The 72,089-nt window shown below is 33.1% G+C and overlaps 1 protein-coding gene and 1 long non-coding RNA gene across 2 annotated transcripts; one reads left to right on the plus strand and one right to left on the minus strand.

The window, feature by feature from the left end:
• Window positions 1-6,336: 6,336 nt before the first annotated feature.
• Window positions 6,337-56,662, minus strand: LOC132563414 (protein lin-28 homolog). Its single transcript, XM_060228175.1, has 4 exons — window positions 56,512-56,662; window positions 37,586-37,686; window positions 8,505-8,676; window positions 6,337-6,572 (listed from the first exon to the last, which is right to left on the minus strand). The coding sequence occupies exons 1-4, from the start codon at window positions 56,660-56,662 to the stop codon at window positions 6,337-6,339; spliced, it is 660 nt and encodes a 219-aa protein (XP_060084158.1).
• On the plus strand, window positions 38,678-42,949 carry LOC132563415 (uncharacterized). Its single transcript, XR_009554795.1, has 2 exons — window positions 38,678-38,766; window positions 42,635-42,949. It is a non-coding gene; the product is annotated as an uncharacterized LOC132563415 (long non-coding RNA).
• Window positions 56,663-72,089: the final 15,427 nt, after the last annotated feature.

Consider the following 72,089-nt stretch of genomic DNA (forward strand, 5'->3'; position numbering starts at 1 on the left):
CAGGGTTTGGAGAGAAGCAGGTTGATGGAGATTAAGGAGAAGTTTTACGATCCCTGTAAGACATCTGAAAACGTAAAGGTAATTACTTGGATTGACCAATTTTCACATGGCGGATAACGTAGATGAAGCAGAAGATGCTTACTATTCCGAAACACCTAGTCTTATTTTCCATTTCTATTCAAGGATCTCTTTGTGATGCTTTCTTTTGTTCACAGTGGAGGTTTTTTTGAGGTGTGTTGATATTTTCTTTGCTTTTTAACGGTTAGTTGAGAAGTTTAGAAAACCAATATAAACGAGGAATGTCTGTATTCGAAGCATTAACCGGTTATCTGAATTCGTGCTGCACAATCCTCATTATGGAGTATATACAGATTCAGTTTCCTTGTCGGGAACATCCGTCGTTTTTGTAAGCATGAAATATATCGGTTTTCGAGAGTTTCAATTCCCATTTGTTTTCGAGGATCGAATAAAATCTACTTTGAAAAAATATACTTTGAAAATAAAATTAAGATTGGAAACTTCATCCCCTTTCATTACCTCCGTCTAAGGTATATTCATGTTCCTTCAAGCTTTCAGAACAACCATAAAATTGTACCATAATAACCCTTACAGTATCGGTAAGATTAGCCTTGCATTTAGCAACCCAAATCCCTGTCCTTTGCTTTCATTTCGGATGATTAATGTTCCTTTTCTGGATAGTAACATTGCTTCCTCCTCAACCAACGGTAGTCCAGTACCGCAGTGGTTGCTTACTCGCTTTTCACCTCCTGAACTGGGATCGATTCACAAATCGAAGGTGTAAAGGTATGGGTCTGCCAAATCGAACAGATTAATTCAACCTCCCCTTTCTCTCAGTCCCATCCCAAGTACCTCAAGTTTTATTTCAACGGAATTTCTAGCGCTTTGTACCTTTGTGTCATTGCCATATTTTCCGCATCCGCATCTAAGTCAAATAACACTTGCATCCGTTAAAACATAATAAGGGGTGCACGTATATGTCTCCTGTTTCTCACTGCATGACGTAGGAGGAGACTGACTGTATCCTAGTCCCGTCCCTCCCTTGCTATCCAGATGTGTTATATGTATGGACATAGGGGAGCCAAAGAATAGTAGTATCTACTGTACTTCTCTGCATGACCGCATGAGACTTTTACCCCATTGCAACATTTGGGATGGTCATCTTTTTTTTCTTCCCGAATGCTCATTCTTCCGTTTGAAATAGCAAATACATTTTGAAAGAATTTATAGTTAAATCCTGGTGCTAACAATTATCCCCGTGTTAAAAGTTATTTTACATGGTCAAAACTGAAAAGTGTAAATGTTGAATTCGGCATCCAGACATTTCTGTTTCTGTCAAGTCTGATTATAACACTGTTCTCATTTGGGAACTTGACATTACTTAAATGGATTGACCAAACTTTCCAATGCGGAAGTCGTGGACGCTTATCCTTCCTTAACAAATAATGATTCTCCTTATAGATATTTCTTTTTCCATATTTAAATATCGCCTCATCAATTCTGATTAGGAGTTTTCTTGTTGTATTTGAAACACACAAAGCATAACAAAACGTATCACACACTAAAACATAAGATTCCATGAATTTTTAATGATTTTATTCAAATATTTTTAATAATCTACCCAAAATGGTCTACAACAAATACACTAACATTATAACTAATGTATGCACAGCAAGTGATATTGTGTTGTTCATTCTGCCATCAAAAAAAAGTTTATTCTTGAAAAAAGAAGATATTAGTCAAGGAAATGACCGCTTGTTCCTTTGAATTTTAATTACAATTTCATTTTCCTGCAATTTAAAAAATAACATATTTTAACAATGCGTTGACATTTGGCCGCCGTTCATTGAAAACAAATGGTCATTTCGTCACATTTTGATCATCAAGGATGTGTCAAATATATAATAATACTGTATGAATTTCCTGGTCACGGCACCCACAATTTTATTGTTTAAGTACAATCTATAGCCATTCTCTATATATATCTTATTTCTTCCTTTAGGGGATAACAAATGTAGTAGGGCTCCATCCCAACTTCTTCAATGTAGATGCTTATTAAATGTAATGCTTGTTACTCATGTCAAAATATTGATTTATCATCTTTATACTTCTGTCCTTCAATAAAATGTATAACTCACATATAGTTTTTTAATGATTATTTTCTCTCAATCTTCAAAAAAACACAATAATTATTATTATTTCAAATAACCATCCATATATCTGAAAAAATAAGTATCAAAGTTTTCGTATTATAGATTTGATGAATTAATCACTCGTGAATATCGATTTTTGAAATGAAATCTCGTGGTCGAAACCAATATTAAAACAATGAATCGATACGCTTTTTAATTGGTATTCATCTTCCTTTGTGAATGAAAATTCTTTTGCTCTGCTCTTTCTATCTACAATTATCAAAATAATTACTAAATCTTCTTAGATTTGTAATATCATTTAATTCCTATATGTTCTGATATCTTACACCGAAGATTGAGATTCACAGACACGTTGCATATCTTTCATCTTTCAATAAAATTAATTTCTCGAATTCAGTCAAATTAAAGTTTCAACAATTCAGATATTTCCATCGACTTTTCCTGAAAACCTGTTTTTATCTTAAATTTCATTTTACGAGTCACGATTTTTTCATTTGTCTTCAAAAGATTACAATTTTCATTCATCTACAAGAGAATTTTTTATTTTTTCAATTCGTCTTTAATGTTGTTAACATCAGTTTGAAACTAAATTTCATGAAAGACGAAAGCATGCAGCAGCGTAATCGATGTACATGGAATGATTTATCACCTTAAATTAAATTTTCACCATTTATTTTTATTATGAGCTCTTCATAAAGTTACGCGTTATGGATGTAAGTAAAGAAATGTAATCCTAAAAAGAAGTAAATAATGAACAAAAGAAAACAAATTAAAAATAATAATAATAATAAAAATCAAACGATGAAGGTTTCTTTAAAAGTAACTAAATATATCCAAACATTTCTAAAACATTTATCAAAAAAAAAAGGAATTAAAATAAAAACAATAAAGAAGTGTAGAGGAAGTCTCCAAAAAATCTATACGGTAGTAAATGCAAATATGAAATTCTGCAGAATTTTCAGTTTATAAAAAAGTAAATATTTCAAGAAATACTTGTAATGCATAAGAAAATACCTCCAAATTAAAACTCAAGTTCAGTTTTAATTCGTACAAGGATTCTTTGGCTGGAGATTTACAACACTCAAAATTGTGAAATTTATGTTTATGTTAATAGTGATATCATATGTTTTCCCATCACCTTCACAGAGACTAATGATAAGACGTTCAAGATATCCGGAGAAAATTTGTTGCAATTTTGTCGCTTAATGAATCAAACGTAATTTAGAGAAAAATATTTATTATAAAGTAATGCATTTTTTCACTTCGCAAAATAAATTTTTGAATTAATCCATGCTATCTCATAATCTTGCTTGACAATTATTTTAATAGAATCCCATTTCGGTTCACAAACATACTCTGAATTTAGTTGATTTCTTAAGCGATGCGATATTAAAACTAGTCGGTTTTGCTAAACGTTTTGTAAGCAAAATGAATATTGAACTTTTATATTTCAAATATTGATATTGATATCATTTAAAAACGAAATTTATATTTGAAAGTAGAACTAGCTATTCAGATCTAAAGAAACTCGAAACACTTTTTTAAAATATGAAAATAAGTATTATTCAACAAGAGCATTTGTCAAATATATACTTTTTTCATTTAAAGATTTTTTCACGACTTTATTACATTGATACAGTAAACATTCTCAAATGTTAATGAGTAATTTTTCTAGAGTCATTCATACATAATGTGTTTGATGTCACGAAAATAGAGCACTTATGTACTGCAATTAATCATATGATTAAATGCATGCTTATTACACTGACTTACAATCCATTGACAAAATCTACAATGCCCCGATAATTATGTTAAATTTTCATCAATATTCAAAACTTTTTCAATGTTGTGTACAACAATCTGACAAACCAACAGAACACATTGGAGATATATTTAAGATATAAATGCACTTACAACAGAAGGACAAGAAAAAAATTTTGTTACGGTTTCCAATTTGAAAAAAAATATTGATATAATGATAATGCAATGTTATTGAGGTAATAGTATTTTCAAGACATCTTGCGTTCGTTTGTGATGATTTTACAATCGAAATGATCAGATATACAAAACCAAATGCTTCATGCATATTTTCTAAGATGGCCATTGCAAAATACCGACACTTGCAACAATAACAACAAATAAACAACCATAATGCCTTAATGCAATGTTAAAATAAGAATACTCAAGTGCATCTAAAGTCAACACTTTGGCTCAACATACCTCATTGATTATCATTTGCAAATTACGGTAAGAACAATACAGGAAATTTTAATACTTTCCAAAGCATATAAATTCATCAATTTTCAGGTAAAACTGATTTCATATATTTGACAAAAAATATATCGTTGCCATTACTACATGTGTTTATAAGACGTGATATTTTCTATGTGGTTTGATCTTTTAATGATTTACCATCAATGCTTTAAAGATACATTATTTATAAACGATGTGTTTGATTGGGAAGAGTAAGTAATGCTTGGTCATGTGACTTGCACGTTTGTTCACGTGGTACACATAATAATCACTAAATTTACATTCTACTGAACATAGGATGTAAACAATGTCTAATAACGTGATAAACAATTGATATTTGATCACGTGACAGACAAAATGTCTCAGCACAATATACACATAATGTTTTAGCACGTAATCACATATACATATTTTGATCACGTGATACATACATTATGTATGACGTCAGGAATGAAGATAGATATATGACATATCAGACGAATCCTTCCTCCACATAATAACAAAAAAAACGTAAATCGATACTTGACTAGGTAGACAAGCACCATTAAATCATGAAAAATACAATGAAAACTAAATAACTCGAGAATAATCTTGCTTTGGTTTGGAATCTTCTATAGCTCAATAGTAATGTTGTAGTAATTTTTGTAATATATTTCCTCAAACTTCATGAATATTTCTGAACTCTTATTATGATCAATTCACCTAGACTTTGTCAATATTTGACAGCTGCCTTATACTTCACTATCGTATTTGGGATATAAGTTTGTTGATAATTCGTCTACAATTTGTCACCAGGATAAAACTGACTCTGTATATGTATAATGAACAGATGTCACGTCTTAAAGCACCTAGAAAAATAACATAAACCAATTTTAAAAATGCTATGAAAAAAATCTAATTATACATACAGTCGTAATTTAATGTGGTCGTGTGTTCTCTCGTTAAAATCATCTTTTTTATAAGAACGGCAATGCAAAATAATTCCGGTATCAAAACCTACACGAGTACGACATGTCTCAAATCACTACATAGCAACCCCACAAATATGAGGTAGGTTTGGAAAAAGGTTAAATATTATTTTTTTTTAAAAGTTTGTTAATCAGGAAAAATTCAGAGATAATCAAATTTTCAAAATCACAAAACAAAAATCATTGGCAGTTTAGATATTACGTTTAAAAATGATACTGATAAAAATAGGATATACCAGAAATTTTTTTCTCATAACGTTTTGAAAAATCACTTACTTTCTTTTAAAGTGACATATTATTTTTTTATTGAAACGTGATTAGAATGCTTGAAAATTTCCTGACCAACACATGTTAATACATCATCAAAACTTACAAGATATATACCATTTACACGTGTATAACAAGTTACATTACAGATAATACGGAATTCAGATAACGTTGATGAGGTAGATCACGTTGAATAAAAGTCACGGAAAGACAACTGCTCGCTCCATAGTCTTCGTCACTCATAGCACAATTCCAAAATCCAAACGATGGACACGATACTGAGTAATCACATGACCCTTGTGTTCTGTCAGCAAATTTTGATGTATCTCGAAATCAGGAACCAATCCTCGGATAAGTTGATTGAGATCAATTTCAATTTTTATCACAGAATAAAAATTTTATTGAAATTGAATTTTTAGCTATATTGCTTGGACAACCAGGCGTCAAATGAACTCTTGTAACACATGATAAACACAATCTAAACAATAACCTACATGAGGTGATAGTATTTGTCAATTTAAAAATACGACTTTTTGAAAAACAAAATGTGCGTAAACTTTGACTTGGTGATCTCCTTTCGGCCATTACAGACTTAATTACTTTTCTACAGTCACATCCGGATCACTTCATGATGACGTCACAGTGCTCTGGGATCCATCTGTGGAAATATCTTCTCATCAAACGGGGTAAAACATGTTACCCCCGTGGTCTGCATCATGCCCATTTCCTAAACCGGAAGCCCCTCCGCCGTTTGTATCATTACGCGACCGCTTCACTGGCTCCTTCATTGGACAGTCTGCTATCAAATGGTCGACGGACTTGCAGTTGTGGCAGCGTTTTGGTAAGGGACCATGTGGGCATTTAGCCGCTATATGGTTCCCTAGATCTCCGCAATTGTAGCACCTGTGAACACAGAATTAAAAACGGGATATTGAAAAGACCATGTACTAGTTAGATGTTACCGGACTACAATTCATTAATCCAAGGGGTTACAAACACATAATTAACATATTCAAATATTCAAAATGTAAACAAAAAGAGTTTAAATAAATATTTGTCAGAGAAAACAAAAAAGATATGCGATGAATAAGGCAATGTGCATATTTATTTGAAAAAAATGTGTGAAAAAACTTATTCAAACAATGTCCCCACTAACCATATTATATATTCTATTTCTCCCATAAAAAATCAGTCACTATGAACTTGCTGATATGTATAGACGCTTAAAATATTACAACCTGAGATATATGTGCGCCTACTTAAAGTCACACGCTGGAGGCGAAATACAGAGTCTTAACAACAATAGCCCTAGATATTCCATACCTAGAATAGCGGATTTATTATGAGTTTTAATAACTTCAGAATCTATTGGAATAAGCGATTGTAAGAATCTTCATCTTCATGTTTTTGTTATAAAGTGCGACTGTAAAATGTCAAATATTTATTACCTTTAGTGTAAGTATAGAAAGGATAAGATACATTTTTAGTGTAAGTATATGAAGGATACGTATGTTTGCTTTTTAGACAATGCTAAACTTTTGTGTTACTTGTAATTACATCTCTTTCCTATTAATTTTACAGAGTAATATATTTTGATTGCAAAATGATTTTATATGTTCATAAATTATTGTACACAAATATGAATAGCAGCTTTTCATCCGAATCTTGTGTTAGATACAATAATACCAGATATCTGTTACGTCCTTCTAGGACTCGCTTGAGATACTTAGGACCTACAGAGGTTCTTGGGTATGAAACAAACCGACTTAATACCACAAATTGTGTTTGAAAGACTGAATATACAAAGTGTTTTCTGTGGCTTTTGCTGATTTTGCGTAAATAATTATTATCCTTTTAATTTTCAATTATTTTGTAACCAGAATCTTAGAACATTTCGGTCTTTATTCCAAATACAATTTTCTGTTTCAGCTTCAATACCGTCAGAGGGACATGACATCGCCACACCATTTCATAGCCTCTACACTGAATCAGATTAACTACGAAGCATGATGTAAACTGTAAGTAATTTGGAATGACGGACTTAGGGGAGCTTCGAAATCAATAACGGAACTTTCACATTATCACAACCACGGGTATCTGTAATGAATTTTTCAATGTCTTTTGATTTAAACAACTCAGAAATGAAAAAAATATAGGAACATTTTTTTCATAAATAATGCGGGCAGAAAATTCAACTTAAGAGAATATACATACAAGGCTATAAAACAAAACACTCATTTTATAAGTAATATAGGTTTTTGTAATGGTCATAACGTTCTTTGTTTCGAATGATTACAATTGCTTTATTTCGTTTTTATTGACTACAACTGCCTAAAATTTCTGACACGATTCGGAATATGTACATGCTACTGTTTTAAAATCTAAATCATGAAATGTTATTGAATTTTCGATTATTTCACCAAAATTCCAATTAATGATATGATTTTTGTGATTTGTTTCCTTGGTTTCAATACTATACGCCCCTCGCATCACTGTCAAGCCGAATTCGTTTGGAAACCAAGTAAAGTGCAGTTTGATGCATAACTTGAGCTGAATTTATCTAGTTCTAAATTTGTATTCAAAACTGCCATTCGCCTGTGTGCCTTTTGTTCTAAGCGTGTATGTGTAACATTAAAATATTTACACGCTTGAAAACATTTTCATTCTAATTAAGACAAATAATTAATTATCTTGCTTATGTGTCTTATACAATTTTAGACATTTTCACTCTGCCAACTATCTACTAAGAATATTACACTTCATGCTGTTTAAGAGACTTCCCCTACAAATTTCACTAAAATGGTACGTTCTATGCACTACTGGATTTGAAGAACTTCAAATCACCTTATTTTTCTGAATTTCTTCCGTGAAAGTGGCCGTCTGTCACTGCCCCTGCACTCGGATCCGGAGGGGCCACAAACAAACGTCGCCTCCACGCCTTTATCGGAGGGTTTGCTTTCAAACTCCACCTCCTCTCCATCAGCCAAACTCCTGAATCCAGACTTGTGCACGACTGACTACAAAGAAGCGAGATAAAAATATTATTACAAATATAATCCAACATAACATTGTGATTTTCATTAAGATAAAATTTGGAGAAACGAAAACAACAAAATCAAATTTTGACACAGACATTTACCATTACGTACCAAAAATCTTTCTTTTTTCAAATCAGAATTCGTTTACCTGGTGATTGACAAAAACGTTTTACGCTTGTTATAGCTTTTCTGTAAATCGATATCGAAATTATTGACACTATTGTACATAAACCAGCAAGGGATTTGTTCTTTTGAAAATCATATTTAGAACAAGATGGGCATCTTCTTTATTGCTGAACGCTTAGGACAATTGCCTTGAAAGATCGTATGTATATGACAAGTTGCTACATATAAAGATGTAAATTACTGAACCCCACATGTCACCCTTTCCATGTCACAAATTCGACGAATAAGGACCTATCTGTGCAGATTAAATTGCCAACGAAGATCGTACACAACATTGGGGAACAATTTATATACTCCGTTTAACTGAGGACCTATCCATACATACTTCGTTTCAGTGAGGAGCCATGTGTACATACTTCATTATATCAAGGCTTTATCTGTACAACCTTTCCACTGAATCTTTATCACAGATACGTAGATACTCAATTTAATTTAGAATATATCTTTATGTACTCCATTTTATAGCGGATTCTTTTGTATATACTCTGTACATAGTGTTATTGAGGACTTCTCTGTACATAGTTTTATTGAGGTCCTCTCTGTACATAGTTTTATTGAGGTCCTCTCAGTACATAGTTTTATTGAGGTCCTCTCTGTACATAGTTTTATTGACGACCTCTCTGTACATAGTTTTATTGAGGTCCTCTCTGTACATAGTTTTATTGACGACCTCTCTGTACATAGTTTTCTTGAGGTCCTCTCTGTACAAAATTTTATCGAGGTCCTCTCTGTACAAAATTTTATCGAGGTCCTCTCTGTACAAAATTTTATCGAGGTCCTCTCTGTACATAGTTTTATTGAGGTCCTCTCTGTACATAGTTTTATTGACGACCTCTCTGTACATAGTTTTCTTGAGGTCCTCTCTGTACAAAATTTTATCGAGGTCCTCTCTGTACAAAATTTTATCGAGGTCCTCTCTGTACAAAATTTTATCGAGGTCCTCTCTGTACAAAATTTTATCGAGGTCCTCTCTGTACATAGTTTTATTGAGGTCCTCTCTGTACATAGTTTTATTGAGGACTTCTCTGTACATAGTTTTATTGAGGTCCTCTCTGTACATAGTTTTATTGAGGTCCTCTCTGTACATAGTTTTATTGAGGACTTCTCTGTACATAGTTTTATTGAGGTCCTCTCTGTACATAGTTTTATTGAGGTCCTCTCTGTACATAGTTTTATTGAGGTCCTCTGTGTACATAGTTTTATTGAGGACTTCTCTGTACATAGTTTTATTGAGGTCCTCTCAGTACATAGTTTTATTGAGGACTTCTCTGTACATAGTTTTATTGAGGTCCTCTCAGTACATAGTTTTATTGAGGACTTCTCTGTACATAGTTTTATTGAGGACCTCTCTGTACATAGTTTTATTGAGGTCCTCTCTGTACATAGTTTTATTGAGGTCCTCTCTGTACATAGTTTTATTGAGGACTTCTCTGTACATAGTTTTATTGAGGTCCTCTCAGTACATAGTTTTATTGACGACCTCTCTGTACATAGTTTTATTGAGGACTTCTCTGTACATAGTTTTATTGACGACCTCTCTGTACATAGTTTTATTGAGGTCCTCTCTGTACATAGTTTTATTGAGGTCCTCTCAGTACATAGTTTTATTGACGACCTCTCTGTACATAGTTTTATTGAGGACTTCTCTGTACATAGTTTTATTGACGACCTCTCTGTACATAGTTTTATTGAGGTCCTCTCTGTACATAGTTTTATTGACGACCTCTCTGTACATAGTTTTATTGAGGTCCTCTCTGTACATAGTTTTATTGAGGACTTCTCTGTACATAGTTTTATTGAGGACCTCTCTGTACATAGTTTTATTGAGGTCCTCTCTTACAAAATTTTATGAGGTCCTCTCTGTACATAGTTTTATTGAGGACCTCTCTGTACATAGTTTTATTGAGGACTTCTCTGTACATAGTTTTATTGAGGACCTCTCTGTACATAGTTTTATTGAGGTCCTCTCTGTACAAAATTTTATCGAGGTCCTCTCTGTACATAGTTTTATTGAGGTCCTCTCTGTACATAGTGTTATTGAGGACTTCTCTGTACATAGTTTTATTGAGGTCCTCTCTGTACATAGTTTTATTGAGGACTTCTCTGTACATAGTTTTATTGAGGACCTCTCTGTACATAGTTTTATTGAGGTCCTCTCTGTACAAAATTTTATCGAGGTCCTCTCTGTACATAGTTTTATTGAGGACCTCTCTGTACATAGTTTTATTGAGGACTTCTCTGTACATAGTTTTATTGAGGACCTCTCTGTACATAGTTTTATTGAGGTCCTCTCTGTACAAAATTTTATCGAGGTCCTCTCTGTACATAGTTTTATTGAGGTCCTCTCTGTACATAGTGTTATTGAGGACTTCTCTGTACATAGTTTTATCGAGGTCCTCTCTGTACATAGTTTTATTGAGGACCTCTCTGTACATAGTTTTATTGAGGACTTCTCTGTACATAGTTTTATTGAGGACCTCTCTGTACATAGTTTTATTGAGGTCCTCTCTGTACAAAATTTTATCGAGGTCCTCTCTGTACATAGTTTTATTGAGGTCCTCTCTGTACATAGTGTTATTGAGGACTTCTCTGTACATAGTTTTATTGAGGTCCTCTCTGTACATAGTTTTATTGACGACCTATCTGTAGATACTCCGTTTTATTCGGGAGTTATCTGTTATTACTCTGTTTTATTGCCAACCTCTCAATACATTCACTGTTTCATTGAGGGCCTATCTTTATGTCCTCCGCTTTTACGAGGACCGCTCTGTGTATATACTCAGATTTATTGAGTATCTATCTGTATGTACGCCATTTTATTGAGGCCTATCTTTATGTACTCCATTTTATTGAGGCCTATCTTTATGTACTCCATTTTATTGAGGACGGTTCAGTATATACTCCGATTTTATGAGGTCCAATCAATCATCAATACATATTCCATATTATTGAAAACATGTTTACTTATCCCAATACACTTATTTATAAAAGAAATATTTCCATTCCTGTTTATCAATATTATCTTAGTTATGATTTACGTCCCTTAATGACCTTGTGGAAAACTGAGTTTAAACGTAGAGGTGAGAGTTCAGTAAACTAATAGAATCTAATCAGCTCAAGCACACCGCATTAACTCGATAAATCAATAATTCTGTTCTTTCTCGTTAGCGCGTCCAAGAACCGCCTCCTTCCAGGACTGGCTAATATCTAGCATTGGAACCGTCACTGTGGCAACCGCTTGAGTTCCATTCCCCTACACTTGCTAGACACTGGAATCGATAACCTAGTGGAACCATTTCATGACAGCGAGACCTCGCGGAGAAATGCTTCCAATTTTCATTAAATATATTATTGCAGTCACATTTTATATATGTTTTTGATTTCATGTGTACTTGAAATGCTATATCAATATTTCAGTTTTCATTAATCGATTAAATGAACGATAATACCACTAACTACTGTTTGTTTTGAAATTAGATGATAGATATACTATAAGTTGAAACATTATCAACTAAATGTCTTACTTTTTGTAAAACATTTATATGTATGTTAAACATTATTGGGCATTAATTTGACAGTTTACTGCTCTGTTATGCTTATGTCAATGAAATATGTTTCAATATTTAACGATGAAATGTTCTTCAAGAGCACAATAATTGCTTAATTTTTGATGATTTCGTGTTTAACATATGACGGCATAAAAGCTAAATTTCAACTCAATTCATATATTTTCCTGTGTGCATAAATTAAGCTTGAGCTACAATCATAAGAACTAAACCGAGCTGAAATATTATAATGTTTGTAATTATAGAGAAAATATTGATGTATCATTATGACAATATATCTGCTTCATATGATTTTGCTTTATCTCGGAGAGTGTAAACTAAAGAATTGTACATTATATCTACTGAAACAAATATTTCTTTTAAAAATAAGCATCTTTTGAAATTACAAGAATGTCGAATAAATCACCAAGTGAAAGAAATGAAAACATGCCAACAGAATTACAATCCAAACACAAATCTAGTAAAACTAGGGTGAAATATGAACAAAAGAATGATTTTCACTGAGTACAAAGGCAATACGTTTCGATATTAAGTGTAAAATTTCTTAAAAACTCTACAATAGTTAAAACTAAGAGAGTTTCCTTGGATAAAAAATCAAAATAATTTCTTAAATGATTTTCCATAGAACTGATTAATTTATGATTTTGTAATTAAAAATTTCCATCGTGATCGTTGGAAACAGCAAATAAACAATTTGCTAAGATCAACAATAATTTGTTGTGTGTAGTATGGATCATATACAATACCAATAACCAGATAAAAGATAGGCCGAAATATGACGCGAAAGCTTCACCAGGCCACTGATCTATATTTATACACACGTGAGCTAATTCTGGAAGCAGGTTATGTGCTTGTCTTGTATAGATGTGCAGTTGGTGATATTTAGAGCCGGCTCTGACATACGAAACGCTTGGCAGCATGCCATTTTGTATTGAGAGAATCGGTGTACTTCTCTGAGAAGATTACTGCTTACACTGCAGTGCTAAACAAGATACCACTCTTGTGTGGGGAATTTCAACACACACAACATATTCCGGATATTCTCGGTAACCGAAAACACCCACAAATGATTAGATTGTTAAACATAGAGGTATGTCCTAACTGAGGACAACGTAGAAAGAGAAAGTTTTCAGATGACTAAAATGAATATTTCATACAACGAAAGCCGAACGATAATGGATCCCCTATCCCTGTGGTCATTTTAATAGAAGTGAAGTGACCTTGTTCAGCAGAATCCACACCTATGGAACAATTTCAAAAGAAGAGGTGACAAACTTCATGTTAACCCTTAGGGATATATTGGGTCCTGGTGACTATAGCAACATGTACATCTGGCCTGCTTTGAGTAATTCGCTTATTTGAAAATCTTTTTTTTTCTATTCTTAGAGACAGAAACGAGATTGTCCAAGAATAGAAGACAGTCGGATTATTATTTAAACACTTCACAATGTAAAATCACAGTTATCAAAATTGTAACCAATTATAAAACGCACTTAAAAAAGAAAAGAGACTGAAAGACACGTGTCTGCTATGTAGTCATCTCATTAAATTTTACATTTCATTGATTGTAGATCAGTTGTTCATATCTAATAACACAATATGACAGAGTTCAACAATCTATTAAAATAAGAATTGGTCAGTTAAATGTTATATTTTAATGGCAGATTGAATAATTTACAATAATATACAAGAAAACAAACATACCGGCAGTTTATAGCATATAAACAGCACTGTTAGGCATACATATGTATTACATGAACACTTCGAATTTACTTTCAAATGATTTTATTATCCGAACTAAAAACCTGATCTAAAACGCACATTATTTTTCAATATAGCATGAAACATTGACCGAATGTCTCTAATTAATTATTTAAGATCGGTACCACGAGTAAACGCCTTGCTGGGTCATAATAGATCGGTACCACGAGTAAACGCCTTGCTGGGTCATAATAGATCGGTACCACGAGTAAACGCCTTGCCGGGTCATAATAGATCGGTACCACGAGTAAACGCCTTGCTGGGTCAATATAGAACGATACCTCGAGTAAACGCCTTGCTGGGTCATAATAGATCGGTACCACGAGTAAATGCCTTGCTGGGTCATAATAGATCGGTACCACGAGTAAATGCCTTGCTGGGTCAATATAGAACGATACCTCGAGTAAATGCCTTGCTGGGTCATAATAGATCGGTACCACGAGTAAACGCCTTGCTGGGTCAATATAGATCGATACCACGATATAATGTGTCTGGTTTATCATTATAGATCAATATCTCGATATAATGTGTCTGGTTTATCATTAAGATCAATATCTCCATATAATGTGTCTGGTTTATCATTATAGATCAATATCTCGATATAATGTGTCTGGTTTATCATTATAGATCGATACCTCGATATAATGTGTCTGGGTTATCATTATAGACCGATACCTCGATATAATGTGTCTGGTTTATCATTATAGATCAATATCTCGATATAATGTGTCTGGTTTATCATTATAGATCGATACCTCGATATAATGTGTCTGGGTTATCATTATAGACCGATACCTCGATATTATGTGTCTGGTGTATCATTATAGATCGATACTTCGATATAATGTGTCTGGGTTATCATTATAGACCGATACCTCGATATAATGTGTCTGGTTTATCATTATAGATCGATGCCTCGATATAATGTGTCTGGGTAATCATTATAGACCGATACCTCGATATAATGTGTCTGGGTTATCATTATAGATCGATACTTCGATATAATGTGTCTGGTTTATCATTATAGATCGATACCTCGATATAATGTGTCTGGTTTATCATTAAGATCAATATCTCCATTTATGTGTCTGGTTTATCATTAAGATCAATACCTCCATATATTGTGCCTGGTTTATCATTACATATCGATACCTCGATATAATGCCTCTGTTCAACATTTAATAACCCAAGAATTGGACATTCCTTGTTTACTTTTCTTCAACCATAATATAACACTATGTGATTTACAAATTACGTCAAGAAATAAGATCAGAACCAAGTGAAACAGGAATGTAAAACATTTTATTACAAAGATGGTGTTCCTTTAACCTCACACTGACTTAAAACCTGACAAAACATATATAAACAGGTAAAGTGGGGGTAGAGAAGTTTCGTGCTATAAAGCGGTCATCACCATGGTTAATAATGGAGCCAATGATTTACCCTACATCTGATGTTCAATGTTATGTGGTCGGGTGGCCTATATTAGTTCATGTAAAAAGGTCAATGTCCCCATAAAATTGACTGTTTTGTGATGACGTGTGCTCTAAACATATGAAGGAGTGTCGGTGAGGGCTGAGTATATAGGTATCACTTATCTCGTATATGTAGCACCTACTGCCTCCCTTTCTCTTCTATACAAACAGTAGCACGAGGTGTTTTAACTAGGTGCTTCCATAAATACAATATAAAACCTGTTCTGCTTTCACTTTGGGAAGAACTCCCATCTCATCTGTCATGGTGTACCACTTATTCATCATGGGGAGAAACCACAACTATGTACTTTGGGATTCCTGTAATAATCACATGACTATCACGTGACCAATAGGAAAAAGCAGCCCGCTTTGCGCATCACGTGTACTAGCATACAATTGTTTCAAATAAGCACCCGCCACTCAGAATCAATAAACAGATAATAATATTGACCTAAATATAAGTTATTTCGCCACTGACCAATCGATTTAAAGATTAACGCTAGAAAAAAAATTAATCAATCCAGGCCGATGCTTAATGTGTGGCTTTTCGTGACATTGTCCAGAAATGTGTCACGTTTACTAGTTCGAGCGAGGTTAGCTTTACACTTATCGGGAACACGTTAGGACTTAAGGGTGTAATTTATTGTATAAATTATTAAAATAAGCAGGGTCAATCAAGGACAATGACCTCAGTCCAGTGAAGGCTTGTTTTTTCCTAATATAAATTCGTGTAATTTTTTGAACAAGGAAATAACACTATCATCAAATCCAGTTAATCTAGAAATCCCTAGCTCAAGTAACTAATTACAGAAAACGTTTTCATTTAATATTCTATAATATCTGTCACAATGTATCCAACGCTTGAGTTAACTTGGGAATTGTCAACTTAACCACACAACAATAAAAAAGGAAAACTTCATCCAGAAGATATGTTGTATTTGCTAATGTATGCCATCAAACTAATTGAACAGACATAAAACTCCTACCGTGTTGAAGTATTCATTGTAAAACAATTCGATATCTAGTCTCGGGTTAGGTGGGCATTGACCTTTAGGAAAGCTGGGTCCGTTTATAAATAACAAAACTCCCACACTTGAACCTATCTCCCCAAACACTTTTCTGATAGTGGAGCGGAAACATAACACAGTTACCGAAGTCCTTCAGTATATTCTAATCACTTTAACATATTTACAGTGTTAAGTAAGGCATAATCATTCTAGTGGTCTGATTCAATATTCCTATAATTTATCAGCATTGCAAATGTTGATTTATTTTAGATTATATAACTGAAGGTTTTGTTGTGGTAGAAGTGTTTTCATCTCATGTCTATGCGAAAAACAATTTAAGTGTATGCAACTCATGTTTTTTTTCTTTCGTGGTTTTATTTATTGATACAACAAATATATTTCAATGACGTTCAAATATTAGATTAAAACAAAAGAACAATACACGACAAACGCTGAAATCATTATAAAACATTTAAGGCATTCAATGAACATAAAATTACGTAAGTATTTGGGCTAGCTTTCACACGCTTTCCTCTAGTTACAGGACTTGAGCAAGTCTAGCTTATTTTTTCGTTTATACAGTAACAAATAGATTAAAAGATAGTTACTCCCTAGACAAGTGTACGCAATTTTTATCAATTGTTTTTATTTAGCATGCACACTTTGACCGTCATTTGTTGTAAAACATATTCATATTAGTAAATTTATATTTTATGAAACTGTCTTCTTTTCATTTTATTTCCATTGCACTTTAAATTGTTTTTGTTTGTTATAGAAACGACAAATGCGTCAAAATGACTAGTTTGTTTTTACTTCGTAATTAAAAGACAAATCTATATGTGTTTTTTCTTCAAAGATAGAATAATAGATAATTATGCATTATGAATAAATCAAAGTAATAGAAATTATTTATGCATAAGGATATAAGGCTATACCACGCAATGATATATAACTTGACAGAAAAATTATGCATATTTAAATAAAGGGTCAAAATAGAGGCAACTTTTATTCAAAGCAGCGTTATGTTAATGTGCTTCGACCGGAAGAGATTTACACCACTGCACGACTTTCATATCGATTTTTACGCCGGCGACACATTTTCATCTGCCTGTGTGACCATTGTGAGCTGTGTTGGTGATGGCATATTCAGTGCCACAATTCAACTGATCTTATTCAGGTCCATCCTGTTCCTTTCTGTGCAGGAACGCATAAACTGCTGAGGAAAGTTTATTGTTTAACAATGTCATCAAAGTGATCAACCCCAAGATTATTACAACTACTGACTATTGAATTTTTTTTAAGAATCCATAAATGAAACTATTGATATTAATATGCAACATAGGTTTTGCAGATATTCGGTATTTTTAAGAATATGTAAAAGGCTTAATTTTGATTAATTTCCGGTTTTCAGTAATTAGTCTTATACCTTTTTCTATACAGCTTGTGTGTTTTTTTCCTGTCTGATTTTACTTTCCTGTGTTCTACATGAAGTAATTTTTATTAAATCAAAATTGATTAAACCTTATCAGAAGACTGAAACAAACTGAAAAGATAAATCTGTATGGTAACTGATATCCAACTTCCATTCATTATGTCATAGTAATGTAATGACTTTAAAAGGAATTTTTTTATCCTGTGATGCAAACGTATATTCACAAGTGAAAGTCAGGGTGGTAGAGCTTTCTCATCTCTGCATTTGAAATTAACACTAGAAATCAGCAAAAATATGCACCGAAAACATTATATTGAAAGACGAATGAAAATAATGTTTTTCTAACGTTTTCATGTGCAAATTGAGTAATGATTTACTTATGGAATACTAATAATTTCTGTTTCCATTACGACAGTCCAAAACTTTCAAAAATATGTAAAATATGCAGTAAGAAATTTTACTCCTTGCAATTTTATATATGATAGCTGCCAGGTAGATGGAAGTTTCCATCCATCAACTGGTCTACCTACGTCATAAGATGTCTAATAGCATGTGATAGTGGCACTGTCATGCAACATTTAGACACATGAACGTAACCCTCTAAGCCAAGTAGCAGGGCGTGGTCATTAAACCACACAATCAACATGCTCTTAGTTTTCTTCTTTTGTTGCCTTCATGAGAAGGACGTTCGCAAGGATATTATTTCGTTTTTTATAATTTATCATGTCATTCTACATGTTTCAAATATCTGTATGTGAATAGTGACATATATCATGGTTATCCAGTTTAATCTTTTGATAACTATCACAAAATCTTCACCTGTTTTATATTTTTTTCATATTTCAATAATTACAAAAAAATCTACCTTTTTCACGTTTCAATAATCATTTATTTACTCGCTTTTTCACAATGAAATTATCATATAAATTTTTAGTTGTGTCACGTTTCATTAGTTTAATAAATATATCACATTTTAAAAAGAATTCTATTGTTCGCCTGTTTCACGTACTAATAGCTAAATGTCATACATATTTAACGAATTAAATCTACATGCATATGCATAAACATGGGCTTGACATGTTGATATACACACAATAAGTGCCTTTTCGTTGTATGGTCTCATATTATGGTCAATAAATTTGGCCATATCTGCTTTTAATTCAACTTTTCTTATAGTCAATGCCGAAAAAGTATGTATGCTTTCCAGTTTGATCAACTGATACATCCTGTTTTTATCTTCAACTTTATCATAAATAGCCAGGCCATAGATAGACTCCGTACATTATGACAACTGACCTCATTACGACTGTCACGTCAACATGCAATAAGAAGCAATATTTTGCTATTTCTTTCATTTCTGTATAGAAATGCAGAAATGCATCATATTGCAGATTGTTATATTGAAGTATCTCATAAAAATTGCACACTATTTTGAGTTTTCATGTTTATGTGTCAAACACAAGCCTTATTGTTGCTTAAATCGTAAGTTTTTTTCAAGTTCTATATCATTTGCCAAATAGTTGTCGAGTAAATAGTCCTTTTAATTCAGAATATCATGTTATAAAGTGGCAGTTGTTTCTAGACTACAGCTATGTTGCTATTTCATTCATAAGTGTAATTAGACTGAAAAAATTATCTTATGTTACAACTTAAGTTTAATATATCAATATTCTTCGATGTCAAATACTGATTTTACACTTATATATTTTCTTTTTCTTTACTACTATGGTAACAAATACAGTAAATATCATACTATACATAAAACTTTGTCATTCAACTGTGCTGTCCTTCTAGGAAATAAAATACGAAAAAGGCACATTATTCTTTAAATATCCAAGATCAAATATGTTTATGCTCTCAGAACGACTGTGGCAAAATGTAACTTTTTAACCTATCATACCATGTGCCATTATGACGACAACTCTTTTTTTTTAATTTAAAAAACTTGCATTGCAATCTTGTTAAAAACAACTGCGATATATTTATCATTTTAAGTAATAAGTTCCGTCATTTTTTCTACTGAAAGCCCACACAAATGATTCTTTTTTTTCCCATTTATTATTAGGATATTGCGAAATCTTCTTGAACGTTATTCAAATAAAATAAATCTTTGACTATTTTTTTCAAAAATTATAAAGAAAATTATGAACTACACGAAAAGAAAATCCTTTCTTAATCAATAGATGCTCTGTCGTTCTATCCACCGTTAACCTCAACGCACTGGTCATTTCTCTGCTTGACCTCTCGACTGAACCTTCCTTGACATGTCCTATTTTACGACCGGAAGTTTAATCATAATGGTCAGTTATTTGTAGTGGAGGCTGCGAGACGGATAAAACGGATTTGTCCTCATCTTCATGTAATTGATGTTTCTGTCACTCTGAGTGGTTTTCATCAACGAGGTTTTGCGAACAAATAAAAAAATAATAATAGATTTATTCAAAATGACTCATTCCTGCATATATTTTTCAGTTTAAAGATGGGAATTCTCGTTGGTGAAAAATCAATGAACTTCATTTTACTTTTCAATCAATTCATAAATAAATCTTGGGTCGTTATCAAGAATCAAAAGAAAATTAAAAGTGCTCAATATTTGAACATAATATATAGGCCTATAGCTTTTAGCGAAGAAATGAGTTCGTGGAGTAATATTTTTTAAATGCGAAACTGTTCTTTCTTAAGACCAATAACTTGCTATAACCAATTTCAAATATAATTTATGTGTGATAGATATTTCATACAAAATAAAACAGAGAACAATTCTCTAATTCTTCTCGCCCAATATGATCAGATTGGAAACAAATTTTGCCGTTCAGTGAAAGGTCCAATTATTTTTCTTTTATTGAAGTTGTTCAGTAAAACACCTTTTTAAAACATATATTTCACATTCGTAACGTTCTGTGAATATTTTTATCATCACTATATACTGTTCCGATGATATTTTTCCTGACTGGTTAAATTGTATACCTTAATCAGTATCGTATTTATCGCTTGAAACACAATCCGATCAAAAAGATACCAAACATTCAATTGGTTTGTATCCAAGGCTTTATTTGAATTTTTTCAATCTAAAGAGAAATAGCCAAAGTGGATTTATTGGACAAAAACATATACAGTTAACCTTTCACGATATTTTCATTTTCAAATAAAATATCCATCATTCACTTGTGTCGTCTTTTCAGTTTACTTTAATATGAATACCTCATCAGTTCTAAGTGTTACATTCTGTATCAGTACTTAAATTTACGATATTATATTGTAACATTTAATACAATCACATTTATTCTCTTATTTCTAAACCAACATAGTCAACCTGTTTTGTGGAAAATACAGTGATATGTATATTTCCAAGTAAAGATATTGTTGCATTTTTAGAAGGCTTCGTGACATTTCTATTATAACGTTTATAACAATTCCTGTAAAATGCTGTGTAAATAGTTCATAAGAAGATACCATTATAGAACTGATTAAGATGTATCCTTTATATCATGACAAAATACTTAGTTTCGGAACTCGACCAAATTTTGAGAACTAAGTCTTAAGAAAATATTGCTTCAGAATCATCAAAAATATATGATCGATTCACTCCATTGAGTAAAATGTTATATTTCTTTAGAATAAACCTCAGTTGACATTACAGTGATAATTAATCAATTGATGAATACAACTTCAAATATTAAAAAACAATTCTTGGCAAAAATCACTTTGGAATGAAATGAAGCAAAGACATGTTATTAACTGTACCAATATCACATTCCTACAAGAAGTAGTTATTTACTGGTAAAACAATTAGAGTATCTATAACAGAGCATCTCGCCCTATTAGACTGCAAATTTTCAAAACAAAACAAAAAAAGATATTTAAGATAATGATTTCTCAAATGTTGTTTATGAAAGTCATTATTAAATCTAGGTCTCGTTAACTACATCAGGTTTCGAAACTTCATTCATCTCATTATTACAGGCTTCCTTGATACCACAGTACCACAGTTTAGAACTCATTACTTACAGTATCAATGGCAATATACATTAAGGTAAAAGTAGACAAAAGTTTACCTGAAATGGCTCGAGGGTCAGTTATTTGGAAAAAGTACCTTTATATCATTTCCATAACATTCCAACAATTATATATCATTATTTACAAGTTAAATTCGTTTAAAAGGGAGAAAGAGCTGTGTGGTGGTGGTGGTGGTGGTGGTGGTGGTGGTGATTGGCTGCAGGTTCCTGTTTTCCCGTTGTGACGTCACAGCATCATGGCCGCACATCAGCTATAGCAAGGCATGGAATGAATTCTATTGTCATTTTAGTTTCACATCACTCTATATTTTTGTTTTTGTTTTAAGACTGGTGGAAAATGATATCTTTCATTCGCTTCCATTTCACATCATATTGATGAAATGTTTTCCTTCTGTTAGCTTGATATGACAAGTTTGTAAGTTTATTTTTTTCTTACTAATATAGCATGATAGAGGTATCACGTGAATAATAGCACTTAGAAGTAAAGTAATGGTCCATAGTGTTTGCAAATACTATCTGTGAAAATGTAGAAATACAATTGCACGGCTCAAAAAATTATTTTTTAAGTTACAAACAAGTAATTGGAAAAACTATGCATTATCCTAAACATGTTTATACGACTTTTGAAAATAAGAATAGCTCCTGGGATTTTTACAGGTTTCACTTTATTTTACATATGCTATATGAAGCATAAATTACATCATCATTTTAATTATCATTCACTTATGACCATTGTAAGTCCCTGTTAATCTGCCTTTGGATTATCTCTGTTTATCTAGCATATCTTTTAATCCGAAACCCATTTTTAATCCGCCATCAATTGTAATAAATGTTGGTGTGCTTTGGTTGGTGTAACTGTGTCTTATCAACTTGTTAATCCGATATACCATATTAATCCGACAACCTATGTCAATCTGATTATCTCCTTTAATCTGACTCATTCTGATAATCCGACAAATCTAGTTAATCCGATTAACTCTATTGATCCGACTTACTCTTTTAATTCGACACCTCTAATCAATCTGGCTGACTTTGCTAACCCGACAGTTATGATAAACCCGATTATATCTGTAAATCCGACATGTCTATTCAATCCGTTAATCCGATATCTCTTGATAAGCAGACTTACTCTTTTAATCCGACACCACTAGTCAATCCGATTAACTATGTTAATCTGCTAGGTTTAATCAATCTGTTTTCTCTGTTCAATCGATTTATAGAATGGACGGAAATGTCTGATAACAGGGATTGCTGGATTAGCAAGGTAATCAAATTTAAAGAGTTTATTGGAACTATTAAGATGGTCGGATTAACTGGACTGTCGGATCTTAGGGAGTACTCGTGACGGATTAACAAGAAAAACAGGTAGACCAGAGGTGTTGGGTAACCATTGGCTGTCGGATAACTAGTGTTAATAGGATAAACTAAAGTTGTTGGAATACCAGTTTAACTGGCATCGTTTATTTTCTTATTCATCTATCATTCTTCAGCTGGAATTTTTCGACGAACATTTGATTTCTATAAGAACACGTCATATTGTTAATTATTTACATGAAATTCATATATTCTACCTTGTGAGATTTGAAAGATCATCATTCAAATTTCCAAATATCTTCCTGTTTACACCAATGACTGCACTTGGTCGATTCTTTATTGTCACGTGATAAAACCGGAAAATATGACTATCGTGTTAAGAAAATTGAAGCGGTCTGGAGAAGTTGATTAGAAATCGAAATGAAAGGAGCTCGACAATGGTAAGTTTCTTGATCAAGTCTCAACTGAAGAGCACAACAAACCAATCTTCAGATCTCCTTCAGAATGCTTTTGCTTTTAAACAAACAAACAAACGACATTTTGACAAAAGTAATTACAGTTGGATTCTTTATCACACAGTTATATGTGAGTTTAGAAATTCATTTTATTGTTTAGGAAAATAAACTCTTTAAATAAAATGACTACATATCTGCTTACAATGATGAAAAAGAAAACTCGTAAGAAAGATGTTCATTCTAATTTAGCTTTTGCTTATTTGGACCAAAATTTTAACAAATTACACAGTTTACAACAGATATTAATCATACCTAAACTTTTATATAAATATGGAGAGAGAGAGAGAGAGGGGGGGGTGGAGAGAGACAGAGACACAGAGAGAGAGTGAGAGAGACACACACAGACACAGAGAGAGAGAGAGAGAGAGAGAGAGAGAGAGAGAGAGAGAGAGAGGTGGTATAGTCCGATATGGTGCTGAATCCCTACAAACAAATGTTCGTTTGGTGCGTACTACTCGAATAGATATATGATCAATGAGGTAATAACGACAGTACGGACAAGCGAATTGTCAAATTTTCGAAGCAATCTGCCCCTTTACCAAGATACAAAATAAGATAGAAATATTGTATAAAATACATCTCATACATAGAAAACAAACCAAGTACAAAGTAATAAACTAATATCGAGGATGGCAGTGTAAATTTAGGTGTCTCCATAATCCCTTCAGCCTATGGACACCGAAGCCCTTTAAAAGAGACAAAAACCCTTCTTAAATTTGTATGTAAGATGTCAATTCAAACATATATTACAGTTAACAACAAATTGTTGATTGCGTGACAGCAGATGAAGATAACACTGAAACGGTTTTGTTAATAAATAATGACAGTTATATGGTAAGATAATATCTTATTTCACTCTTGGAAGTATGATAACTTATTGTAAAATGATCATTAGCCTGGTAATGATGATAATTTCCTTTACATAAAAACAGGATCATATGGTTGAAACATGCATTTTGTCCTTAACATAAACAATGAAAACAAATAGACGTAAAAAATCTAGGCATTATTATCGATTTCATTTGATTTTCACGACGTCTGTGATGATACCTGATGTCTGCGTATATCACGACGTCTGTGATGATACCTGATGTCTGCGTATATCACGACATCTGTGATGAAATCTGATGTCTGAGTATATCACGACATCTGTGATGAAATCTGATGTCTGGGTATATCACGACATCTGTGATGAAACCTGATGTCTGAGTATATCACGACATCTGTGATGATACCTGATGTCTGAGTATATCACGACGTCTGTGATGAAACCTGATGTCTGAGTATATCACGACATCTGTGATGATACCTGATGTCTTAGTATATCACGACATCTGTGATGATACCCGATGTCTTAGTATATCTGATTAATATGATGCATCGATGATCATAACCAAATTCCAGGAATGTATCACTTGAATTCAACAATAGTCAGAATGTTTAACAAAACTATTAACAAACGAATTACTTGATTACTAACATATGTAATTCTCCTAGAAGTTAGAAACCCTTTTAATCATATTAAGTGTTAAGTCATACAATAAAGTCCATTAATATTGCTATTTTGCCGTTTTCTTACCGCTGGATGCATGACGATAATTTTACAAGAGTCTCATTTGAAACAAATTCCTTTTAATTTTAGTGTGAATTCAGATTCTTTCGCCAGATTTTCTTTGTTGTTATTGTAAAGGCTACTACCAGTTCTTAAAATGGAAATATTTAACAATCACGTGTATATATATATGTGTGTGTGTGCGATTGTGTGTGTTGATCACGTGATAGATATATGTCTGAGATCTGTAATCTCATTGCTCGCACGAAACTGGTATGACAACATTTGAAATCGACACCAAATTACATTTCTTTTTCCCCATGTAACTGAAATAGAACATCTGATATCATATCACATTCACACAAAAAAGATTAAGGCTTATTCTATTGATTTGTATCTATTCTCAGTAACATTCCAAAATCGATACCCATATATATTGGTGTCAAGTATAGAGACCGATATCTACTGGATTAATGGTTTATACATAATATTAGAGTTTATTGTACCTAAGTCGCTGTTATGTGCGACAACGTCAATATGGCTCATATCAATTAGTTATAAATTAAGCCGATACAAATCTCACAAAGGGCGCATAATGAAGTTTGTAATACTATCTATATGTACACGAAAGTGTGTATAAAAGATGTAAAGGTATATCGTTTTTGATGTATTTTTTCCGAGAAAGCTCATTGTAATGACGTATTCAGGCTTTGCGATAATAAATATATACCATTTATATGAACATTTGTAATTGTTATGCTGTAAATGCATGTAAATGTCATCATTTTAGCTGAGCTAGTATTTATTAGAATGTCATTATCATGAACTCGTTGTCCATTGTTACATTTGTAATAAAGCCCAACACCGTTATGGCCTCTTGCAAATAGAGGTTCCAAAACAATGTTACATATTTGTAGTAAACAAGACATTACTGGAATCCCATACAATACCATAGTTTTATAGAATATGATATTAATCTTTTACTATTAAGGATATCAATATATTCCTAGATAAGTCAACTGAGAATCTATACAATAATATTTTACCAATATAACAAAAAGTCTATTGATTTAATACCTTAAAAATAACAGTATAACTGTTTGTAAATAATTCATATTGACCACTTCAAATCATAAATTGACTCAGTCACAAAGTTAAGTGAGACTTAACAAATAATTTTTGTCATTAACAAAAACAAAGAAATGTCATTTTCTTATCTAGATGAAATTTTAGTAATGACTTGTTTGTCCATTGTCCAAACGACAGTGTCAACACGAATCATGATATATGAAATAATAGATTTGAAAATACATTGTTTGACTCTAAGAATTTTTTTCAGGACCAATATTTCTTTTTGTTGCCGATGATTGTTAGCATAACTCTTTCACATAACTAACATATCTGGGGTTTCCATCCTATGACGTGTCCTTACTTTCTTTGATTGGTGGTGACCTACATTTTGTTTTGGTTTAAGGAATACTGTTTCTGTTGTCAATGTTGTCATATTTAAACGTTTTGTTGAAAACCTTTATTTCATAATTGAAACTCGATATATAACAACAAATAAATGATCTGAACAAATTTAAGCAGGTCTTTAAGTTGGAGGCCAGGTATTTTTATAAAAGTGAAAATAATAATAATAAAAATTACATTCAATTAAATCACATGAAAATCCTAAACATAAACCTAATGGTTAATGAAAAGAGGTCATTTTCCATATGGTTTATGAATTTATTTCAACGACAATATAATTATATTATTTTTGAAAGAAAAGGTGTTTACACAACATATATGATTTAAGATAAATTATTTTCTCAAATTCAGAGAGTATTCGCGACGGATTTCAATTTTTCTCAAAATCAAACATTTTTTTGTCACCCTTAATGTTTTAGTTATCTGGAACAATCTACTTTTTTGAACCAGTTCTTTTTCACATATCGTGAATAGACCTATCCTGCTTTAAAACACCCTTTATATGCTACAGTCGTATAACACAAAAATGTATAATTCAAGACGTTTCGTTCCGATTACAAAAGTACTCGGATACACGGCCATAAGAATGGATTATTTGGACAGTGTGTTTCCGAAACAAGCATTTAACTGAACATGTGTGTGTGTGTGTGTTTGTACTTGGAATACTGATCGATATGTCACAACTGTGTTGGCACCAAATTTACACACGCATGCGTTCACGAACACGAAAGTAGGACACTGGTAGCCCCCTTATGTAATGTGATGCTATATAAGGAGGTAACAATAGGTTGTACAATGGCTTAGTTGACCTCTGTTAGTGACACCCTGTATAACATGTGCCTTGGTTTACTTACATATCACACGTGTATCATGACGCGCTAAGAAGAAGAACTGCATGTGTTTGCTTACCACGTTTACAACCGAATATCGATTTTTTGGTCCCTGAGTTTAGCACAATACTTATGTTTTTAAACCAAGGGTTCTTTCCACACATGTATCCACAAGACAACTTAGTTCATGATCGAACAGAATCCCGGCCAGTGCCATGGAGTGCCGTGTGTGTGGATGCTCTCAGAACACTGTCATTTAGTGCAAATTTAGCATTTTGCTGACTTGGCAAATAAAGCAGATGGAATCAGTATTGGTGAATTGCTTGCTCTATTGTAGATTCGGTTTTAGACATAGAACCCCTTCTAGGACTAGGTCACTTGGGAAGAGTATTTGAAAAATTGGAAAATTGATTTAGGCATGTAAGTGTTTAGAGTATCCTTCTATGTAGGTCATATATAGGTCTTTTGTATACAGCGTTGCGAAAAAAACCCAATAATTGTAACTTTTGGGGTCATTTCAAAAAGACGCACGCTTTGTTTATGTCATGTATATTGGTCATTGGTAACACCTATTAAGACTATGGAATATGATATTAACTTTGAGGTGTGCCTTTATGTTACATATAAATAGAGAGGAGAACATATATATATGTTATGATATTTTCTTTATGAAAGAGTTCATCAATATATGCAGTTCTTGTATGGGTATCACCAATGAAAAATATATAATTAATATCTTAATCCTTATTTTGTTTTCATTAAAACGATCAGAAAGGTATATCGAAATCGTTTATTTCTTTTTAATTCGTGACTCTCTGCTTAACGAGTACGGAGCTCTATAATCCCACAAGGACATTTTATGCAAATAAATGTTTTCCTCGAAATTGTGAAATAAATCTGTTGTGTTAATGTGCTATTTATTTTGACCTACATCTATTTCCCAGTTTCAGTAATATCTACCTCTTATTTACTAATATAAGACTCTATTTAGTTGTACAATAAACCAGTCTACGAGGAGGTCTTATTGCATAGTTCGCTGGCAATATTTGGTTGACCAGTTATGCTAAGCTGCATGTGGATGGTTGATAGAAAACGCAGCTGTGTAAAGAACAGAGTCCAAGTATTGCCCTGTAGAAGAGGGGTCAATGCGTGACCTCAATAAACGAAGACTAGTATTTGATTTTTACCCTCAGCTGTTCATATGGGCAGACGGATTGGTCAAATTTCAGCATTCAAATACTTCTTTGACAAATAGAACCTAGCTGGTTTTTACTAATCGGGACAGGCACATCTAAAGATCACAGGTGGTCGAATTTCACTGTGATATGAAATAGGAAACCATCAAACTGACTGTCTCGGAGCATGTCATTGTCTCGCATCTGCCCCTAGACACATGTGGAGAAGACCGTAACACACTGTTGAATGACCTAGCTGGTGTCCGAATAATGGACAGATAGCGAGGACATGCATCTCAAAAACCGCCTTTTTCAATTAACCAATACCAGTCATTGTGTATGATACATGCTAACGTCATTGATTCCTCCTCCTCTCGAGTAAATCGACTTAAAATTAAAAACTGGAACGTCCTCTCTAACCCCTGACTAACGATGAGACACCTTAACACTTACTCAGAAAACTCATGATTCACAATATGATTGAATCATGACATTATTTTATATTTGTCTTGGAAGTGAAAAACCTTGCTACTAAGTATCACTATAGCCGGAAGTTGGCAATATATCGAATACTATGCTAGTCTTGCTTCAAGTTACTCTTTAACTCGTCAAAGACGTCCAATTTACCATATTCATCTGTTATAATTTGATCTAAAATCACAAGTTTATCAGTTCTTGCGTTGAGAACGTCAATAATATTTATATATATGTTTGAAATATTATCATCATTTCAATCATTGTCATCAATGCTATCAACATATCGATTAGTATTTTACACGTGTACGGAAAATTGCGAATTGATCATTTTAAAAATAGCATCAATAACCTTAGCAACATTGAAATCGACATCTAGACATGGGAGATTATCTACATCGGTAATACGTCTGATTTTGTAAACACCAGAATTATCGATCACACAAGAATCACTACTTACTGTCCTTTACGCTTCTTTTTCCATTGGTGTCTTAAACATCGATACCACTGATGTTTTAAAAATCAATAACAACGTCTAGATATGGTGTTGTAAATACCAATAATGGAGTCAGGAACATCAGGATTAGTGCTGTAAACACCACCAACAACAAATAAACATCAATGTTATCAACATCAGTGTGTTGTTTTCAAGATCAGTATTGACGTCTGGACAAGAGTACTGCATCAATATCTATTTTCTTGTTAACAATTTGGTGGTGTTTAGAATAAGAAGAAAGGGAAAAATTTTGAATTAATTTCAATAATGGATTAATTCTGTTCTAGTTATATTGCCTTACATAACTACTGTGATATTCCTGTGATAGACACTTGTATCAATATCAATATGTTCCCGTGATAGACACTTGTATCAACATCAATATGTTCCTGTGATAGACACTAATATCAACATTAATATGATCCTGTGATAGACACTAATATCAACATTAATATGATCCTGTGATAGACACTTGTATCAACATCAATATATTCATGTGATAGACACTAATATCAACATTAATATGATCCTGTGATAGACACTTGTATCAACATCAATATGTTCCTGTGATAGACACTAATATCAACATTAATATGATCCTGTGATAGATACTTGTATCAACATTAATATGTTCCTGTGATAGACACTAATATCAACATTAATATGTTCCTGTGATAGACACTTGTATCAACATTAATATGTTCCTGTGATAGACACTAATATCAACAATAATATGTTCCTGTGATAGACACAATTATCAACATTAATATGTTCCTGTGATAGACACTTGTATCTACATCAATATGTTCCTGTGATAGATACTTGTATCAACATTAATATGTTCCTGTGATAGACACTAATATCAACATTAATATATTCCTGTGATGGGCACTAATATCAACATTAATATGTTCCTGTGATAGACACTAATATCAACATCAATATGTTCCTGTGATAGACACTAAAATCAACATCAATATGTTCCTTTGATAGACACTAATCTCAACATCAATATATTCCTGTGATAGGCACTAATATCAACATTAATATGTTCCTGTGATAGACACTAATATCAACATTAATATGTTCCTTTGATAGACACTTGTATCTACATTAATATGTTCCTGTGATAGACACTAATATCAACATTAATATGTTTCTGTGATAGACACTTGTATCTACATTAATATGTTCCTTTGATAGACACTAATATCAACATAAATATGTTCCTGTGATAGACACTTGTATCTACATTAATATGTTCCTGTGATAGACACTTGTATCAACATCAATATGTTCCTGTGATAACACTAATATCAACATTAATATGTTACTATGATAGACACTTATATCAACATCAATATGTTCCTGTGATAGACACTTGTATCAACATCAATATGTTCCTGTGATAGACACTAAAATCAACATCAATATGTTCCTTTGATAGACACTAATCTCAACATCAATATATTCCTGTGATAGACACTAATATCAACAATAATATGTTCCTGTGATAGACACTAATATCAACATTAATATGTTACTGTGATAGACACTTGTATCTACATTAATATGTTCCTGTGATAGACACTAATATCAACATTAATATGTTTCTGTGATAGACACTTGTATCTACATTAATATGTTCCTGTGATAGACACTAATATCAACATTAATATGTTCCTGTGATAGACACTTGTATCTACATTAATATGTTCCTGTGATAGACACTTGTATCAACATCAATATGTTCCTGTGATAACAATAATATAAACATTAATATGTTACTATGATAGACACTTATATCAACATCAATATGTTCCTGTGATAGTATCAACATCAATATGTTATCAACATCAATATGTTCCTGTGATATATCAACATCAATATGTTCCTTGATAGACACTAATATCAACATCAATATATTCCTGTGATAGACACTAATATCAACATTAATATGTTCCTGTGATAGACACTAATATCAACAATAATATGTTCCTGTGATAGACACTAATATCAACAATAATATGTTCCTGTGATAGACACTAATATCAACAATAATATGTTCCTGTGATAGACACTAATATCAACAATAATATGTTCCTGTGATAGACACTAATATCAACATCAATATGTTCCTGTGATAGACACTAAAATCAACATCAATATGTTCCTTTGATAGACACTAATATCAACATTAATATGTTCCTGTGATAGACACTAATATCAACAATAATATGTTCCTGTGATAGACACAATTATCAACATTAATATGTTCTCGTGATAAACACTTGTATCTACATCAATATGTTCCTGTGATAGATACTTGTATCAACATTAATATGTTCCTGTGATAGACACTAATATCAACATCAATATGTTCCTGTGATAGACACTAAAATCAACATCAATATGTTCCTTTGATAGACACTAAAATCAACATCAATATGTTCCTTTGATAGACACTAATCTCAACATCAATATATTCCTGTGATAGGCACTAATATCAACATTAATATGTTCCTGTGATAGACACTAATATCAACATTAATATGTTCCTGTGATAGACACTTGTATCTACATTAATATGTTCCTGTGATAGACACTAATATCAACATTAATATGTTCCTGTGATAGACACTTGTATCTACATTAATATGTTCCTGTGATAGACACTTGTATCAACATCAATATGTTCCTGTGATAACACTAATATCAACATTAATATGTTACTATGATAGACACTTATATCAACATCAATATGTTCCTGTGATAGACACTTGTATCAACATCAATATGTTCCTGTGATAGACACTAATATCAACATTAATATGTTACTGTGATAGACACTAATATCAACATTAATATGTTCCTGTGATAGACACTTGTATCTACATTATTATGTTTCTGTGATAGACACTAATATCAACAATAATATGTTCCTGTGATAGACACTAATATCAACATTAATATGTTACTGTGATAGACACTTGTATCTACATTAATATGTTCCTTTGATAGACACTAATATCAACATTAATATGTTCCTGTGATAGACACTAATATCAACAATAATATGTTCCTGTGATAGACACTTATGACAACAATAATATGTTACTCTTCTCAACACTCAACACTTACTGTTATCAGTAACAATATCAACGCTAAAATCTTATTGTTATAAATTGCAGTAAGATGCAACTAAGATATTACTTTTATTTTTATCAATATTTAGATGTCCCTGTTATAAACTTCAATATTAACAATAAGATATCTTCATTTGAATTGACATTAAGACATTACTGTTAAGGACATCAATATAAACATTTAAGAATTCATATGTTAATATTAAGGTAAACCTGTTCAAAACACCAGATTACCCTAGATACATTTATATATCAATACCTATAACAAAAAAGTATCACATAATTACAGTACGTTCTTAACACTACCGTAATAGAATCTTATGAACATGGTACTGACAGATATACAAACACGCAGCTACTTAACAGTACCTAAAGATGAACACAAGAGAAGCATCTAACTGGAGATACATCCGGATATCCATCAAGAACAAGAATATATGCCAGAACCATTGTAACAAATGTCTAATCAATTCACTGTCCTTAACAATTCACCTATATACATTTCAAACAGCACAACAAATACATCTTATTTTTTATGGTTACTATTATTCAGTTACAATAATAATTAGTACAAAAATGTAAGTTTTTTTTATACGCATTGCATGATATTTTCATTCACAAAATTATGTTTATCTGTCTACATTTGTAAGTTTTACACACGATATAATAAAAGGAACTTATTTATCTGTGTTAGAATTTAATGTCTGCATTCTCGTTTCAACATTATTTTGGAACGATATATCAATGCATTTAAAAGTATTGAATGTTCTTCTAGAAGTTGACTGATCATATTCAGATACCAGCGAAATCTTCAAATATCAACTGTTTTATCATTTATAAGAGTATTATGAATAACAATATATCAATTTTAGTTAAATATTATATCAGTAAATCGAATATTCATATTTTACCAAACAAATATCAGGAAAGAAGCACCCTTATATAGTATAGATGTTTTATTTATTTTTATATCTATTTGATAAGTCAGTTCATTATTTTCAAAACACCATGATCTAAAACGCAACTGCATAATGAAAATTAATATATTTTATTTACATAATCTTGAGTTATTTTTTCAGTGAATGTGTCCACGTCCAATGGATAAAAAGCCAAGAACTGCATAGCTGTTATTTACAAAATAAGACCAGATTATAGGTGTGGGTGAAAGTTGGAAGAAGATATTTACAAACCACATAGTGATATTTGTAAACAAATGTGAATGGAAAGGGGAACTTATCTGATAAAACAATTACACTTTTAAGACTACGTAATTCCTGACTTATAAAGAAGAATTGATCATACATGTTTATAATGGCTTAACGCAGAAACATTGATAAGAAACGACTGCGTCTTTGCTTGAAATGTTTGAATTTGAAATTGTGAATTTTTGATAGTCATCACAATGTATATATATATGTTCATTCTAAGATAAGTTGACAAAGAATCAAATGCATTTTGAGTGTTGAAAATCGTTTTTTCGAACATTTGTGTAAATAGTTTTTTTTAGGAATTGTGAAGTCAGTTGGAATTGCCAAATACAAAGACATAAACAAACTTCTATTGCTTGGAAAGGTAATTTGAGCAGGTGAGATGTTCTAGTGTTATTTTACTATTGCTAAGCCAGGGCCTGACCTCCTTTTAACACGTTGAGAACATTACTGTAGTGTGTAAGTGGGTTCCTTGACCCGTGCTACACCCCTCAGCATGGCCGTTCAACTTCCGGTGTGGCCAGGCCAGGTCAACTAGAGCGAAATTCTTCATAATAAGTCGAACAGGAGATTCTCACACATGTGCAAACAACGGAGAGAACCATTCGACGTATTGTACGGGGGCTTTAAAAAGGGTAATGGACTTTAGAGAAACACAGTATATTTCAATATAAATGTGTTTCAGCATAGTTAATGTTTCTGATTAATGGTTGAGCGGCAACTCGGAGAGTCAGTAAACAACACGATTTGTTTATCTTTATTCCTTGACAGAAGTATCGTTTGTGTAAATAAACAAAATTATAATTCATATGTAGCAAGCAACACTAATCTTCAATATAATAGATGATAAAGCTATATATCCATAAAGCTGTTATGAAAATAAATTAATCTTCCTTGAATCAGTTGAATATGTTGGATATGTATAAATAGATATTCAGTGTAAATCATTCTTTTGTTTGACCTGGTATCTTTGGATTTTAACTTTAAATAAAATTCTGTTGACATGTTGTAATTTTCTGTTGTTGTTGTTGTTATATTTAACATTTTTATGTATATATACCTTAATTTTGATTTTGAATTGGAGAATCTTGATAAACATGACAACTTCTTACCTCACCACTCTTATAATATATACATATTAGCAAAAGAGATTCATTATATTAGTAAGCCTTCTTTACTTTTAAATATAATTTATAATATTACTGATTAAAAACTTCTTCTAATAGTCATTGAATACATCTTGAAACACATTGGATCTTAAACTGATCTTTAGAAAAATAAATCCCACATGTAAAAGTATCAAACCAAGTAAGAAATATCCAACAGTTTGCAAAATAAAAAAAATCATTGCATGATGAAGTCTGAAATCTGTTGTAGGGTATGTTCAATCATTATTATATAAATGGTATTTGATAATATGATCTAAGAAAAGTTTAGATTAGCAAATCAAGAACATATTTCATTGTAAAACATCTGGAAAATCATTTTAAAATATGACCAAAAGTATTTCACTTATGTATATACGCATATAAAACAATCACTTTTCGAAGTTTTTAAGTTAGAAGAATTAATATTTTAGTTATTCATTTTTGAAAATCCTTTTTTAAAACTAAGAATTTTCCATTCTATCATATTAACCTCTCATCCACGAATTCATAAAACTCCATAGAGATGCAAAGAGATATGAAACATTGATATGTTATTTCTCGGTTGATTCCCTGTAACTTTCATAACCGCTTTTATTGTAAAATAAATTATAACAGTCCTCACTAAGCTATCTTTCGTCCAAAATCTCTGAAGTACAGACGAGAAAAAAAGTATTCTATGTCAAATACGAGGATAATTTTAGTACAATAAAAGTATTATTTTGGATGACTTGTGCTGCGATAGTGGTCATTGAAGGCCAAAACAGGTCTATGTATATGTTAGTACACAGGGGGCTTGGGGCCTGTGCTGGTAGAGGGGCTTATTCAGGACACACAAGTATAACAGAGAGGGTTTGGAAGGAATAGCCTGTGCTAGTTAGGGGACCTATTTAGGGTAGTGAATGGGAGGGATATCTTTATGGCACAAACACACACATAAACATCCTGAAGCTATTTATAAAGCCGGCAACAGGGTCGTTGGACTTCCACTTTTTTACATAAAATATATGGGTTCTATGTGTATAGAAGTTGAAACGGAATACAAACATACCGGGGTATTGAACTTTTGTTTGAATACAAGTTACATTTAGTTGTATGTGAGAATAATGTGTTATATTGGCTTAATTTCTGGGTAAAAGTATCAGGCAATACTATGTATATTTAGTATCACAGAATAAACAGACAATGTAGACAGAACAGTAAATCATATACATATTTTTTATGTTCAGTATACTTTGGATTGCAGAAATGTAAAAAGTTAGAACTTTGTTTTAAAAATTTGATATATGACTGACACATTACGACTCGAAATTTAGATAATGATATATTAAATAATCACACTTATCATGGTTAATACATCTGCGGAAAATGACAATAACAGTATAGATTTGAGGATGTACATGTACTGTTATATAAGTATTCTTTGTCAAAACAAAGTACCTGTTGTTGTAATTGATAATTCGGTAACAAGAATATTGATTACATATTAAAATGGAATTGATTAATATATGAAATAAATGATGAGAAAAAGTTTTGTTTTGTTCATAAATTAGTAATTGGAAATTATCCCTACAGAATATGAGGAGCTAGGAGCCTGTAGTATATATGTTATCCATATATTGATAAGTATATTTTATCTGTATTAGGATGTAAAAAGAATGAAATGTAAACAAAAGATATGAAATTCATTACTAACAAAGAAAAAGATGTTTTATATGTATCTAATAGTGCAAAGTTAACAAACGAGCATTACATTGTATAAATAAGATTGATTAAGTCCTTCATATTCAACATGTATAAATTTTGTGAGCATCATATATTTAGTTAAGTAATGAACATTTATAGTTCAGAGGTTATTTTCGCGGAATGTAGTGTGCATTTGAGTATATTGTCATTTACATTCTAAATACCTACATATAATAAGAGGTACATTTCTTGCTGTCATTTATTTCTTTCTCCTATACCGTATGAAAATGTCAGCATAAACTACTGTTTTGAATAACCAATACTATGTTTATATGTAATAATATATTATTTAAATAATAATTTGTTGCAGGTATGTATACACAAGATACATAGAGACAACATGAAAGAGAAGGGAGCGCATCTTGACTTACCTGGTGAACAAAAACATCCTGGCTACCATCATCAGGTGTTACAAACCCCCATCCTTTTGCAACATTGAACCATTTACATTTGCCCCTTCTGCGACCTCCTCCTAAAACAAAAAATGTATGATAAATAACTGGTATGCTACTTATTCCTTACAAATCTTCATTCTAGTTGTCAGCAGTCAACATTTGATACAAAAGTAGTCAAAATAGCATTTAAATCACATACATTGTTTCATAAAGGTAACATTGTTGATTCTATGTGTGTTGCCCCTTTCTCTTTCAAACTTACCCCCACTCCGAGCGGCCATGTTGTTTCAAGTGACCGTTCCAGTTTATAATGACTACTGCTAAACCAAGGTTTCTGGACGGAAGGCTGGGTATTCTAAGAGTGGGTTTTCATACAAAATGACGTGTTGTTACGTTAGTTCTAAATTTGGACATATGTCACACTCTCCATAATCTGATGTATAATGCCAAATTTATATAGAATGACCTTAAGTAATAACATGCTGTTAAATGTTTTGTATGTATAAATATATTTTCATATGTTCAATTGGCAAACCCACGATTAGGCGATACCAAAAGGTCATATCCAAATATTTTTACGTTTTACATCTGGAGTATCACTACAGATTTTAGTGTATGTAGGTATATTTACATTTCAAAATATGATACCTCTGTTCGACATATATGCAAATACGGGTGGCACATTTCGGTAAAGGCAACAATCCATAGATTCCTTGTGAGCTCATCCTCGACAATAGGACACCACTAGCCGATAAACGTTGTTGTCCTTTCCGTAACACATGTTAATCTATTAAAATATATCACTTATGATGTACATACGATTGAAGTAACATTGACCGATGCTAATGGTCAGTGCTTCCTATAGTGGCCATTTTTTGCTGATACCCACATTTTTTACACATCAATATAATGTTATTGCTAACGGTTGTGTAATATAACTTCTACGCAGTTTACATGAAAATAAATCGATGCAGGTGCAGCGGCGCTCTACTAAACGTACATACTGATGTGGTAACTCTTCTAACCATGGAGTCAAAAAGTTGAAATCAGCTGTTTGGCTCAACAATAATGGCGATGCGAGGATTATTCTGCCGACAAGACGACTCTGAGACAAGGGGGAACGGATTCGAGGACCAAAGGGCCAATTTTATGTGATAGTAAGCATACGTATTATACAAGCAAAGAATATGTAAAACGGAATTCACCTCCATAGTCTTCCATCGCCCTGCCGTCATCGGCAGCTTGGTCTGTCGGGGCCAGAGGCTTGTACAGTGATTATATATATGTACATTTTATCCAGTGGTTTTTACTCCTCGAGTCTTGACGAAATGAATAGTGTCGTTGATTTTAGACGACCTGCATACCTGCAGTCGTTTAGTTAAAATTTTGTACTATATACCACACTTAAATTGTCGATGAGACCACTTCATTTCAATATCCCAAACATCATTACGTCTGCCAGTGTCTTTTCACCTTTTAGTCCACGGATTTGTGTCCATTATACTGCCCCTGAGGCTAGCTAGCGGTCAATTATCGAGATGACCATTCTCTTACTAGGTCATCTATGTATCACTGACCAACACATATTCATGCTAAGACCATAAGCGCCGGAGCTGCTTGCCTACACTGCGAGAGACTCTGTGTTGTGTGTATGATATGCGTACATTCAACAGGTCACAGGCGCTTGCGTTTTACTGAAATCCTCCGTCCTTTGTGATACCGACGTCCCAGGTATGCTTGATCCGTGTTGTTCTATAAGGTCCAGAAATGCTTGACCTCACGAACTGGTCAAGGGTCACTTCTCTGCAGTAGTCAAGTCGAAGGTAAATAGTACATCTTCTTCCCGTTACTATGGTAGCGAGCTGCCGAGCATTCTCACTGCTTTCCAGGTCAAGCTGACGATATATTCAAGCGTGCATTGGAAATATACAAAAAATCGCGATTTCAGCCGTTTCGGTTCACTGAGTTCTACAATCTTATTGTTGTCGTTGCGCTTGTATATGCCCGAAAAGCGTACACAAATCATGTAGCATCACAATCTAACATTATGTGGTCAATATTGAAACGACACCATGACCTCCTCCTATATGAGCCTTTAGCTATGACTATCCTATCTGCAACTGTATTCTCAGTTTGTTACTTATACAACATCCGGTGTGACCGAGAAATAAGGTCAACACGTAGAAAATTCCTGACATTATTAGAATATTTAAATAGACTATTTTAGATTATATCAGTTAGTTATAACTACCAACAATAACGAACACACATAAATATGTAAATAATAACTACACAATTTCTTATGGTTTAACATTTGTAATATATATCATATGAACAACTGAAACTATAATATATATAGTGTGTCTTTCATTTACGATAATTATCAGTTGGATGAATTTATATAAATAATATGGTATGCTTAACTATTATTTTTCATATGTATCAAACATTCCACAATCAATATTTTATTAAGAGGATTCAAACATGTACCGGTCATATTCCCGTTGATATTGGGAAAGGATATATCTCCCGTGTCGTTCTTAGATGTAGAGGTCAAAAGGCGGTACTAAAAGGTCAACGTAATTTCATTCATATTGCCTCCCCACTCTCAAACCCCAAATAGTACCAACAATTCATATTTATGTGAAAAGTTGTTTCAAAAACGGAATTGAAATAAAATTCCTCTCGAAAAATATTTTCAAAATGTTCTTTTAGATGTAATTTTCAATATTTTTCTTTGTAGATTCCATCATTTATCAGCCGGTTTAAAGAATGCATCATTCGCCCGCCCACTGAATTATGGTTAAAACCCAATCGGTAAATATTCATGAGTAATATTGTAGCCAATGGTTTAACCAGGGGCGTCATCAATCTAAACAGCTGTGGAGCGAAGAATTTTACAATCTCATAAATATTCATAACACACGTGGCATGATGCAATACCACCTAATGCCATTTACATTAACCGTCTGTGTTTTATTTTTCTAATGATCTGTTTCTCGAACAAACTTAATATGACGTCATTCCTTTGTGAATACAAAGTGTATGTTAAACATTGATATATCTCCCCGGTTATAAAAAAAGATAAACGTTCTTTTTTAATACTTTTACAAATTATTTTATTATTAACCTACCAGCCATTGATATTCACCAATATATATTCTGTTTCGAAGCACATCAATGAATATCAAGTAAATTACATCTTCTAGTCAAAATCAAATCAGTTTAATTAAGCTTTTCTTATAGAGAGTACCTGCTATATAAAAAAATTCAGAAATAATAATAATAATAAAAAAAGAGTATAAATATTTCTTTGTAAGTTTTTGTTTGATTATAAACACACAGTGTATGTGGTATAGAACCCTATATACTAAGTTTGGGTAGCAACGTGATAATGAGGTCACCAATCCCTTCGTTGAAACAGCAAAAATTAATTTAATATTGTGATCTCTCTTCGTGATATTTTCCGCTCACACTTCATAACAAAATTTAATGTTGCCTGCCTCTTTTTTCCTAAAGTCTTCCAGAAACAACTCGTGCAAAAATAATATCTGAAAACTCGGATTCAAAATGATCATAACACCTTCAGGTATTTTGAAATATATTGTGTACATTCAGAAAACTATGTATATACGAATATATAACATGTTACATTTCTATCTAATGGGTGTCGATATTCTGTTACAAATTAACAATAAATATTTAAAAATAAAAAATAAAATAAAATACTAAAATCAGAATATAGAACACTTACAAAAGATTGAAGCACAAGGGGAAGAAAATCACAATCATTCGCCGGTGTAAAATATAGAATTGAAAAGCGTTAATCCAACAATATAGCAATGCCAATATAACAGTTAAGATATAACATAAGGATCATATCGTATTTCTTATTTTAAAGTCACTTTATTGGCAGAATAACAAAAATGAACGACTAGATAGGTAATATGAATTTTCATAAAATCAATTGCTACAGAACAAAGTAGGATTCAGATAGGTAAACTATATTCTAAATGGGTTAAATAAATCTTAAGTCTATTTGATAACAAGATTTAAGCCTGATACCATTAATGGTTTAAATCAGTTTTGATCATATCTGGTTATAAAATTACATTTTCTTTTTTGTTTTTGTAGTTATGTGGATTTAATCTCTATGACTGATTTGAAGAAAAAATATACTGTTTAATGTTTCTATCGCCTGTTTACTATCATCAACACGACCACATTTAAAAAAGTATACACTTTGCGACAGCATAAATATTTTAGAAAAATGATTTATGAAAACAAGAAATCACCAGATGTATAATATACACCACAACGGTAAGGACAGGCTACGTCATAATTCCAAGTATCTTTAGAACGAGAACCTGAACTGTCAGCAAAGGTAAAATACAAATACAAGGACTTTTCTCTTCATCAATCTCAGTTCGATAAGAAAAGGATACCAAGTAACAATCAGTAAGCTCTATAAGCGCTCAAATTTATGATCTTTTTACATGTTGAAGTTTTCTCAGTATTCTAGAGCTTGTTCTCAATATCACGATTTTTATGGAAGATGTCGGGAACTGGCAGACACTCTCATAATAAAGGGTTTCGAGAGATGAACATTGATGAAGTTTATACTATAGTTTTAAGGTCGTTATAACAATCACATTGAGAAAGTCCTATGTCTTTGTCATTTATGACGTTGGTCGCGTTTGATGCTCGTTTGTAGTGGTTCTGTTGTTGTTTACCTTGTTTTCTTTTAGGAATGTGAAATTGCTGACTTTGATTGACCAAGATTTGCATGTCCAGTGTCGTCTTTAAAGCAACAGGGGCTTGCCGTTCCGAAACTCATTGTCTCTTTCTCCTTACACTTTTTCATGAGTCTCTATGCATAAATTTTTACATTTTAGTCGAATTTGTGTTTGAATGAAGATTTTATGAACACGTCGGTATCAAATATGACGAGTTTGAAAATGTATGAAAAGTTGTAGAATGTACAGAAAGCCTATATGTAATGTATCACTCTTGGTATTGTTTCAGACAAACAAGAACTATGAATATTGCAAAAACACGATGGAAGCCATCAAGAAGATATGATGTGACAACAAATTAATAGGACCAGAAAGAGATCAAAACAAAATTTGAAAGACAAAAGGTTTGAAGAGACACCACAGGGAAAGGAAAAAGTAGACCAAAAGCATCAGGAACAAACAGTCCAGTAGAGAGGCTATAAGAAAGACGATGACAACAAAACGAAATGGAAGTAAACAAAAAACGTGTTGGGGAGACAAAACAATTGTAGTAAGAAAGAATTGTGAAGACATCAAATCAAAGATAAAATCAGAAATTCAATTATTAGATTTTTTTCCTGGTGTTTCCCATTGATCATTTACTACATTAATGAGTTTAACTAAGGATGTCTATAATAATACATGACCACTTCTAGTCCTGTCCCTCAATCGCAGAGCACTTCATTGTGTATGAGTAGAATTTCATTCTATTCTGATTACAACTACATTTCGTTAAAATCTGATATTACAACCATATTCCGTTAAAATATGACAAACAGTTTCGGCTTGCACTTCAGGAAAACAGATTTCCAGAACATTCCATTCCGATTTTTCTCCTGTTTTATGTTTTGGGTTTTTGTTTTCGTCTTTCTTCTCCGTTTGTGCCTTTGATCCTGTTTACAAATTAGATAGAGATTAAGACCAGTGATTCAGGGCCGGTACGAGTCTTTTGCTTCATCAAGACACCCGCCGTGTACGTCTTTATCTGATAGTGTAAGTAATACCATGTTATTAAATGAAAACCTGGTTGATAAGAAAGGAATCACAAGGCATTTTACTTCGAACAAATCTAACACAATATGCAAATACGACGAAAAAAAAGTACCCGTCTGATGCTTTTTCTGTATAACATATTTGTTATTACCAAAATTAAACATGAAATAAGTTCGTCTCAGAGAGATAAGACTTAACACATTCTAAATGCTGTGAATTATCAAGACTGGGGACAATAAACTTATTCATAAGAATTTAGACAACCATATCCGAAGACTAAAAGACATCCATTATTCCTTAGAGAATGATAACTAAACTAAAAAAGAAAGCATACCCATTTACTGAAAGATTCATTGTAATTTAGATCCTAACTACCAAAGACAAGACATTTTCGTGACGTTTCATATCATAATGACTAAACATATATCACTATGCTGAACACCACTATGGCTCAAATAGGGATTAAATGGCCATTATCCAAAAGACAAAAGTTGTCAACAACTTTAAATACTAAATAAACCCTTGATTAACAAAACTTTCCAGTTTACATATATCTGATAAGGGGGACGTCAAGTACGTGGTTATATTCGGAAATGTGACACTATTCGCATACATTAAAACGTCGATAAAACAAGTATATTGAGATTATTGAAAATTGCTCTGATTTTGAGACAATATATTAACACAAACAAATTTATTATAATAAAATGTTGGCCTGGTCTCTCTGTGTTCTGGTAAGCTTTCATAGGAATTCCTTCTTCACATCTAGCTAATAATGTTTCTGTAGTAGCTGTTTTCATGCATAATAGAACTAGTTCCAATTCTCAGTTTTTTTCTGTGTGAAATAATCCACGTTTTCTCTCCTAATACTTTACACGAGATTCCACCCTTGCCAGAAAAAACCTGTAAAATGCTGCATCATGAAAGGAGGAATTACGGAAAAGTATCTGTCAACACCAGAAGTCCTCGTTAGCTATGAGTAATTAGGTACACTTAAGTCTAAACTAAACGTAAACTACCCTATCAGTATTTCCCCAATTGTCTGTCATAATTGGCAGGGCCAAGGCCATTTGCCGAACTTAACACAGTGCTCACCTTTCCATTTGTTACACGAGGTACTTATTTTACGACGTTTCGAATAGATTAGCTAAATAGTATCAAGACTACGCTAAAATGGTGAGGTCTTATGGAACATGGATAAACTTGAGGATAAATTTAGTTTATCCAAGACTACCATGACTCAGAAAATTACGGGCGCTTTTTATGAGAGGTTCAAAACAGGAAATTGACATTAGCAAATATTTGAATCAAGATTCATGTTTCACATAATTTCTAAAAAACGTTTTAGTAACCTAAATTTAAATTTAACTATGTTAAGAGAACATCATACTCAAAATAAGACGAGCTGCTCCAAGACCATTGACAAACTATATACTAAGAAATATCCGCCGTTGGCTCCTTCAAGAAAATACCAACATGGCAATAAAATCATACTCCAAACTCAAAGTCCGTAAAACTAGGGCAAAATATAAACAAGAAAGATTTAGATGGAAATCCTGCAAACAAAAGAGAATAAGATCAGGTGTTCCGGAAGAGTAAGCGTAAAGCTAAACTACGTCGAAAGTGTCCTTGTATATAGTAACAAGTTCTGAATTCAACTTAATACCGCACCGCAAAAATTCAAACTTTCTAATACAGACATCTCAATAGAATCTGAAATCTTACTCAAAAGCGATAAAGCAAAGAAAAATGTGAACAAAAACATTAAAAACGAAGACAAAGTTCCAGAGAGGAATAAGACCAGGTGTTCCAGAAGCCTTTTCAGTTTCATCAACTACGCCCACGATGCGAATCTAAATGTTATTAAAGAAGTCGCGTCACAAAAAAAAAAAAAAAAAGGAAGTAAACAACCATAAGGCATTATTTTTTTAATTGTCGATATCGATGAATAAATAAGTGATTTGCATCTTTCAGTATAGTATAATCCAAACATGATTTAAATTACATAATACATCTGATTCGTTATTCTAGGACCCGTCAGTGATGTTTAGAGCCTAATTTGAAACCTCGGAGGCAAAAGGAAAATCAAAATGGATCAGAAGAAATGTCAAAATCTTGATAAGGAAGTGCCTTAATCCCACACTTCAATAAATTCAACATATATGACAATTTCAAAAGAATGCCAAGCAAATTCGTATGTTCTGTAGCTTGCCGTCCTTCAAATTTTCAGAAGGGGCTTGCAGGTTACGACAAACAGTGTCTAACACCTTGAATATCGATATTGTACAAAAAACACTCAAACGAATGACATCTTTCAATGCAAATTTAAAACTTTATCAAATTCATATCGATATCAATATTGTTAATCAGTTAAGTCGAATCATATTCGCTTCAAACTTTGATACATATTATATTCAGAATTCTTCATGTCTCTTGCCCCAACAATGTCCTTATCTTTCGGTAAAACATTTATGTCATTTTAAAAAAAGTTCGCGGTGAATTTATTTTTGTTCAATTCAAGAGCATTCTAAATGCACGGATTAACATGTCGAAGAAATCAGAATCAGATAAAAGTTGGTATAGATTATTAATACTAGCGGTTTCGAGAGCAAGAAACCAGAATTAATCAAGTACAATCGAAAATATATATTCCACGAAAATATAGTAAGAACCTTTCGGTAAAAAGTCATATTTGAACAAAAGTTTGAATAAACTATATTAAAAAATAAAGAGGTTTACTACAAAAGCAATGTATAGAAAGATGTATATGTAGAGAGGTTTTATCACATATACAGTGAAAATTTACAGACTAACGAACACTACAGAGGTGAAGTTCTTCACAAGCGAATGTTCACATTTTCGCCAAGTTACGCGACTAGTATAACTAATTCTGTCTCTTTGGCTCTCCTTCATTCGCTGTTTATCCTTTCTTTGTTCTACTATATGCTTATCCTTCAAACGGTATCTAATATCCACAGCGATCATCGCATTATATCCTCTACAGTTTCATTTTTCTTTTCTTTTTTATCCAAACGTCAACAGAGGACAAAGCTGGAAATCATATACATTACACAAAGAATCAAGATGACACCAAAATATGACGAAAGGCAACATAAACCAAGGTCAAAATCAGATTTGAATACCGCAGATTCACAAGTCCACAAACGCCAACGTGCATATTCGTTCAATTTGGTATCATTAAAAGATATGTTTACAAGGTCTTCAGAATACCTCGTCGCATGTAAACTTTCACCAAAAGATTTCTTATCTTCAGATTATCTGTCCTGATTAATAAAACTATAAGTTATACTTTGTTTCAATATAGGACGCTGCTTATACTACGTAAGTGCATATTTATTCACAAGCTTATTGTTACTGTGTTTTATCTTCAAATGTAATAAGAATGACTTTTTATTAAAGCACTATATATCATGTCATTCAAATCATTAATTTACATAAAATATTTAGATATACATAATTGCTTTCAAAGTTTGCATGAATGAAAATAACATCCATCAACAGGACTCGTCTAAAATGCTTAAAGCCTTAAGTACCGAAACCTCAAGAACCAACTGAAGAAAATCAAAATTGTTTGAAAGAAATATCAAATCCAGATGAAGATTTGCCTTAATTCAATAGGATATTTTCAATTATCATACATATATGCAAATCCTGAACTGTGCCAATATTTCAGTTTTCTTGAGATTAGCATTAAAAACAGTATGTTTACATGAACTAAATGTATAATTATTGTGACGCCATTGCCTAGCAAATTATTTACAATACGGTCCTTATAAGAATAAAAAAAATAGATTCAAAGACGTTAAAAGTATTAAATAAATTATCAGGTATGCATCTTTCCGATGCCAGAATGAGTATTAAGACTATTTGTTGGGTTACATTATCAACGAAATAAATTTTTCACGAAACAGTATTTTCGTGAAAAAGGGAAATTGCGCCCTACAAAAATATATAGTTTTACAGAGTATGGTTTTATGTTGAAGAAATTGGCACAATTCTTTTAAAACAGGTTAATTATATTCTAAGCAGGTATCGGTAATGAAACATTTCTTAAACCAGGCTACTGTTATCCTTAGAGGAGATGTATACAGTACAGCACCCCATGCAGAAATGGAAATATTCTGGAGGCATATGCAAAGAGTATATTTTTATCGAGTTTATAAGCAATTTCATTCATTCATTATTGCATTAATCTATTCTTCCCAATATTCTTTATTCTTCCTTGGCACAATACCCCTCAACCCCGTGTAGGTTTTTATATGATCCTTGCATATTGCAAGGACGTAAATTCCAGAGCACACGATTATTTATGGTACAATCTGTTAAACGACTGATTGGAAAGTCAAAAAGTGTGACGAACGATAGCTAGGTTATTGATGTAAGGATAAATATACGTTGCATTAATCAGAGCCACTGAAACCGGAGCTGGGCGGCGGATTATATATTATAATACAGCACGTAGCGAGCGATAGGCCGTACTGAGACAGGGCAAAACTTATTATCATGTGACATAAAACACCACAGGCATAAAATCGATAGAAATGAGTTGAGCGTCATCGACATGGACACACATAGTTTGTTATCGTAGTAGGATCAATAGCGAGTCTAACTTAATTCGTGTCTGTACGAATAGAATTTATAGATTCTTGACAATAAAAGTAAAGCCGGTCAATAGAGAAACATCCGAAACTGATTTTGAAAATTGAATTTTTCTTTCACTGATGAAAAGCTTTCCTTTATATTCATGTTTATATAAAGAAAGAAATTTCTGAGATTATGCTTTCAATTTAAAAAATGTCACCTATGTGAAAACATTTCTATTCTTTTACTTCATGAAACATTTCTATTCTTTTTCTTAATACTTATCAGAGAGTCGTTAATGTTAAAGTTAATGACAATTCGTATTGAGGAAAACAGTTTAAGACATATTTTAAAATTAGAAATTTATACGGGTTACAAAAATTTATTGTAAGGTTTTAATTAATGCAAAATCGATGGAATCATTAGACTCCAGGTTCAACATACATATTTTTAATCTATATTAATTTACTGTAGTAAAATAAATCATTTTTCAATGTTAGTTTTTAAAACTGACTTTTCAGACTTTCTGAAGAGGTGTTCAATTTCGGGGACCTAAATTTTAAAAGGTTTTCGATTCTTTACAAAAATTAACCAAATTTGCGAATAAAGATAATTTCGCGCAAAACTTTAATTACAGTCTGAAGTATTTTTGTTTTTCATAATGTATGAAGTACAGCTTTGTGTTACAAAAGACATGCCTGCACATATTTACAAAACACCTGTCCCCCAGTTGCTCACAGGTTAGTAAAAGTTAACCACTTGTTAGTGAAAAATTCAAGTAACTGGTACTGAACAATCAACAGCATTAAAGACCAAAGCAGCATTCAAGATAATCTGACCTATCTCAACAAATGCACAGTTGTTAAATCATATATATTGTTCCCAGTTCATACTCGAAAATTTCTACTAACCACTGTTTATCTCTAACCCGACTTTGAACAACTGGGGACAGCTGGGTAATATTAATGGCATATAAGAATATTTACCCAACAGCTGAAATCATTCCTCTTAACGAAGATGTGATAAATATGTTAGAATGATTTCATTTGTAACAATAATTCATCCTTTTTAACTCATATGGTGAACCTCATAAATCTCGACTTAGCCTTTTTATCTGATGTAGATATATATAATATACATAACAACAAAATTAATCCGATATCTTACTACTACTTAATAACAAAACGTGATATTTCATTCTAGATCTGCACAAAGAATTCATTTATCGATAACGTATTGATATGAAAAATCAATTTAGATCTGAATAGACGTAGTTGCCCACACACAAGCATCAACCCAAGGGAATAATAAAGAGTTCGTCTATTAAAAAGACATTAATAACAGGAGGCAAATAGAGGTTTGTTGATATGGAACACACAAGAATCAATATCATTAATCATGAATATATATTTCATATCAATACAGATTAACGGAGGGCTGACAACACTATCAGAACAATAACTAGAACCGGGTCTGAAATATTTTTGAGGTGATATTCAAAGCTTTAACCTCTGGTTTTATTGCATTACGGAGATGTGGATGATCAAACTGGAAACATTTTACATTCAACCTTTTTTTATTGAACCAAATTGCCAATTACAAAAATAAGACTTTTACAACTATATGTACGGTATTCAATTATTTCCTGATACCAGATGCTTTAAGCAGCGGTGTAATTTTCCATAAAATTCAAGAGTTTATAGAGAAATATCCGGACGCTATCCAGGTTTTGGGTAGATTTTCCCCCATAAAATTGACAAAAATTAACCATTTTGTACATAAAATTCCCACCAATTTATTTCCAATATTTCTTTTGAGAAATTATTCTATTAAACTCAATCATATTTGTCACTTTGTCACGCAAATAACACTATGAAATGATAATGGAATGTAGCTTTTTTTCATAAATGTCTAAATAATAAAATCCATGGTGGTTTTTCCCTAAGCCTAGATGTGCCATGTAATATCGGCTTGTTTCACTGAGATTTGTCCTCGGCCTGGACTTCCCTGGCAATCTCGGCTTGTTTCATTGAGATTTGTCCTCGGCCTGGACTTCCCTGGCAATCTCGGCTTGTTTCATTGAGGTTTGCCCTCGGCCTGGAATCCTCTGGTAATTTCGGCTTGTTTCATTGAGGATTGCCCTCGGCCTTGACTTCTCTGACAATCTCGGCTCCGATCATGGAGGTATTCCCTCATTCTTTATTTCACTGTCAGTCTCCACATGTTACATTGATGTTAATTAAGTTTTCATATCCAATAAACACTACAAATATCAAAATCTTCTGAAATCTTTGCCTATAAAAGTTGTGTTTTTTAAAACGTCATTTAACTTGTCCTTCTTATACGATGTGTATTTGTTGAGTGAAGCTTTATTTTCACTGTAAATAATCCTTTGTGAAGTGAATTATGCAAATAAAGCTGAAAGCTAAGATAATATTTTATCATTCCTCAAAATGAATTCCATCATATTTTGCATTTTTCTGACCCTATTAAAAATTAATAAAAATAACACAATAAGTTTGTCTTTAACAACCTTGGTTGACATTCGTATATAAGTAAAGTTCCCAGTGCAAATATTCTCACACAAGTATAACTGGGTTTACATAATGCGTTTAATACCAAACTGCTCCTCATAATTTATCACAGGTTCTTAGAACTATAAAACGGCATTGATCACCACTTCCGGTCAGATGAGAGTCTGTCTAAGTCTTCCTATCCGATATATATACCACAAGTGGTATGATTTCCCGACACTCCACTTGTAACCTAATGAAACCTAATACTATCGATATTTTCATAACCATATATGTAAAGTCCGGCATCTGTGGTCAGTCGGTGTGTAACTCAAGTGTCCGAATCACGTCACCACTGACAAGCCAGTGATGACCAGTCAATGAAGCAATTCAATTTAGATGTGAGATGGGCGGATTGGTTTCTTGTCCTGCCAGACGAGGGAAGCTGACCTGAAATCCATTTCTTCCCTCGGAACACACTGATTTAGCACACTGATTTAGCACCTCGGTCTTGTAGTACTTGGACTTTATTCAGTACCCGTTCAAGAGCAGAAAATAATTATGGTATTTCAGAAAATTTGTTACATAAATGAAAATGGATTTTTATTTCAAACTCTTTCATTTTCTTGCAACATTGGTTTCAATATATTCTCGAAATGATTGACAGATAAAAATTTATATAGACTTTAATTCTTATGGAATTCGAGAGCAAGATCTTTTTCCGCGAAATCAGGAGCCAACGAAATTTGAGCCCTTGCAAATATATAATTATTCAGTATGCAGTGAGTCGTTATGAAGGTTTATATGCCAAAATATATAATGATAAAACACAACGGTTAGATAGAAGATGCCGTCTAAATTTTCAAAAGAGGGAAAATATTTCTGAACGCTTTCACGAAATCGGAAGATGCGTAATGTCTATCCGACCATAACTATTTTGATAGTAATGGAAAATAAATCCTTTTACATGTAAAAAGACTTTTCATGTTAACCTGTCATTTAGTGATATTTGATGAAAACCCTTTAACATATCAGTGTCATGTTCCTCGCCTATAGGTGGATCTACCAACAGCATGAGTCACCAGCACGTGCCTTATCCTTTCAAAAATTATCTCTTAGAAATAAGTGGTCAGCCATAGCATCTGTCAGGAATTATCAATATCTTTCACCAAGAATTTAATTATATTTAAGGTGAAATACAAAAGAAAAAGGTATTCGCAACTTCGTGATAATTTCACTTCACGATTTATGTAAATTTTGCTTTGTTGTATAAAATCAACTGTTTCCGACTTAATTGTGCTTTATAGACTCAGGTACCCTACCAGGTTCCATACATATCCGATACAAGGATTGTTATTTCATATAACATATTTGTAGCAGTTAACTTACAACGTTTTCCCCATCAAAGAAACACGTTCACTGGTTGAAATCTGTATACGCAATCGCAGGAATTACTATTGTCAACCAGCAGCACGAAGGTTAATGCTTCTTTGAAATTTCGACAAAACCGCTTTGAAATCGACGACAGTGAACAAGGTTGACCACAACGCGGACAAACCAAATAAGTTTAAAGACAACACAACATTAGTTCCATTTTGTCAATATATAAAATACGACAAGGCGAAAGGTGAACAAGACATTGATAAAACACAGAAACGAGCAAAGGACGTTCTTGCCAACTTAGTCATAGTCTTTTCTTTTAAAAACCGTACCACAATGTAGGCAGTTGTTGAAAAACAAAATGACCATATTTTGTGATCGTACATTACAATAACTAAGTTTATATTCTAGGCAAACGGCACTCGATTAATCATGTTTCCAAAATACAAAAGTTTGGACGAAAAAAAAATGAAAATTGAAAAGAATAAAGAAATAAACTGAACATGAAGTACAAGTTGTTGTGAAAACAATACCTTTCTAAGAATGACTAATGAAATCCAGTTCATCCATTTATATAAAAGTTTGCCGGAGAAATATTTCTGTTCAAATAATAACTTTTTTATTACATGGTCAGCCAAGAGCTTAGTGAGTTGACCAATGCATTAGTGTAATGGACGAGAGGCAATAGATCCAACGGCGTCTAAACACTGGCCATTCAATAGGTATGTAATATCCTTTATAATTTCCCATGGTAGTCATGAATATACCATGTAACGCAAATAATGTAGATCCCTAACACATTAAGTGTTTTCTATATGACAGCAGTCTCACTAAATCAATACAGAAACAAAACGCCATCTATTGTCAGTTCACTAGTTCACATTTTATTGATGAAAACATGATATTCGCGTTACTTATAAAACCAACAAACTCCATATCATTTTTTTTAATTTTCATTTTTACAAGGCCTTAAACGTAAATAAAGTTTTAAGAAAAATTAATAAAGCTTTATTTCAGTTTGTTTGATTTTTAGAGATTAACTTTACATGATAAATATAAATTAATAAAGCTTTACTTCAGTTTGTTTGATTTTTAGAGATTAACTTTACAAGATAAATATAAATTAATAAAGCTTTATTTCAGTTTGTTTGATTTTTAGAGATAACTTTACATGATAAAAATAAATTAATAAAGCTTTATTTCAGTTTGTTTGATTTTTAGAGATTAACTTTACAAGATAAATATTTGTTAAAATATTTGATAGATATGAATGTACATTATGTTTATTGAATACAATGTTCATGCTATATTGTATAATGAAAGATATTCTTATAATTTTTTGTATGTCATTGATATATAATATATATGTTGATTACACTTTGATAGTGTTTTAATTTTTCTTGTGTGACATTTGTGTGATATACAAGTGCCCATTATTAATCATGTAACTCTGAGATAACTCAATGTGTCTGTGATATTTTTTCATTACATAAGTTGTGTTTGTTATGTATATAATGCAATGTATTATACTTATGTTTGGCGCAATAATAGCACTACAATGCTAATATTTTATTGTTAACCACATGCGACTTTAAATAAAAACTTTTGTCTCTCGTCATTGAATTGTTTTTATGTTTATTTATTGACGATGTCGGTATTAACTGTCAGTCACTTAGGATATAATATATACAACGTTCCTTCTGTCTTAATCATAAAATAATCATTTCATATTATTTTATTTCATTAAACAGTGTCCATCAATAATAAGGAAAATCAAATACGTTCATATCTTCATACGCTGTTAAAAAACATAATGTTAAGAATATTTTCAATCATTAGTTTTACGGTAGGTCCAAATCTCACGGTTTTACGAAGTGCTTGAAGGAAGAAAAGTGTAGTTTTGGCATAATCATGACGATTTTCAGTAAGAAGTAATATATTTTCATTTTCAAACATATGTTTCCTCAATTTGAGCTTTTCTCTCCTGTTTTACCATTAGTTCATTCACGTTGTTTTGTTTCTTCGGCCTTCGCTTTGCCTTCCTTTATGTTTCGGTTTATTCTCTTCTTTCGTCAGTTATTTTGTTAACATATACATCAATGTTCAATATAACATATCTGAACTTATCACAATCACTTTTCATCCAATTCAAATAATTTCAAACAATTCATTTAAATAAACCAATACAAGTCGGCAAATTAACATTTGCTCAACTCAGGGATTTGGCATGGACCACTTTGAGAGTATAAGTATTGGTCCCTAAGATAAACATTGGCCGAACTAAGACCAAATATATAGACCCCCAACGAAGGCATTTACATGTATCCCACTTAGCGCATTGACATGAGCACCGAGGAGGGAATTTACGTGTCCCCATTGAGGGCATTAGCATGGACCCCCATGATGGCATTCCCATAAGCTCCAAAGAGGGAATTCTGATGTGTCAGGTTCCACTGCTAGCAATTCCTTGGTCCTTGATGAGGACACTTACATGAACCTAAAGATTGAATTGGACACCGATAAGTGTATTAGAATGGTACCAATTGAGATCATTGACATTTGTTTCATTGAAAGAAGATTCTAAACTGACTCTTATCAGACACTTATTTACAACAAAATATTGTTGTACCAGGTTCATATATTACATATCTACAACGGAGGTTTATGGCTAAAAACCTGTTTGAAATAAAGACTATAAAGGACATGTCAATACACTGGTTTACAGTATCCTATCGAAGGTGAAAATTAATTGCAGGAGAACTAATTATATACAATGCATGTTATACGGAACAACTGTTTTCAATAATATTGTCTTTGATATTACTGGAAATAGATCTGCTGGATGTGGACTTATACTATCAAATCGTATCCGATGAGACAATGTATTCCATGAGATTCGTTGTTTCGCTAAACTTTTTTTCTTACTAGTGTATCAAAACAGGTCACAAACAGAAATGGAAATCAAAGACACGACAGGCTCTTCTATATCAGCTGCTAATCACGATCTTTCCCTACAACGAAACCAACATTGACATATTTCCACCAAGCTGATGATTCCAGTGTCCTTACTGTGTATATACCATTTCTGGTTAGCTGCGACCATGCACATCAGTTTCTGATGTTTACATATCGCAGTTGATTCGATTATCACCATTTTCATACAAGAACTCGTCAACTGACGAACAAACTCGTAACACAGGGTTTCAAAAGATACATGTTGATTACAATTATGGAAAATGTTTACAGTCGTTATAGTGATGTCCTTGCAAATACTATTTTTCTTTGTGTGATATAAAGTTGGACGATTTGTTATTCTCGTTAGTTTGCCCATTGCTTCCGTTGTTGCATACCTTGCTTTCACTTGCGAACGTGGCATTACATGGCGGGTGAAGTCGATGAAGCAAAATACGCTTACTTTGCTGGATCATTTGGTCTAACTCTCCTTGTTCTTTTTTCAGTAGTCTCCGTGTAAATATTTCCTTTGCTCATATTTGGTTATTGAAAACAAACCACTTCAACTTCTTGAAACATTGAAGATGGGACAAGTGTAAAAACATGGAAGCCTAGCTTCCTACTGGTCCTATGTCAAGATCGTAGATGATGAGAATTAATTATCCTAAGATTTTCACATATTTGTTCCTTGTCACCTTAAATGAGGGTCAAGGTCTTTCAATTTAATAAACGTGAGTAGTCGTTAACCCCTGAAGGCTACTAGCTCAATATCAGTGCCCTGAAAAGTTATGGACACAATAAACACAAAACTACTTCATATTCTGGAAGTGTGTTAACTTACACACGTCTTGTAATTGTTTGTAATAAACATAAAAATATTACATATCCAGGAAGTGTGTTAACTAACACACGTCTTGTAAGTGTTTGTAATGAACCCAAAAATATTACATATACAGGAAGTGTGTTAAATAACACACGTCTTGTAAGTCTTTGTAATAAACACAAAACTACTTCATATTCTGCAAGTGTGTTGACTAACACACGTCTTGTAAGTGTTTGTAATAAACACAAAAATATTACATATCCAGGAAGTGTATTAAATAACACACGTCTTGTAAGTCTTTGTAATAAACACAAAACTACTTCATATTCTGCAAGTGTGTTGACTAACACACGTCTTGTAAGTGTTTGTAGTAAACACAAAAATATTACATTTCCAGGAAGTGTATTAACTAACACACGTCTTGTAAATGTTTGTAATAAACACAAACAACTACTACAAGACCTGGTAGTGTGAAAATGCGTTTGAGTATTACAAAAACAGGATCTAGAATGAACAGATAGATAAACAGCTACCTTCCCGTGACCACTACACATCTGACATATGTTGTTATGTCCATCTATCTCCACAGGTGTTCGGTTCTCAAACACAAATACAAGTCAGTGTGTCTGATGGGATTTGTTACTGATGATCTGACCATCAGTGACCACTAGTCTAGCCATAACGTACAGACTGAAGTCAACTTTACAATAAAAGTGTTGTTAGATTGGTATCAGATAGGTCATATGTTGTCATCTGGTAACATCATTAAACATTGTAAGACTGAAATATGATAGCTGTTTCAGATATTACTAATCTCTATGCAAATAAAATATCATTGAGACTTCACACTGAAATGCCACTTACCACCAGTTCCATAGGTGGGGAGGACTGGTTGACCAAGAATCATATACGGTCCAGAATTTTGAGAAGTTTGAGTCCAAGAAACACCTTTGGTCATTAGATTTGGCAGGTTTGCATACGACTGAGGAGCATGGGTACTCGTAAACTCCTTCATGGTGACAAACACGTTTATTTGAAATGCAACCACTGCCCCTCACATCATGACTGGGCAGTGTGTCCGCACTATGACTAAGGTAGGTCAGTACCTTTCATCCGCAGGGTCAGCCTGCCATTCAAATGCCCTGGGTTCCGGCCTCATTTCATGCGCTACTGGACTGTAATTGTATCTTTGCTGAACATAATGACTATGAACAAGAGATCGCAGAGGGTTAACATTTCTAGGCCTGAAGGCCATGAACTATCCTTGGCCTCCGCAATGCAAACTTTTTATTGTTGTAAAAAGCATGCAAATTCTTCACATTTCTATCGCCGCAATTCTCCCGTGAACTTTTTTTGTTAATGGAGATTTAAACATATTTCAGGAAATTGAAATCATTCGGTTTGCTGGACATTCATTTTTAACCAATCATAAAAGTTAATTGATGTTGCATAAAAATGTTTTATTCTGGAAAACGAATTAAAAACAGCTTAAATTCCAAATCTGGAAATCAATTAATTTTAACTTTCAGAGAAGATTACACAAAAAACACACAAATGGATAACACCCCTTATTACAATTTTAGAGACACAGTATAGCCATATATATATATATCCGTTTCGTCCTTCTAGGGCTTGTCATTGTTGCTAAGGATATAATTTCTTTAACCTAGGAGGCGACTGAGGAAAATCCAAAGGGATGGAAAGAGAAGACAATATCTAGAGGGAGAAGGCCATTAACTCCTTCGTTAAAGATTTTGTTATGTTCATATTTCTGACGAATTTATTCTGAACGAATGAGTGGCGTTTAAAAGTCCACCAGCAGCGTTTACTACCTGCAGTCTCGAAGATTGTATAAAAGACATATAAGTGAACTACACACCTTTTCAATACAAATGTGGAGTTTGATACAGAAGGCCAAAATCTAACACAGATTTGCAAATCTGTACTTATTTACATCACGTGATATCAAAATTAGTACGGTCATTAATCAAAATTTATCAAGTGAAGATGGTGTTTCTAACACACTGACTAGAGTTAATATTCTGCTCATGTAAACAAAAATAATGGCGCTCCCTGTTTCAGCTCCAGATGTACAAATATTTGTGTTTCATTAAACTTAGTACCGAAATCAATTTCCCTTGGTTGGTCTAGACTAGTAGTCCATCAATTAATGAACAACAAAATGAAGCATATTACTCCTCTGAATAACTGTATCGAGATATTTTCTAACTTCATGTCATTGCTTTGACCTGCTTGACGCTTTAATCAAGTCATCAGGTGGGGCAAGGAATGGAAATTACGAAATCCATTGAATCCTTGGGGTAGTGCACCTTCTTGTCTAAATTTTCATATCATTCCAGCTCAATTTTGATTTTCTCAATTCGCCTCCTATATTTCAAAATTTAGGATCTCGGCATCAACAGGAGAACGAAGCAGTTGAATGATACAGTTCATTTTTGTTCTGCTTCATCTAACACGAAATGTGTATAGAAAGATGCTTTCCACGTCTGTGTCTTTTGTACAGTTTTAGAAACAAACAATCGAAGATGAATTAATTAGAACCTACTCTGTTATTTTAAGAATATTTTTGAAGTCGTTGATCATTTGCAAGCAAGTATCCTGTTCAGGAGCAAGCTATGCGAATGTTTGTGTGGTACGTAGCGTGTTAGTTTGAACAAATGAGGACAGTTATTATCATTATACGTAAGCAAGTGCCTTAAACAATCGCCGATTTAAAAGAAATTATACAACTTGTTTTAAAATTCCATATTCAAAATTTCCGTCATTTTTTTACTTTTAGAAATATGAAAATTGAAAAGCTGTGGTTAATTTGATAAACCTGGTTTTATTAAACAAAATGTATTGTTTGGAAGTAGAAATGGTAATCGGATCGTTTTGACCAGTTGGAAATGATATGTCTGGATATAGATCTCATTCTGCCAATGAGGACATTAGAAAAAAAAGTTTAAAAAGTAAGGGATATATTCATAAGTTTTACAGTGGTTGATTTTTATTTAAAGACATGGAAGTATTGAAAGAATGCTTAAGTTATTTCGTGTTATTTAGAATGGCATTTTCTGAATTAGAAACATAGATTTTCGCTCAATCAATATAATGTCATTTAGGTTACTTAAGGCATTGGCAGTTTTTCGAAAGTGATAACTTTGTTTATTAATTGAATTGTATTCTTAATCCTTCAAATGTAATTCATTATGTATAATAAATATAAATCCATTATTGAATAAAACATGTTACTCAACCAGTGAACGAAAACAGGTGCATCATAAAGTCTACAGAATTTCTTGTGTTTCAACTGATCCATTCAAAGTATTATACTAGAGTAAAGAAAAACGTGCCTACTGACGGTACTATTTCTTTTACTCTTGACATTCAAGAAAATGTTCAATATTTTTGAAAAATAAAATAATTGAAAAGTGAATAGAGAAGCGTGTGTCTTCGACTTACAATGTTATAATATTAACAACAAGAGTAATAGAATGACAAATATTCCTTCAGCAATGGATCGAATACAGAATCATACTAAACGTGTACTTGATTTAAATCTTAATATCTAACTGATTATTAAAGAATAATATTTTTTGGATAAAGGTAATAGATAACATATCCAGCAATCTAAATACAAATAAATTTTAATTTATTGTTATTTTTTATTTATTTTTTTCACATCAAACACAACAGGTATGTATGTTTATTGTCTCTGAAGACATTCAAAATTATTCCGAATATTCTTTACTTTCACTTTGAAATATAACATTTTGAACGCCGAGTTTCTAATTTCAGCGTACATGCAATAACTGAGAATTTTGATTAAGCTGGTCCGTAAGAGGTACTAATGCCAGTCTAATCATATACTTACAAATTCCTTAACAGTGATATGAATCTGATTACCGGGTATTTAGAATACACGCACGTTTTAATTATACATATGATAGACATATATGTAAGCGTTCAGAATTACGCTTTTCTTCTAAACAATAACCAGTTGTATTTATAAACAATTTTCTAAAAGTCTTTGAAGCTATATATTGCTATAACCGGGAATAGTAAGACAAAAATTAAATGATTTTAATTACAATGTCTTTCTTAAAAACTCAATTTAAAGAAGACTTTATACTTTTTGTGGTGAACTTTCGACTTCTTGAAATCTACAAATTAATATTATTCTTTTATTTAAGAGAGTATCATTCATAAATGTTATCACATCACGTTGATGCCAAAAAATGTTTTAAGAGATTTGAATATTTATTAATCAGTAAATTCGTCCAAACGATGTTGATAACCCTCATAACATGCATACAGTTTATTTCATTTACAAATGCCAAGTCGAAGAAATTCGATAATCAATCATCTTTTGATTATTTCGTGAGAAAACCATAATAGGAATAAAACAATTTACAGAAATAGAACGGTTTTTAATTAATTACAATTCAGACAAAAAGATATATCACATATGTAAAGATATATAACCGGCAAAATCAACACAGAAACATTACGTAGTCAGAGTGAAAGAGGTTGTTAATTGGATACTTGTCGCTAACAAGAGGTGAGTTTAGACTGTAAATTGCCTGGGATATGCTCACAACGGTACACTGTATATCAGCCTCAGTAACTTACCTGATGTTGTCTGATAGTATTGGACCTGTGGGACTTTGAAGCCGTGCATTTTTGATGTTGTAGTATATAGTTCCGTTTGGTGTACCATTTAGCCGACGAGTATGGCACATAATTTGTAAAACTCTTCTTCAGGGAAATAAATCCAGTTACAAACACATTATGGTCTGCTGCATTTTACATACAGGTTGATTAAAACTGTGTCATCCATTCGTTTCAAAGCAATACGATAACAAATGCAAAATTAGGAAAATCCCGAAGCTACAAAATCCATGAAAATAGCCAGAGTTGTTAAGATGTGCTGCAAGCTAGGAGTCGCGCACCGCTAGCTCGCAGAGTCATATATTATGAAGAAGAGGATGGTGCGAAAGCACATGACATTATCTTAGGAAAATCGCCAAGCAAAATAAAGAGAGAAAAACCTTACGGGCCCATTCTGTTATCAATTACTCATTTGTAAAACTCGATGGTGCTATATATTCTTTTTTTTTATTCTGGTTCTTTTTTCTTCTTCTAATTTTTCGCTTATTGACTGATCGGTATCAGAGCATATCAGTTTAACAGCGAGAAATCGTTTACGTCACCAACATGAGACACGCCCACATTAATCTGACGTCTCTGGTTCCCAGATGATGGCGATCTTGGACAAAAGAAAAGATGGGGCCTACTACAAAACGACAAGGCAGCGTAAAGGTTATCGCTGGTTCATGTGGCGTTCACGTGGTCAGCGGTATAGGTCAGTTTGACCTCTAGAACTGCCGAATGTGAAGAGGTGTGAAAGTGATGTTTCTGAACGAGATGAAGTAGAAGATATGTCAATGGCTCATTGCCAATACTACAAAGAGGCTACAAGCAAAGGAGAGTGATTGGAGTGATGTTTCCTGTTCCAGTGTATATTTTTCTAAGGAGGGGGTATTAAAATATCAAAATGCATCTCTGAAATATATAACAAAAAACTGTGATATTTTTAACTTAAGGTCGTGCAATATTTAAAGAAAGAAAACATCAACATTTCTGTTAATATCTTATAAAAGTCAACAAGGGTGGTCGGATGGCGCAGTGGTAACGCACTCGCCTTTCACGTAGCTGTGCGGGGTTCGATTCCCAGAACGGACGTGAAAAGGTCGCATGCCCGGTTTTCCCCGGGTACTCCGGTTTCCTCCAACAATAAGGCCCCTCGCGCGCTTACACCCGGATCAACAAGAGTGATTGGTAAAAGTTGAAATATCTTGTTTCGCATTTATTGTAAAGTAAATAAAGTTTATATACAAGTTACCGACACCCAAACATCCATTCCAATATATTCGACACTTGCGTGTTTCATCGATAGTACGATAATCCCTCTGATTTCAAATCTAAGGGCATTCTATTGTTTTTGAAACCTTAAAAGAAAGAGATTATACCCAAAAACCTGACTTTACGACTGTTATAACCCCCTCCCCCCCCCTCCCCCCAATAAAAAAACAATTGTAACTGTAATTGTATCTTTGAACAGATTAACAAAAGTTATTTTTGTCGTTAATGACAAGGATGTAGAAATACATAGCTCATAGATTTCGTCGAATTCTATAATTTCGCCGGTTGTCAATAGTTATTTAGATATTAAGACAATTTTTTATACATATGTTGTTTTCGCTTATAACCTCAATACCTCGAATTTTTTATACAAATATCGTCATTCACACAATGAACCATTTAGTTTTTATTTTTTTAAATTTCTATTTATTTATTTTTTTCATTTTCTCGATAATTGTCAGATGACGCGAATGACGTTAAAATATAAATAACGCAACATTTTTAAAAAAATTATTACTTATTTGTATGTACATCAGTATCATGTAATACGAGTTTTTGGTTCAAAAACTAAAATTAAAAAACATTGGTTTAAATTTGTTTTTTAGATATTATCTCATTTTTTTTAATGATATGTATCTAAAACTTTCTACTTATTTCAGTTTTGAGAAAGAAACATTGATACAACGTCTAATAATCAAGCACACATAGATTATACTGTGTCAAATTCTAAATTTGTTTTAAAATGTGCTATTAATTTGTGTGTCTTTTGTGCACTCTTTCGTGTCTCATCATGACGTCCATACACTGCGTATTCTCATGAAAACTCCCATTTCAATTTGTACACAAGAACTTATTTCTTTTTAAGGGAATGTCATGAACTCACAATTACAGAGAATTACAGAAAATGTGTGAAAGCGATTTTTTGAAAAGAAGAGCTAAAGAACAACTGTTCGTGAAATATATCTAAATTCAGCACACAGGGACCGTCTATTTATAACAGCATAAAATGGAACACTTGTCCATCATAACGATGTAGCAAAATATTTTCAAGCCAAACACACTGTCTTGATAAGTTCCAGAAAGTAAACAAACATTTCTAACTATATGCATTATCACTTTGTGGTAGAGACAAAAGAACACAACATATTTGTACAAAGATTTAATGATACTTGCTAACCAAATCGTCAACAGCATTTAGATGTTATGAAATCACCATGTTGATTTGCATGGAATTGTTTTGTTTACTTGTATAATTGTTTACTTGTAAAGGCAAACCACAATAAAAAATCGTTTTCACTATTAACGTTAGGTTTTCCTTTTTCAGTCGATTTTTTATGTGTTGTAGTTATAATTTGCTGATATTTTCTGACTCTATTCGGTTTTTCTTCTTTCGAGAATTTACTTTTCATCAACTCGCTGTTTCTTTTCTGTGAACTTAGAATACACCTATTAGGTTATCTATCGGAATACATTGACGTTTGAAGAATAAGGAAAAAGAAAAAAAAATAATAAACATTTTTTACCATGACCCATGTCTTTAACAAAGTATAGAAGATAATTTTTAATTAATATATTCAGCTTAATGGAAAAGATATTGAGCTAAATATTTGTATTATTTGTGTTCGAATGTTACCTAATATTCATCAATTTTATCAGCTTTAAAAAGTTTATGTACAAACAAAGATCAAAACTGAAATTGAAATAAGGCGCAGCCGGAACCGGAAATATTACAAACAAATATATCAATAAGAAAACATTCCACCTATAAACAACAGAGCTAACTAGACATATTACTTATAGATGCTGAGAGCTGATTGTGTACAAGACGGTCAGTGCGATAATTCACACACCAGAGGTCAGGGCTACGTCTGAAGGAACCGGAAAACACCATAAAAAAAAAGAAAATAGTTATCCTGCAATATATTGCCACTTATTGTGACGGTATCCTTGGCAACCACCTGGAGAGGAACACGTGATCTTTGAATGACAAATAATGTATGTTTCCATTTCAGTGATGACGTGACCTAAATAGAAGTGTGACGTCATCGGTAACTCTTTAGTTTTATTGCCGGTAGCCTTAGACGAGAGATTTAAGTTGAACATCAAGGTTGAGATATTTGGTAGCGAAAGGAAAAAGTCTATTCTTAGAAATACATCAATATGATAAAAAATATCTATGCGACTAGTGATATTTAAAAAAAAGCAGCGGATATTTGGGGAATGTTTGACCTAACCTTTTACGAGATAAACTTGGTGTTGTTAGGGTAAACAAACTGCTTCGAAATAATTGAAATGAAACTGAACATTCCTTGGATTTCGTTTTATTTCATGATCAAATACATTTCTGATCAGGCCAAATAGCAAGAAGATAACAAGAGGCCCAGGGGCCTTAACGGTCATCTGACATAAAATATAAGATTTCAAATTTTGAACTTATATCACCTGGATTTAAGAATCAAGGGCACTCAGCCACCACCTTCAAAGTGGGTTAAGGTTATTCATTTCAACAAACTTCGTAAACCTTCATCACAGCATGCTACAGGCAAAATATCATCACCCCGGGTGTTCTGGTTATTCAGAGGATGTTTGAAGTAACAAACTTTGGTCAGTACCATGTCACGATCATTTCAGGTAAGTTTCAGCTCAATGTCACAGGTAGAACTTGAGAAGAAACTGAAAATGTGTTTTCAATGTATTTTCAAAATGGAGGCCATGGCGGCCATGGTTGATTTTGGACTGACCCGAAATTAACAAACTTTGGTCAGTGCCATGTCATAATCATTCCATGCAAGTTTTGGCTCAATCGCACTGGTGGAACGTGAGTAGAAGTCGAAAATGTGTTTTCAAGATGGCGGCCATGGCAGCTATCTTGAATTTCGGACCAACCCGAAATTAACAATCTTTGGTCAGGATCATGTTACGATCACTTCAGGTAAGTTTCAGCTCAATGAGACATGTAGAACTTGAGAAGAAGTTGAAAATGCTTACGACGGATGACGCCGGACAAAATGCGATCGCAATAGGTCATCAGACCCTTCGGGTCAGATGACCTAAAAATACCCGTATCATAGTTCTCGCGTTAAACAGAATGGTATATCACGTGACACGCGAAATCTAGATCAATAAACTTACAGTGTCAACAGAGAATCAAAATATTGTCAATGAAAAAATATACCAAACACCTCAACACTGCACAAAATAATCAAACAGGGACAAAGAATACCACAACAACCCCAGCACAGAACAGAATCAACATACCAGCACAAAATATACCACAACAACCCCAATACAGGACAGAATCAACATACCAGGACAAAATATACCATAACAACCTCAGTACAGAACAGAATCAACATACCAGGACAAAATATACCACAACAACCTCAGTACAGAACCGAATCAACATACCAGGCCAGAATATACCACAACAACCCCAGCACATAATAGAATCAACATACCAGGACAGAATATACCACAACAACCCCAGTACAGAACAGAATCAACATACCAGGACAGAATATACCACAACAACCCCAGTACAGAACAGAATCAACATACCAGGACAAAATATACCACAACAACCTCAGTACAGAACAGAATCAACATACCAGGACAGAATATACCACAACAACCCCAGCATATAATAGAATCAACATACCAAGACAGAATATACCACAACAACCTCAGTAAAGAACAGAATCAACATACCAGGACAGAATATACCACAACAACCTCAGTACAGCACAGAATCAACATACCAGGACAGAATATACCACAACAACCTCAGTACAGCACAGAATCAACATACAAGGACAGAATATACCACAACAACCTCAGTAAAGAACAGAATCAACATACCAGGACAAAATATACCACAACAACCTCAGTACAGCACAGAATCAACATACCAGGACAAAATATACCACAACAACCTCAGTACAGAATAGAATCAACATACCAGGACAGAATATACCACAACAACCTCAGTACAGAACAGAATCAACATACCAGGACAGAATATACCACAACAACCTCAGTACAGCACAGAATCAACATACAAGGACAGAATATACCACAACAACCTCAGTACAGCACAGAATCAACATACAAGGACAGAATATACCACAACAACCTCAGTACAGAACAGAATCAACATACCAGGACAAAATATACCACAACAACCTCAGTACAGCACAGAATCAACATACCAGGACAAAATATATCACAACAACCCACAACACAGAACAGAATCAACATACCAGGACAAAATATACCACAACAACCTCAGTACAGCACAGAATCAACATACCAGGACAAAATATACCATAACAACCCCAGTACAGAACAGAATCAACATACCAGGACAAAATATACCACAACAACCCATAACACAGAACAGAATCAACATACCAGGACAAAATATACCACAACAACCTCAGTACAGAACAGAATCAACATACCAGGACATAATATACCACAACCACCTCAGTACAGGACAGAACCAACATACCAGGACAAAATATACCACAACAACCTCAGTACAGAACAGAATCAACATACCAGGACACAATCTACCACAACAACCCCAGTACAGGACAGAATCAACATACCAGGACACAATCTACCACAACAACCTCACTACAGAACAGAATCAACATACCAGGACAAAATATATCACAACCAATGGACATTAATAATCGAAGTTATATCATTATTTTTGTCATAATTTGTTGAACGGACACGTGACTCATCAATTAATATCAGTCGACACCCGTATGACACAAGGATCCAGAGAATTTGCGAAGCATACCAAGAGAAAAATACAAAATGTACCTGAGCGTCGAAGAAATATCAGCGCAAATTATGCACAAGTGGTAATGCATAGAGTACAGAATACATCCCAAGACAAATTATATAAAAAAAAATCAATTAAGATTACTTGTTGAATATATTTTGACATACCTTGTCAAATATTAACATTTCTATATGACTTGAAAAAATATCAAGCGTATTTCTGAACCCGAAATCTGTTTTGATGTTTGCTTTATTTATTTATTAATCTATTTATTTATAAATTTATTTATCTAATTTCAATGCTGAGAAAATTCAAATACTGTTGATTATGAATTTAACCAACATTAATGTAAAGTGACCTTGACCTTAATGCACTTTGCCCTTGGTGACGTAGTTACAGGACATTTATAATTATCATCTGTTTTCTTCGCACAGTGAACACCGGGGAATTTGAACAAAATAAGCCAACTAATGTTCAAGGGAATATTTCTCCTTTCAGTTATGTTTGATTAGAGATCTATCTACACTAGAATTCTATTGAAAGTAACGTGTCACAGAGACGATGTGACCTTTTTAACCCCGAATTGAAAATAACTGCTCGTTTCCCTTGTACCGTACTTGATAAAATAGCAGGTTTCAAACTCTGAAAATTGACTTGATATATTGCATCTCAGTGTGTCAGTGTGACCCCGAACTTCGATACGTAACCCAAACAAGGTTCATGACCTTTAAAATGTAAGGATTGATATGCAATTTACGAGTTTGGAATAAAAAGCTACTCAGCTCCAGAGGTCAAACTGGCTATATCCGGTTCGCGTAAATGTCTTGAAATGAGTGAAAAAGTGAAGCTGAGAATAGCCGAATACAAGTTGCTGATTTGAGGAGGGGCATTTTTCATGTCGGGACGACAGGCAATGCGTCTAATGTTACCATGTGCACACCACAAGAAGGAAATAAAGTGGAATAACTGTGATTGAAAAATGTATTTATTGTCCTTTTTCTTTTGAGCGTATCGCTTCCTAACATCAGCCATGGTGACAGGTCGGCTATGGCTTTTGTATTAAGCAATCGTCAGGCCAGGAATCTTCCTTTTTTGTGAGTTTAAATTTAGTGTGACAGCGTGGATGTTATGCTACAGTATCAATGTTATTTCTGTGGGATTGTACTATAAAATCATCATTTGTGACTCTATTTTTAATTGAAACTCTTCCTGTGATATCACATGTTACTGACAGGCACAGCTTTTATGGGAGTTGGGAAGGGGAGGGAGGGGCGGGAAGATTGATTTTCTAAGGAATTACTGATAACCACAAAATTTCACCGTCTTGACCTTAGATGTTGCTAATGCGCAAACAAACAAACAATAATAAAAATTACTAGATCTTTAAATATCGTTTAAATATTGATTTTATTTTCTGTAAATAGAATCGGTACTTTCAGATACGATAAAAATTATAGTAATTTTACATATCAGTCAAAAGAAAGACGTGACGATACGACACTGAAATCTACTCTTTAGTCACTTCCATAATTAGGTAAATACAGATGACGATTAGCTCGAATGACATCAATGTAATTGTTTATGGCAAAGCCTTCGGTTCCGTGTCTCTCTACAATTCTCAGACTCCGACAGGACATTCTCTTGTAATTGGGCCACAGAAATCAATGACGCACGTGCTTCATTAGCGTGAGATAACAGGGGTCATCGCGTGGTCAAAGTTCTGTCAAGAACTGTATATAGTAATCGTATGGCCACCAGCATTAAGGAATTCAGTTTGAATTCTAAATTTTCTAAAAAAAAAATTATGATTTACCTATGTTACAATTGGAAATATTTTCCGGAAAGTTACTGAACAATTCGTTAAACCACGAATTGCAATTCTACTTTTTGTTTTACAACTTTAAGCAATAGTCTTATATCCTTTTAATATCTAATAATTTCTATTTCCCCTTTTTTACCAAAATTGCAAGAAAAATCAGGAAGATTTCATTTGTTGCCTTTTTAAAAAGGCATATCTTCGTCCCTAATCTGGATAAATATCCATTGATCAAGGACAATTCAACAGAAATCGATATTTTGGGTTCCACTAATTTCAATTTCAGAATTGAAATCTACAGCTCAATATTATTTATGCGCTAGCCGTTCAACACAATCTTTAAAAAGTGTGCATTGCTTTTTCCCTGCATCGCCAACACCTCAACTTCTCATACAGTTTATTTCATCACCGAACACAAAGAAATTATTTTGGTTTCCCTGCTCGAGACGGCTAACAGCTGTGGTCAGTGTTTGTTGAGTGGACACTGTCATTGGTCAGTTGTCGTAGGTTATTGACCTGAAAGCCATCCCTACTGTGGTACATATCGATCGGGTGTGTCCACTGATAATGTCGGTATACATTTAGCTTGACCTACATGGCTTTCTTATATAATAACTTAAATACCCAGTATGGACAAGGTATTGTGTACAGAAACAGCGCTGTTTGTTTACCTGGATGATACGGGTCGTATTTGATATCATTGTAAACAAAAGAAAACCCGATTACTTTGTTACAAAATTATCAACGTCGTTGGGTGTCAGTTTGTATATTGTTACAAATTCCCTTGTGTATACCGACACCCGTGTTTCCCTGATCCATGGATATGATATAATACGTTTTTATCAAAATTAGAACTATGGTCATTGGTTTTAACAGCAGTCAAGAATTTCCACAGGGACTTGTAAATTCGTAAGGTAAATTACGTACATCATCGAGGCCTGCTTGTGATTATATCACAGGGACTTGTAAATTCGTAAGGTAAATTACGTACATCATCGAGGCCTGCTTGTGATTATATCACAGGGACTTGTAAATTCGTAAGGTAAATTACGTACATCATCGAGGCCTGCTTGTGATTATATCACAGGGACTTGTAAATTCGTAAGGTAAATTACGTACATCATCGAGGCCTGCTTGTGATTATATCACAGGGACTTGTAAATTCGTAATATATGTTAGTACATCATCGAGGCCTGCTTGTGATTCTATCACAGGGACTTGTAAATTCGTAAGGTAAATTACGTACATCACCGAGGCCTGCTTGTGATTCTATCACAGGGACTTGTAAATTCGTAAGGTAAATTACGTACATCACCGAGGCCTGCTTGTGATTCTATCACAGGGACTTGTAAATTCGTAAGGTAAATTACGTACATCATCGAGGCCTGCTTATGATTATATGACAGGGACTTGTGAATTCGTAAGGTAAATTACGTACATCACCGAGGCCTGCTTGTGATTATATCACAGGGACTGGACTTATGATTATATGACAGGGACTTGTAAATTCGTAAGGTAAATTACGTACATCATCGAGGCCTGCTTATGATTATATCACAGGGACTTGTAAATTCGTAAGGTAAATTACGTACATCATCGAGGCCTGCTTATGATTATATCACAGGGACTTGTAAATTCGTAAGGTAAATTACGTACAGCACAGGGACCTGCTTATGATTATATCACAGGGCTTGGTAGGATTTGTTTATCTAGCACCAGATGCATGGAGAATTAAATCTGGGTTAAATTAAATCCGAACAATACATAAAGTGGAATTTGTTCATGCGTATAAGAATATATCTCTTCATCAATATTTTATGAATTTATTAATAGTCTCCAGTCTATGGAAATGAAATTCACAAACATATGAATAAGTCTTAGGGTGGATTATAGAACATATGAAAAAGTAAGTATATGCAAACAACATCACGGGTTCGACCCAAGAACGTGTAACCCCCGTCCGCAAATATCCGTCATGTCAGCAGCGAAAACGATTACAGAATTGCCAAGAGTAACAGGAAACATTTTTAAATGTATATAAAATATTTCATAGGTAACAACTTAAATTAATTCCTCTTTGTTAAATCCCGGATGTTGGCGTAAAAGGGCTTTTATATACATATATATGTATGTATTTCTTCAGGAATCATTCAATCTGCAATATTTCCCTAAAAGGCTTTTAATTCCAGATTCTAGTGACAGAGGCTAGTGAATGGGTCTTATTGTTGATGGAAACCCGAAGACCCGGGGAAAAATCCACGTGACTGAGCAGATGTCCCTATGTCTTTTTAACATCGTATAACGGAATCGAACTATGGTCGTCTACTTAGGTGAAAAGAAAGTGCGTTAGCATCCTGTAACAAATAGTTGTAGCCTTAAAATTGACATTCCCTGATCGATACACATATATCTATTTATATGTCGTTTCGTGACCGCAATCACATTTCAATCAGCTGTTCTCAGGTGTACTTCACCTGCCAATATTCCCACACGAATATGCGATAATTTCACCCTATTAAACACAAATATTATTATCTGAAACTGAATTGTCGTTGATATGAATGCCGTGTTGATAATCATTTACATGCCCCATTTGATGACCATGGTTTCAAATATAGATTTTGATAATACGAGCACAAACTATGACGTCATAAGCAAATTGAAGTAGTTAATAAGTACATTTACAATTTGCCCGTTATCAAAAACATAGATGTAAGCTTAACTGCTCGCAGATTTTAAATATAGATTTGGATGTAACGAGACTCAAATTATGACGTCATATGTAAATTGTGTTTATTTATTCAAAGTCTAGTACAGTGCGATTTTCTGTTGCCAAATAAGGTACTGCAGGTGTTCTTCATTTTTGACATCGTTCTGATCCGATAGTAAATAAATAAGAAATTGGCAACACCATGCATGAATAATGAGATCATCACACACATATAAACTGTATATACATCTATATAAACAAAATGTACATACCTGACATATTCGTCTTAATCCTTGTGATGAAGCCTAGATACTAAAATTACAAAGATTTGCGCCCATTTGTCATAATATTTCACATTTTATCCAATACTGTAGAGGAATGGTCAATGGTCCGAATAGCTATATATAAACAACCACTGGTCAGTAGATGATAAACATAGTATGTTGTGGTGGTCAGCACTGACCGTGGTCAGCGTGGCAGGTCGTCAGTACACATAGTACGATGTAGTAAATTGTATCGAGGTCAAATAGTTATGCAATACAATCCCGGGTCAGAGGTCATGGCCTAGATTGATGTCGGGAGGCTAGCAATATCTTGTACTATAACTAGCAGTACATCTGACCACTGTGGTCAGCGTATATCTGACCTCTCAATCCATGTTCACTGGGCTGAATAAAGCATGGGACTTTTCACTGCTTCTGGTGTGGTCTGACAGGTTCCGTACATCGTCATCACATCATCCCATTGCATTTTCCTTGTTTCGTATATATTTTGCCTTGCATACCAATTAATCTTTTTGCACCTGTAACTGAAGGTGCGTAGTTAACAGAAACCATATTTATTCTTGTTTACACAAGATCTTTTGTAATTCGAGAACGAAGCCATATACTTTCAATGTCGCAACAGAACTGACAAGAAAACAACTTTCCCGAGCGAACTCTTCCTTTTTACCTTTTTTCCAAATTATGACTACGTGATATTATATGGGTGACAACATGTGTAGCCTATTGTGGTAATCCAACAGACAAGATACCTACATTTTTATCAGGTTACTGCTCTGTTTTAAGTAAAGTAGAATTCATAACATAAAGCTTTGTTGCAACACACGTGTAATATGACCTAACGAAAATTTGATTGGCTTACGATACCTATTGTCTTTGTTGTGACGTCATAACTTAATGACGTTATATGCA

This window comes from Ylistrum balloti, unplaced genomic scaffold (genome assembly GCF_031769215.1).
Source record: "Ylistrum balloti isolate Yb309-2 unplaced genomic scaffold, AGI_CSIRO_Ybal_v1 Utg371710, whole genome shotgun sequence".
Classification (NCBI taxonomy): domain Eukaryota; kingdom Metazoa; phylum Mollusca; class Bivalvia; order Pectinida; family Pectinidae; genus Ylistrum; species Ylistrum balloti.

Bases quoted from the DNA above. Each gene is read 5' to 3' on its own strand.
- LOC132563414 (XM_060228175.1), bottom strand. From the start codon at position 56,662: ATGAAGGAGTTTACGAGTACCCATGCTCCTCAGTCGTATGCAAACCTG. The intron at 37,687-56,511 runs GTAAGTGGCATT...TTTTTGTTTTAG, and splicing joins CCCCACCTATGGAACTGGTG to GAGGAGGTCGCAGAAGGGGC. The intron at 6,573-8,504 runs GGTGATTTGAAG...GTTTTTAATTCT, and splicing joins GAAGAAATTCAGAAAAATAA to GTGTTCACAGGTGCTACAAT.